Raw genomic sequence first — 70,736 nt, forward strand, 5'->3', positions numbered from 1 at the left:
GAGACTCTTAAATATGGAGAACAAAAAGAGGATTACTGGAAAGGTTGTGGGGGGATGGACTAAGTGGGTAAGGGGCATTAAGGAATCTACTCCTGAAATCATTGTTGTACCATATGCTAACTAACTAGGATGTAAATTAAAAAAAATAAATTAAAAAATGGTTAAAACAAAGGAAACATAAAAAAAGATAAAAAGCTTCTGAACAGCAAAGGAAACATTCAACAAAGCTAAAAGGCACCTGATAGAATGGGAGAAGATATTTGCAAATGACATATTGGTTGGTATCCAAAATCTGTAAAGAACTTACCAAACTGAACACCCAAAAACCAAATAATGTACTGAAGAAATGGGCAAAAGACATGAATACACACTTTTCCAAAGACATCCAGATGGTAATAGACCCATGAAAAGATTCTCAACATCACTCATCATCAGGGAAATACAAATCAAAACCACAATGAGATATCACCTCACACCTGTCAGAATGGCTAACATTAACAACTCAGGAAACAACAGATGTTTGTGAGGATACAGAGAAAGAGGAACCCTTTTTAACTGCTGTTGGGAATGCAAACTGGTGTAACCTCTCTGGAAAACAGTACGGAGGCTCCTCAAAAAACTTAAAAAAATTACCCTATGACCCAGCAATTGCACTACTAGGTAATTATCCATAGGATACAAAAATGCTGATTTGAAGGGGCACATGTACCCCAATGTTTATAGCAATGTCATCAACAAGAGCCAAATTATGGAAAGTCCGGGCGGCTGGCCGGGCCATCCGAGTGTCCATGGGGCTCCAAGTCCCCGGCCCCACCCGCCCTCAGTTGTGGTCAGACTCCTCCTCCTCCGCTTCACGAAGCCACTTGAAGAAGGCTGTGACAGATTTAAGGGCTACGCCCTTGCCCTGTTGCTCAGCGGGGTCCTTGCTACTCTCCCAGCTATAGAAGGCCTCCTCTTCCACCATGTCCTCATCATACAGCGCATCAAAGAACATCCGAAGCAGGCTGGCGGGCTGTTCTAAGGTCACTACAAGGGCCTGGAGGGTGTAGATCGCCTGCAACTCCTGTTCATCACATAAGTATTTCTGTAGCAGTTTCGCTCAAGCTTTTAGCACCGCCACATCCACTCGGAGGGGCGTCTCAAAGAGAATTGCAGAATAGCAGACAGCTGTCATGAGGGCAAGAACCAGTGTGTTGGATGCTACCTGCTGCTGACTCAGGTTGGCCTCTATCCAGTCAAACACCCGCTGGTTACTGCTGCCCTCCTTCAGCAGCTTCTCCAGCTGTCTGCTCAGCTCCCCAGAGGAGAGCATCCTCTGGCCAGGGGCTTCAGACTCCTCGCCCAAGGTGTACTCCACCTTCTGTTCAGCGACGAATGCCCTGACGTCCTGGCCTTCAGGTAGAAATTCTTTCCAGCTGAGTCCAGCTTCTCGCCCCAGCATCCCCACCTTTTTGGGACCCATGCTTTTACACAGAAGCCCCCGGATGTCCAGCAACAGAGAAACAGCTTTGCCCAGGGGTCTCAGAGGTTTTGTAATCTCCCTGAACAGCTCCCCCATAGGTCCTTCACCTTCCTGCAGAATGGGCATCACGAGTTCTGCTCGTAGAGCCACACATGGGGGGGGGGGGGGGTGGTGGTGTCAATTTCCATGTCTTCAGCCAATTCTAGGATTTCATACAAACCTTGGTAGTACTGAGTAGTGGAGAGGTGCCCGGCAAAGAGCAGCTGGTGCAGCAGCCACCCCATATGCCCACGAGCGATGGTGCTGCGCTCCAGTGTCGACTGGATGCCGTGCGGCACAAAGGTGAAGAGCAGGGAGGGTGAGGCCAGCTCCTGTACGCACTGCCTCCTTCATGTCATTGAGATGGAAATATTCTTCAATAATGGCCTTGGATTTCTTTTTCCAGCTCTTCCTCAGAGAGCGCAGCCTTTGGGGGGGCTCGCCGGGGGCAGGGTGGCTTCTCGCTTCACAGCATCCCGCCGCCCACAGTCCCCATCCTCCGTGAGGCTAGCTGCCTTGCGCGGTCCCTCAGGCTGGGAGGGCCGCTCTCTGCTCGGCTCTTCCTCTTCCTGGCTGAAGCTCCGCTTGGTGGCAGGTGTCCGAGAGCGATCGAGCCGGTCTCCACGCTCACTTCCCCGTTCACTCCGCTCTAGGCGGTCTCCCCGGTCCCCAGCTTTCTCCCCTCTTTCCCGGCTCAAGCTACTCCTCTGTACCACACGTCTGCTATCTATGTTTTCTGTAGGTACTGCTTGTTGAAGGGCTGAGAAGCCATTCAAGGTACTAGTAGCTGGACGAGCAGCTGCTGATGCTGCATCAGAGGGCTTGGCTCCTGAGCCTCCACTGCTGCCCTTGCCGCAGCTCGATCGCCCGCCAGGTGCAAAGAGCTGGTTGTGAGAATCAATGGAGCCGGGCTTCGTGATCTTGGTGAGCCGTGAGGTGTCAGTAGGTGTCAGCAAGGCTGCCCTTGCCGATGGGGACTGTGTTCCAGCCACCATCATCCACAAGTGGGAGGCCTCGGCTAATGGGTGGGCCTGGAGGGCCACCCCGTCGCTTGTCGCTGCCCTTGGCCATTAGCTGCTGCACTTTTACGTGTTCCCAGTGCTCCTCCATCTCAGCCTCCTTGTGGATCTGGTCAGTGGTCTTGGGACCCTGGTCCCCACGACGTGGCACCCGATTGCTCCGTCGCAGATCCAGCACGTCTCGCAGCATAGAGCGGATTCGGGATGAAGTCTTCTTTTCCTTAATGATTTTTTCCGTCTGGTTGAAATACTGATCCATTCGGGGCTTGGCTTTTTCAAAGTCCAGATCTTTGCCAATGGTAGTGAGCAGACGACAAAGGCATTCAAGAGACTCTTCATCATGGTTAAGTAGTTTAACCACACAGCCATGCGTTATTGCCTCCGTTAACATCTTCAGCTTAAACGACTCCCCAATAAACTTGATATTCCCTAACGAGCGCCGCCAGGCTGTGTCTCGAGCCTCTTCCAACTCTTCCTTCAGGCGTCCTCGTTCTTCTGCCGTAGCAGCTTCATCCATTTCTTTTTGCTTCTTCTCAAAAACCTCATCATCATCTTTGTCTTTCTCAAACTCCTTCTGACATGGATTCAACAATAGTTTTCGGAAGTTCACAGTCACCGTTGGCTTTTCTGTAGTGGGCACTTTCAGCACCATGAGGCAGCGGCACATGTTGGCAAAGGCCACAGAGAAGCTGGGCTCTGAAATGGCCTTGTCGAAGATGAGGTCCATGAACGCTTTGAGGCGTTCCTCAGTGTCGATGGCCCGCTGTGTCACCTGCTTCATCAGCTGCTGGAACATCTGGGGTGTCAGCTTATTCAGTATGGAGCGCACCCTGCGGAACAGGTCCTGGGTTTTGCTGGTCTACCTACTTCCATTCTAGGCCTTTCTTACCCTTCTCCAGACCACAGCCAGAGGGCTCCTTTCACATTTCAAATCTCCTATTACTCCTGTGGTTAAAACACTTTGCTGTATGTATTATACTTAAAAAAAATAGTAAGTTTGATGTATATTATACAAATAACACAATGCACATCAGCATCCTCTTCCCCTCGATCCTTATCAGCAGCCGTCTGCTTGCTGCTGGGTGTTTTAAAGTTTTTATTTATTTATTTGAGAGAGAGAGAGAGAGAGAGAGATTGAGAGAGAGAGCGCAAGCGGGGGAGGGGTGAGAAAAGGGGGACAGAGGATCTGAAGCAGGCACTGCACAGAGAGCAGAAAGCCTGATGTGGGGCTCAAACTCATGAACCATGAGATCGTGACCCGAGCGGAAGATAGATGCTTAACTGACTGAGCCACCCAGGCGTCCCTTTTTAAAGATTTTTAAAATGTTTTTTATTTATTTTGAGAGAGAGAGCGAGTATAAGCGACCATGAGTGGGGAAGGGGCAGAGAGGGGAGAATATCTCAATCTGGCTCTGTGATGACAGCACAAACTGTGAGATCATGACCTGAGCTGAAATCAAGACTAGGATGCTTAACCGACTGAGCCACCCAAGCACCACACTCCTATTACAATCTAACTTGGATCAGTGAATGGGGAAAAAATCTCTGCTCCACAGAGTCATTCACAGAACCCAGGCTCCTGCCAAGCTGTGGCTTCACCATCCTCTGGGGCCTCAAATCCTCTACTGGATCCTGTGTATCTAATGGCAGGCCAAGGAGAAGAGTGAGTGTGGAGAAGAGAGGCTTATGTGCCAGGTTTTAGTCAGCCCCCAAAGAGGGGGCTTCTACCACATTCCATTGGCCACAGCTCAGTTCTCTCTCTGCCAGCCCATCCTACCAACTGCAAGAGAGCAGAGATCTGTGATCTAGTGGCATGTCCTGGAAGAGGAGAAACTTGAACATCGATAAGAACTAGCTTTCTCTGCACCACCCTCTGAGCCCCAAGTTTTCTTCTGCACAGAAAAATTAGTAATTGCTATTTGCCAGCACTTTATGACGATTGAATGAGGCGACAGGTGTGGACATACTTGGTGAAGTGCTAATCAAATGCTAGTTATGAATACTCCTGGGTAATTTTGTCCCTTTACCTCTGCATTTCATTTGTGAAATGTGTAGATTGATATGCTTTCTAAGAATCCTTCCCAACCCCGAGATGCTTAGATTCTGTAGTTCTTTTAAACTTTCATCAAGCAGATGCCTCTCTGACCTTGCATTGGTGCCTTAGGATTCTACACATGATTCTATAACCCAGTCCCCCCGCCCCCAAACCCTCCTTCACTGCTGTAATATTGCCCCTGTTCTTTCAGAGTCGTAACCTCATTCTCATCCCATGTTAATTCTGTTCGTTCTAACTGGATAAAAGATCATTTTTTGCCTTCCTGTTACATCAGCCAGTTCCAGCCTGCTAGATTTCTTAATTTCGGAAGAAACTTGTAGATGTGGGGAAGAGAACCTAAGAAAGCATTCACCAGATTTGAAATATTCAAAACACACATGATTACTTTAATCCTGTCTTGAAAGATCCTATGTAATAGTCATTTGGTTCAATCTAATTCCTTTGTCTGTGGTTGCCTTAGTTCTCTTAGCCCAGTGTCCCAGCTTTTTTGCTCCGGCTAAATTCCTTTTGCACAATTCCTGGGGGATGTCAGCGAGGGGAGGTCTGAATTCTCCTTTTTTAAAGGCTGATGAGGGGCTGATATGCCCCTCAGGAGTATTCTGGCTTCTAGGTCAGTCACATAAAGCAGAGGTAACTGGTCTACCTACTTCCATTCTAGGCCTTTCTTACCCTTCTCCAGACCACAGACAGAGGGCTCCTTTCACATTTCAAATCTCCTATTACTCCTGTGGTTAAAACACTTTGCTGTATGTATTATACTTTAAAAAAATAGTAAGTTTGATGTATATTATACAAATAACACAATGCACAGATGTTCAGTACAGTTTGAGGAGTTTTGATAACTGAATATGCCTGTGTGAAATCACCACCCCAAATAAGATATAAACATTTCTTTCTTTCTCTTTTTTCATTTCTTTTTGCCTCAGAAAGTTCCCTTGCCCCCTTTTTTCCAGTCATTGGCCCCCTGCCTAGCCTCCACTCCCAGAGGCAACCACTTTCTGATTTTCATCACCACAGATTAGTTTTGCCTGGTTTTGGATTTGATACAAATATAATCACACGGTATGGACTTTTGTGCCAATTTTTACTCAATGTAAGTTTTTTGAGAGTGTCCCATGTTGTTGTGTGTTCATTCCTTTAAATTAAGTATGAGTATATTCCACAGTTTATCCATTCTCTTGTTGATGAACATTTGGGTTGTTTTCAGTTTTAGGCTATTTTAAGGCTTCTATGAATATCTAAGTCCTCTGAGGATGTGAGTTTTCATTTCTCTTGGGTAAATACCTAAGAGTGGAATTGTCACCAAGTAACATGGGGTTCAGCAATCTAAAGATCCATTTAGGATGAAGACCCAAACCCTGTGTGGCCCTGATCACCTCTCTGCATGCACCCCCTTCTGCGTGCACCCCCTTCTCACTGAGCTTTGGTCCCTCTGTCCATGCTCTTCCCTCTGCCAGAAACACACTTCCTTCCCACAGCTGCCTATCTTCCAATCGAGTCTTTCTTGTCATAGGCATTCACAGCTCTTTGTCTGTGATGCCCCAGAACTTACCAAGCCTGAAGTTTTATGTTTCTGGGCACAATCATTTGTTTACTGTTTGCCTCTCACTCAGCAGCAAGCTCCATGAGGGCAAGTTATCTGCCCATTTTACTCACACAATGCCCCGCCTAGTTTCTAGCCTGTACTGAGCATCCAGTACTCATTGGTGGGTGAATGAATCATGGCCATTCTGTACCCACCACAGATTCTGTTCTCCACTTTGGTAAAAACCCTTTTGGTCAGCCAGAGAAGGAACTGTGCCCTCATGAGGGATTTTCCAACAGTCTGGACTCAATGAGAGGGGGAAACACCCAGGCAATCAGTCGTGTTCAGGCTGCCTGACTCCCAGGAAAGAGAAAAGCTTGAATTTCAATCTTACTAGATGTTGTCCTAAGCAGACCATTATCAAAACAAAATTCCTGCTTAAAGGGGCTTCTGATCCAAATAAGATAACAAGGCAACACAGTTAGCAAATACGCTGCCTCGAACTAGACCAAAGGGGACTTGCTCCTGGTTTTGTTTCCCCTAGATTTTCTTTTTGAGCACCATGTCCTGGGGGCATTCTCAAGATGGCACTGGTTTTCTTGGAAGGCAGAATTTTTTCTTGGTAGACAGGAAAATGAAGTTATTCCAGAAAATATTAGAGGACAAAGAACTAGGCGATGAAATTTACTTCTACATTGAAAAGCACCCCTGTGAGGTATTTTTAACGTTTGACTTGCCAGAGCAGAGATGCTGATAGCTAGGAAGGCTCATTTCCCCAATGTGGGCTGCAATTGTGAGCAAGGCCATTCAGGGGTGTGTTTAGGATACATTGTCACTCCCTCCTCCTCAGAGGCCCCAATACGAACGGTAATGATTACTACAACCTTACATTCCTTTGTATGATTCTGTATTTCTCGTGGGTGATTTCCTCCCCAGGTTGACTTCTCATCTGCCTAGAGTGATAATAACGAGCAGACGAGTAAATGGATACTCTTTCTTGTGTGAGTGTTTTGCCTTTGCAAAAAGAGTGCAGAAATGTGATCCTAGACAATGGGTATGGTACAGAAAGGACTAGAGGTATTCAAGAAAACAACCTGATTACTTTTACTGCCATTATTTTAGGAACCAGCAAAACTCTACAGAGGGAATTGAATACGCTCTCCTGTCTTTAAATGGGGGTGGGTGATTCTTCAGTTGAAGGGGATTTGAGGAAGTCAAAGGTGATAATATGCATTAGAAAGTCTGACAAATATTTGTCAAGAAACTCAAGTGTTCATACCCTCCAATCTAGTAATTCCACTCATAGACGTCTGTCCTGTAGAATTAATCATAGATATGGACAAGTGTCTATTACAAGGAGGATCACTGCTGCCTTACTTATAATAGGGAGAAATTGGAAATGGTCTAAATGTTTAACAAAACCAGAATGGCTAAATAAATTCTCAGGTCTGCTTATTATAAAATATTATGATACTAAATCATGTTTGCAAAGAGATTTAATAACATGGGAAGATTCTCTGGCCAACTAATCTTTGACAAAGTAGGAAAGAATATCCAATGGAATAAAGACAGTCTCTTCAGCAAGTGGTGCTGGGAAAACTGGACAGCGATATGCAGAAGAATGAACCTGGACCAGTTTCTTACACCATACACAAAAATAAACTCAAAATGGATGAAAGACCTAAATGTAAGACAGGAAGCCATCAAAATCCTCAAGGAAAAGCAGGCAAAAACCTCTTTGATCTTGGCCGCAGCAACTTCTTACTCAACACGTCTCTGGAGGCAAGGGAAACAAAAGCAACAATGAACGAACTCCTGGGACCTCATCAAAATAAAAAGCTTCTGCACAGCGAAGGAAACAATCAGCAAAACTAAAAGGCAACAGACCAAACGGGAAAAGATATATGCAAACGACGTATCAGATAAAGGGTTAGTATCCAAATCTATAAAGAACTTATCAAACTCAACACCCAAAAAACAAATAATCCAGTGAAGAAATGGGCAAAAGACATGAATAGACACTTCTCCAAAGAAGACATCCAGATGGCCAACCGACACATGAAAAATGCTCAACATCACTCATCATCAGGGAAATACAAATCAAAACCACAAGGAGATACCACCTTACACCTGTCAGAATGGCTAACATCAACAACTCAGGCAACAACAGATGTTGGCGAGGATGCAGAGAAAGAGGATCTCTTTTGCACAGCTGGTGGGAATGCAAGCTAGTGCAGCCACTCTGGAAAACAGTATGGAGGTTCCTCAAACAACTAAAAATAGAACTACCCTACGACCCAGCAATTGCACTACTTGGCATTTATCCACAGGATACAGGTGTGCTGTTTTGAAGGGACACATGCACCCCCATGTTTATAGCAGCACTATCAACAATAGCCAAAGTATGGGAAGAGCCCAAATGTCCATTGATGGATGAATAGATAAAGAAGACGTGGTATATATATATACACACACACACACACACACACACACACACACACAAACACACACACACACACACAATGGAGTATTACTCGGCAATCCAGTAAGAATGCAATCTTGCCATTTGCAACTATGTGGATGGAACTGGAGGGTATTATGCTAAGTGAAATTAGTCAGAGAAAGACAAAAATCGTATGACTTCACTCATATGAGGACCTTAAGAGACAAAACAGATGAACATAGGGGAAGGGAAACAAAAATAATATAAAAACAGGGAGGGGGACAAAACAGAAGAGACTCATAAATATGGAGAACAAACTGAGAGTTACTGGAGGGGTTGTGGGAGGGGGATGGGCTAAATGGGTAAGGGGCATCAAGGAATCTACTCCTGAAATCATTGTTGCACTATATGCTAACTAATTTGGATGCAAATTTTTAAAAATAAAAAATAAAATTTAAAAAAATAACATAGGAAAATTCTCCTAGTGAAAGAAATACCTAGAACAAGGCCTGAAATATTGTAGCCACTCAGTAAATATTTGTTTCATCAATACATGACTGGATTACTGCCAGAGAAATGAAGGTTAACATTTAAAAAAAAATTTTTAATGTTTATTTATTTTTGGGAAAGAGAGAGAGAGAGGAGGCGGCGGAGGGAGAGAGAGACAGACAGAGAGCAAGCAGGGGAGGGGCAGAGAAAGACAGAATCTGAAGCAGGCTCCAGGCTCTGAGCTGTCAGCACAGAACCTGATGTGGGGCTTGAACCCACAAACCGTGAGATCATGACCTGAGCTGAAGCCAGACACTTAACCGACTGAGCCACCCAGGTGCCCCTGAAGGTTAACACTTTTAAAAACTATAGGTAGGGTTAATACTCCTGGAAAGGCATTTTAGAGGGGGAAAAGAAGATAAAAAAATAGATCCCCCCGCCCCCACAAAGAAAGACCACCAACAAAAAACTTGATCTTGAATCTAAGTCAATGGAAAAACCTCTCTTCTGAGACATTGTAGTGTGTTTCACTAAAATGAAATTCTGTTAACCTACTAGTTCTTGAGCAACTATTCGTGTGTGTGTGTGTGTGTGTGTGCACTAAAAATTTTTCTGAGATGTTAGTTTGAGGGACTTTTCTAATTTAAAAGAATTTAATACTTTTCCCGTTTTGTTAGGTGAAGAGTTGGAAATATTTTTATCTCATTAAACAGCTTCAATTCCAAACACCCAGACAGAGCACCTGCCACGTAAGCCTGTTTCCTACTCTTGTCCTCTAAGGTTAAGACTGGCAGCTGTGGGCGTTCTTGAAAGTGTGTGCCTTGTAGATTTTAGCTCATATTGAAAAACTGGCTCATTGCCATTCTGCACTCCCACTTGTGATACTTAAATAGGAGATTGAACTGAGCCAGATATAAAAGGGAGAGAGGGAGAGAGAGAAAGAGTGAGTGTGTAAGGTGACAGTGGGGAGAGGCCCCAGAAAGAAAACTAACAAAGATATATGAGTTGGAAGCCATACTCTGAGCCAAGGGCTGCACTTGTTGAGTGGAAATTGGGGGTCCACCTACAACCTGAATGTTTCAAAACTAAGATCAGGACAGAAGCATCATCAATACCCAAGGACATCCTGAGGGATATGTAAGTTCTTTTTTTTTTTAAGTTGATTTATTTTGAGATAGAGAGAGAGAGAGAGAGAAAGAGAATCCCAAGCAGGCTCTGCATTGTCAGCACAGAGCCCCATGCAGGGCTTGAACTCACAAACTGTGAGATCAGGAGCTGGGCTGAAGTAGAATGCTTAACCGACTGAGCCACCCAGGTGCCCCTGAAGTGAAAAGCACTATGCTTCATGGCGTGGGAAGACTCGGCTTTGTGAAGTGAAAGAAAGCGTTATAATTTTAGAAACATTCTTTGAGAAAATAATACAATTTTAGGATAGAATACTGCAACAAGGAGACACAACAGTGCTTAAGAAACATTTAAATATATCCACTAAACCCTACAACATGTATCCCCAAGCCAACTTTCCTTCAGCTAGATCCCATAATGTCTAAGTCCACTTCAAAGCTCTCTGACAGGAGGGATATTGTGATGGAAGGAAAGTCAGAGAGCAAAGACAGAGGTCTTAACTGATCGTGGTTAAAATACCATAAATTTGCAAATGTAACAAAAACATGTGCCTTTGTGAACACGTTGTTAGAGCTCCTTCTCAGGCCTTGCCAAGTTAGGGGCCTTGAAACTCAAGCTTCGTTAACTTTGAGAGAAATCCTCCTCTGACCAGCCCCACCCCTCCTAGCATTTTTCTGTAGATTAAATCCGACTAAACTTAAAGGCAGCCAGTGGAATGAGTAGAAGGCAGAAATTATAGAAGGATCACAGTGGGGACTCATATTCCTCTTGCAAATATCGAGCCCTCAGGCTGGGAGATGATGAAGGACACGTTAGGTCTTTGGGAAGATACATAAAGGAGTCTTTGGGCTGACAGGCCTCCAGAGGTAAGCATTAGCACAGACTGGAAAGTAAGGCTGTTTCAACCCAGTGGAGAAGAGAAAGTGACCTAGGAGGGCAGGGGGGTTATTTGGAGGTAAGAGAGCAAGGAGACAGTGTCTTGCCCAGATGCCTTAGTTTGGGATCCACAAGGAATACTCTCACTGGGCACTCAGTGCTGGCTTTGCAATTCCCTCCAGGCTGGCCAATGGAAAACTTGCACCAAGTTTCTCTGGAGAGGGCTACACGTAGGAAAAAAACAAAACAAAACAAAAACCAAGGTTGACTTTTGGGTGAACCTTAAATACTGGGCCGAGCCAGGCGTTGGGGGTGAGTCGTGGATGGAGGGTTGATGAAGGACGCACCTGCAACTCCAGGAATCCCGTGGCAGCCACAGCAGAAACAGGGAGAGCGTTGAGTATCTGGTGTTGGGTGGGTGGGGAGGGAGGCAGGGAAGACCCTTGAATGAAAGATAAAATCAGACCCTTTAGGTAAATTAAAAGTACAATGCATGTGAGAACACTCAGAAATGGAAGGAGGCAAATTAGATACATCAGAGGGGCTGCCTATGGGAAAGGGTTAGGAGTAAGAATCAGGGTTAAAAGAGAACGCATTGCTCACTCAGTCACTCACTCAGTCCACAATAAACATGAGAGGACCATGAAAACAACCAACCAAACGAAACACTCCAACAGCAATGAGAGAATGTCAGGGTTGGTTTTTTTTGTTTTTGTTTTTTTTCAAAATGAGATTCCCAATAATAATGCTTGGTAGGGTGTGCGTGGAGTAGTTTCCGACTCTTGGTGGTTCCAAGATTGTGGGGCTTTAGGAAACAGGGGCTCCCTCTCATGCAGGAGAATCGAAGGGATATTTTTATTTTATTTTTATTTTTTATTTTCTTTTATTTATCTGAGAGAGAGAGAGAGAGAGAGAGAGTGCACGAGCAGGGGAGGGGCAGAGGGAGAGGGAGAGAGAGAATCTTAAGCAGGCTTCATGCCCAGTGTGGAGCCTGATACAAGGCTTGATCTGAGGACCATGAGATCATGACCTGAATGGAAATCAAGAGTTGGACGCTTAACCAACTGAGCCACCCAGGCGTCCCTAGAAGGGATATTTTTAAAAACTACTTTGTAGTTTTTGGGAAAACAATGGTAATGCTTTTGTTCCTTAAAAAGATGCAAATAATACAGATTATTAAATGAGCTGAATCCACAGAAAGTACTTAAAAAGAATACCTGACACATAATAAGCCCTCAATAACTACTACAAAAATAACCTGAAATTCCACCACCCAGAGAGAACCACGATTAAGATTTTGGTAAATGTCTTTTCTAGGAAATGTATCAATTAACTTACTTGTACATAAATGAGATCAAAGATCATTTCATGTCTAGGAATATAGACTATCCTTATGGTTTCTAAAGTCTAGTATGTATTCCATTGTACAGATGTTCTATAATTTACGTAACCTGTTCATAATCTGTGACATTGAAGATGCTTCCAATTTTTTATCACGATATGTAACATTGCTGGACCATGTACATATATACCCGCCTCTTTGTACTTGTTTGAATATTCTCTTAGAGTAAGCTCCTAGAAGTGGAATAGTGGAGTCAAAGAATATGCACATTTGACATTTTAATACTGCCAAACTGCAGTACAGAAAAATTTGTTGGTGTCTGTGCCCCGAGCAGTGGTGTGTGAGTATTCTGTTATCTCTCAACAAAGGGTGCAATTCTTTTCAATCTCTGGATACCTGCTGAGTGAAAAATACCTTATTGTCAATTATATTTGCTTTTTTGTTATGAATGTGATGGTTAATTTTATGTGTCAGTGTAGCTAGGCTTTGGTGCCCAGTTTTTTTGTCAAACCCTAGCCTAGATGCTGCTGTGAAAGCGTATTTTAGAGGAGATTAACATTGATCAATAGCTCTTGAGTAAAGCAGACTACCCTCTGTAATGTGGTGGGCCTCATCCAATCAGTTGAAGGCCTTCAGAGGAAAAACTTGGGTCAGTTTTTCCCTGGGTCTCCAGCCTGCTGTCCTGCCCTGCATGTTTTGGACTTGCCTGTCCCCACAATGGCATGAGCCACTTCCTTAAAATAAAGTTCAATTTCTAAATATACACATATCTTGTTGGTTTTGTTTTTCTGGAGAACCCTAACTAATACAATCAGTGAAGTTGCCCACGTCAACTGTTTATTAGCCATCTGTATTTCTTTTCTCTTTTCTTCTTTCCTTCTTTTCCTTCTTTCTTTTTCTCTTCTTTTCTCCTTCCTTCCTTCCCTTTCTTTCTTTCTTTCTTTCTTTCTTTCTTTTTCCTTCTTTCTTTCTCTTCCTTCTTTTCTTTCTTTCTCTTTCTTCCTCCTTCCTTCCCTCCCTCTCTCTTTTTCTTTCTTTCCTTCCTTCTTCCTTTCTTTCTTTCTTTCTTTCTTTCTTTCTTTCTTTCTTTCTTTCTCTTCCTTCCTCCTTCCTTCCTTCCCTCTCTTTCTTTCTTTTCCTTCTTTCTTTCTCTTCCTTTTTCTTTTCTTTCCTTCTTTCTTTCTCTTCCTTCTTTTCTTTCTTTCTCTTTCTTTTTTCTTTCTCTTTCTTCCTCCCTCCTTCCTTCCCTCCCTCTCTTTCTCTCTTACCCTTTCTTTCTTTCTTTCTTTCTTTCTTTCTTTCTTTCTTTCTTTCTTTCTTTCTTAAAATTATCTCCTCACCCTGTGTTGGGGTCTTTTTCAGCCCCTCTGCTCATGCCTGACATGGGGCAATATGACCTAGGACCCTACCAAAGTGATGGCTTCTGCAGTATTCTCCCTGATTTTTTTGACGAAGGACTTCTACTACAAATGATTTAATGTAAATAAATAGATTGAATAAATAAAGCCAAGTAATGGAGGATGCCGCTTCATTAAGGGAACTTACTTAAAAACCACTTCCTCCTTTGCCTATCAGTTAACAGCTGAACACAGAATTTCCTGTTGTTTTTCTTCTTTCCCCCTCATAGAGGTTGATGTCATCACAGCCACAAAGAAGAATGATTTCCTACAGCAATAGTGGATCTATGACGGCATCAGGATTACAAAAGCTGGTAAGGAAATTTGCTATCAGTACTTATTATCAGAAATTACAAAGAAAATTAATTTTAAACTTTCTGGGAAAGGAGCTGTTCAGTGAAACTGGAAACTTTTCTGGATTTATTATATAAAGAAAGCCTATCTCCCATCTACCAGAGAAAGAATTTCCTACAACCTCAAGGGACCAAATATATAGGACTGGCGTAAGAAACAGATGGTCCTACTTTGGTAGGTTACTAATCTGTGCCAAAATGGTAACTACCTTCATATTGGATAGGCTGGTGCCCGGACTATTTTTCAAGCACCAGACCTGCCCTGAGGAAGCTTTGAAATTTCCTGTTTTCGATGTCTTAGGTCAAATCTCCTAAGCAGTGTTCCCCCCTCCACAACCCCCATTAGAATGGAAGCAGGATCGGGGCTCCTGGGTGGCTCAGTCGGTTGAGCGTCCAACTCTTGACTCCAGCTCAGGTCATGATCTCACGGTTTGTGGGTTCGAGCCCCGCATCAGGCTTCACACTGATGGTGTGGAGCCTACTTGGGATTCTCCCTCTCCCTCTCTCTGCCCCTCCCCCACTGTCTGTCTCTCACAATAAGTAAACTTAAAAAGAATGGAAGCAGGATGTATTAGTTTCCTATGGCTGCTATAACAAATTATCACAAGCTTGGGTGGAGGGAAGAGGTTTAAAACAACAGAATTTATTTTCTCACAGTTCTGGAGGCCACAGGTCCCAAATCAAGGTGTCAGGAAATCACAACTGAACTATGCAAACTGGGCGGGGCAGCTGCTGCCAAGAAGAGCGATACTGTCATCAGAAGGAGGCGGACCCACGCGGGTGACCAGGCTCATGGTGCAGAGGAAGGTGGGGAGTTCCATCTGGATGTGCCGAGTTGTGACACAGCAGGTGAGACACCTGAGAGTGATGTCCCCTGTCCGTTAAATGTGGCAGTAGGTGTATCATTTTTAATTTTAGCAAGAATACTTTCAGTGGAGTGTGGAGCAAGGGGACTGCTGAAGGGAGTTGACGAATGGATGGGAACTGAGCAAAGTCGAAGCGGGGCTGGTCAGAAGCCAGAGAACTAGGGTCTCACCATGACGACAGTGTTGCTGAGGCAGCCTTTCAGGAGGCAATGCCCTAAAGCAGTAGTTCTCAAAGGCTGTTACCCAGATCAGCAGCATCAGGCAGCTGGGAATTTACTAGAAAAGCAAATTTTGAGGACCCATCCAAGACCTACTGAATCAAAACCTCTAGGGTGGAGCCCTAAAATCTGTGTTTAACAAGCCCGCAGGTGACCCTGATGTGGGCACTCCGGCCTCTGGAGCCTGAAGGAACCAACTTTGACAGAACTACTGGTGCCGTGTGTTCAAGGAGGCGCACGTGGGTGGTAGGAACATGTTTACTCCAGCTGGGCTTGCTTGGAAGCAGGGAGTCTGGTTTGGGGTGGGGGTACATGGGGGTGCGGGGTCTAAGGGCATGAATTTTTGGAAAGCAAGGCAGTGAGGAAAAGGACTGGTTCCTCCCCAGGGCAAGGTCCCTGCAGCTGCAGTGTGAAATACACCTGTTCTGATCTTTCAAGCAGATCAGCAGCTTGACATCCTCCCACTCCAGAGCCAGCAGCTTTCTTGAAGGATGGGGCTAGTGTTCGGCTGAAGCTGTCACAGAGTGGCATTTCTCACAATATTTGAAGAGCCCCTGGGAAATGTTAACCAGAAACTCGGTTGGCTCTTTGACTTCAGTCTTTATGGTTGAAAACCTTTCTAAAATGGATCTGTCTTTTTGCCACTTTAGAGACTAGAATAACATCTAAAGTAGCAGAGTTGTGAAAGATTTATTATCTTTTACAATGCAGAGTGGGTTTAAGATGAGCGCTCTGATATTATCACTCTCACCCTCTTGCATTTCTGATTTGTTTCTGAGAGATTGGGGTGGATGGAGTTCCTGGTGACTGCTGGGATTTGCATGTGCCCCGCACCCGACAGTGCCTATGACACACTCTGCTATATGTGTCTGCCTCTGATGTCCCCTGAACAGCTGTGCATGAAAGTCATCTGTCCAGTGGGCAGATAACAGGAAGTATGGCACAGTGTGAATGCCACGAGGGCAGGGCTGGTTAGTTCATGGTTTGACCTCTAAATCCTGGAATTATAACAGTACCCAATAAGCATGTTGAATGCATAAAAGAACATGGTTATTGTAATTGGGTTGGGGATCATTTTGGAATCTATAGGTCTTAGGGTTGCCATTCTGAGCATTAGTCCTCACTATCTGGGACCATAAATATAACATGTATAGACAGGACTGGCTACATAATTTGTGGGGACCCGTGCAAAATGAAAATTTAGAGCCCCTTATTCAAAAATTATTAAGAACCTCAAGACAGGGACAGCAGAACATTAAAGCAAATATGGGGTCCTTCTGAATGTGGGCCCCCATGCTCCTGCCTGAGTTCCATGAAGTCAGACCTAAAGGTAGGAGATGGAATGAAATTTTACTAATCCTGGCAACTTCTGGAAATAGCTTTCAGAAAATTTTTGCAGAAATCCTTGAAATGACCTTTTTATGTGGTTTTCTCTTTTTTTCATGAAAGAAGAGGGCAATATAAAGATGGAGGGTGTCTGGGGGTGCCTGGGTGGCTCAGTCGGTTAATTGTCTGACTTCAGCTCAGGTCATGATCTCGTGGTTTGTGGGTTCGAGCCCCACATTGGTCTCTGTGCTGACAGCTCAGAGCCTGGAGCCTGCTTCAGATTCTGTCTCCCTCTCTCTCTGCCCCTCCCCCCCCCTCAGTAAATGAACATTAAAAAAAAAATTTTTTTTAATGGAGGGTGTCTGTGATAGGACTGGATTATTCTAATTCTTCTCTTCCCCCTTGGAATGTGTCCAGTCTTTGCCATGACACTCTCTCTACCTTGCCCCTCCACCCCTCACCCCCCTACTGGAGAGACCAGAGTATATTTTCCCATCCACTGATGTTGGACTTGGCATATGGCTTGTTTTGGCCAATGGAATATATTAGCGGACATGATATGAGCAGAGACTTTAAACATGCTCCTGTAGTTTGGCTTGACCTCTTGTCCTTCTGTCCTCTACCATGAGAACTGTCCCTGGGGTGCCTGGGTAGCTCAGTCAGTTAAGCGTCTGACTTCGGCTTAGGACATGATCTCACGATTCATGAATTCAAGCCCTGCGTTGGGCTCTGTGCTGACAACTCAGAGCCTGGAGCCTACTTCCGATTCTGTGTCTCCCTCTCTCTCTGCCCCTCCCAGGCTTGTGCTCTGTCTCTCTCTCTGTCTCTCAAAAATAATAAATAAAAACGTTAAAAAAGAAGAAAGAAAGAAGAAAGGAAGAGAAAGAAAGAAAGAAAGAAAGGAAGGAAGAAAGAAAGAAAAGAAAGAAAGAAACTGCCCTTGGGTACCTTCTGGTCCAAGGACAGTGAGAGAAATGGGAGTGGACCCAATCTCCATCTGCGGCCCGAGGCAGAGCTGCCCCAGCAGCCCCACAGACCTGCGAGGAAGAAAAAGAAATGCTTCTGGTGTGCCACAGAGACTTGTGTCATTTCTTACACAGCATTCACAGTGCAGAAGCCCCACTAATAACGTGTGCTTCGGGTGGATCCTAGCAAAAAGATATTTTATTGCAGTTTTTTAAGCTTCGGGGATGCCAAGAATGGCAAAGGAGAGGCTGGAGAAGCAGTCAACATGCTGAACACTGGTGTGCATCCTGACACTCAAAGCAAGCTGGCGAGTACCAAACAAGGTACTGAACAGTGCTAAGCTGGGTCGCATTAAAGAGATCTTATTTGAGTTGTCTTTGTTTTTTAGAGATTGTTAAGTGCCACAGAGTAGCTCCCCGAAGGAGCAGCAGGAGGAAGGGGCCTCGTTTTTAGGGACCCTCGTCCCATGTTTCCATAAAGTTGGGCGCAGCAGCTACCGGCTCATCACCCCCAGCAGCAGGGAGGACTGTCACCGTATTTAACAGCCAGTGCAAAAGGCTCCGACCACTCAGGGAGAGGGCCCACTCTTGAGCTGTGATCAGCTCTTTGGGGGATGAGGAGGGCCTCCCTTTTCCAAGAATTCCAGTAAGGTCCCAGACCCATCCTGTGAGGCAGGGTTATTGAGGCAGGGTTAATGCAGAATATATGATCCGAGAGTGAAAGAGGGAGGTCTCATGGGGCAGGTCGAATGAGGCTCCCAGAGACACATATCTCCTAACGCTGAGGAGCCGTGAACAGGCACAGAGGAATTAAGGTGGCTGGTCAGCTCCTTCACCCAGGGAGATTGTCCGGGTAAACCCGATACAGTCAACAGGATCGTTAAGTCGACGAACCAGTGCGAGAAGAGGACTTGGCCTGACAGGTTGCTGGCTTTGAAGGTGGAGGAACACAGCCATGAGCCTAGGAATGTGAGCGTCTCTAGAAACTGGAAAAGACAAAGGAACAGATTGTCCCTGAGGGCCTCCTAGAGAAATTCAGCCCTGATGATACCTTGCCTTTTAGCTCAGCGAGACCTGTTTTGGACAACTGACCTCCAGAACTGTGAGATAATAAATTTGCGTGGTTTTCAGCCACTAAGTTAACGGTCACTTATTATGGCAATGACAGAAAACCAATATATTCCCCAATAGAAAACCAGAATGCTCTTAGCAAAATGAGAGGAAAATGCTAGCAGGCAAACAAAGAGGCCAGAGAAGATGTATAGTGGAGACTGGGTCTCCAGTATGTCTTGTTCTGTGGCTCTCTGGATCTTTCCCAGGGGAGACAGCAGGAACCATACTTTACAAAGTGGTATCTGTAGTGGCGTGCACCTGTTCCACAAAGCCGAAGCTCACAGCACCTGTGAGCAAGAGCACACCCTAAGAGCACAGCCTAAGAGTATTGCCTACAAAGGCACTCTACAAAGACTTGAAACCTAGTTCCTTCACTTACCAGCTGGGTAACCCGAGGCAAGCTGCTTAACCTCTCTGTGCCTCATAAAAAGAGGATGATAAATATCAATCTGATCGAGTTTTTATGAGGATTGATGTCAATACATATAACTAAGCATCATCGTTGGCATACAACTGAGACTCGAACGTTGTTGGCTGCTGTTACAACTAACGCTACAAGGCAGTATGTGTAATGATTTGTAAATCCTTGGGTCTGGAGCCAGAGTTTGTAGGGTCAAAGTTGGCTCTGTCACTTAGAATTTCTATGCTTGGGCAAGTCCTTTAACATCTATCAGGCCCAGTTTTCTCATGTGCAAAATGATGATATTAAAGTTACCTACCGGCTTGCTCAGTCGGTAGCACATGTGACCCTTGATCTGGGGTTGTGAGTTTGAGCCCCACGTTGGGTGTAGAGATTACTTAAAAATAAAATCTTTAGGGATGCCTGGGTGGCTCAGTCGGTTAGGCGTCCGACTTCAGCTCAGATCATGATCTGACAGTTGGTGAGTTCGAGCCCCGAGTCGGGCTCTGTGCTGATGGCTCAGAGCCTGGAGCCTGCTTTGGATTCTGTGTCTCCCTCTCTCTCTGCCCCTCCCCTGCTCATGCTCATGCTCATGCTCTGTCTCTCTCTCTCTCTCTCTCTCTCAAAAATAAATAAATATTAAAAACTAAAAAAAAAAAATCAAAATAAAATAAAAAATCTTTTTAAAAATATTATAAAGTGACTGGGGTAATATAAACACTTCTCACTGGATATTTGATGATATTAATAGTGAGATAATGGTAAGATGGTTATGTTTTTTAAAAAGCTCTTAGGTGTATAAAAATATATCAGATGGAATTAAAATTTTGTTTAATATTGATTTTTGAGAGAGAGAGAAAGATAGAGTGTGAGCAGGGGAGGGGCAGAGAGAGAGGGAGACAGAATCTGAAGCAGCTCCAGGCTCTGAGCTGTCGGCACAGAACCTAGCACAGGGCTCGAACTCACAAATCACGAGATCATGACCTGAGCTGCAGTCAGATGCTTAACTGAGCCTCCCAGGCATCCCTGGATTTTTTTTTTTTTTTAACCAAGAAAACAGGGGCACCTGGGTGACTCAGTCGGTTACGTGTCCGACTCTTGATTTCGGCTCAGGTCATGATCTCACAGTTGTGGGATGGAGCCCCGTGTCAGGCTTTGCTCTGACAGCAGCGAGTCTCCTTGGGATTCTCTGTCTCCCCATCTCTCTCTGCCACCTCTTTGTCTCTCTCTCTCTCTCTCTCTCTCTCTCTCTCTCTCTCTCTCTCTCAAAATAAATAAGCATTAAAAAATGAAAATAAAATTGCCTTGCTCATAGAGCTGTGTTGGGGCATTAATCAATGAATACATGTGAAGTCCTAGAGCAATGCCTGACAGATCCAATCAGTGTTATCTATCCTAATTACTGTTACCAGTAGTACAGGGTCACCACACTGTGGGAGTCATTGGAGCAACGACACCTCTCTTTTTAGGAGGTCAAAACGTCATGGCAGCGCCTGGGTGAGATGCACATATATTATATAAAAAGAAAGGAAAGTGGAAAAGTTAGTTTTCAGAAACACACCGCACAAAAAGACTTGTAAACAGGATACGAAGGGAGCCCACCTGCTTTCCTTTCTTCTCTCCTGTGCAATTATACAGGGTTGTACTTGTCTGTTGCTTTTGATTCGGTGTTTTTACACTTTGTCACATAGTAAGAACATTAGGTTAAGGAACCTTGTCATTTTCCTATTCAAAGCAGTTCACTCAATAATACCAAGCATTCCCACTTTGGTAGATAATGGCAAGAAGTAAGACAGCCCGTTAGTAAACAAGCAAATCATTTCATGGCAACAGCTGATTTGATCAAAACATTCTGGTTCTCCCTCGTCTGAACCCACGCAAGGAATGAACCAATCCAACTGGAAAAAAATATTTGTTTTATCTTTGCCACATGTATTTACTCTTAGGGACTATTTAACTTGATCGGGCAGAGAAGTTGGAAGGAACAAAAATACTCGAGGCACTGAACAGCCTTGGTGGGCTATCTCCCGCACCAGGCAGAAATGGCCTGGAGGTATCGCCATGGGGGTCTGTTCTTGAGCAGTTTCTTGAAATCCTTTGCCCTCATCTTCACAGGGGAGAACTGAACTGTTGTTCATATGCTAAGTTTTGGGGGTGGGGTGCAGAATGGGAATTAAAATGACTTCAAAATAAGAAAGGAAGTCATTCCACAAAATTCTCTGACAATTGGATATGTGTAAGGCATTGTGAAGATGTTACAGGAAGGCAAAGGTAAACTAGATATGGGTTAGATCTCAAGGGATGCCCAGTCAAAAAAGTCACATAAACGACACACATTTATCTGTGAGGAGTAGAAACCCACAGGTGCAGGGCTGTGTGTGTGCGTGCTTTATTGACAAAGGGCTCTAGGGTGAAACCTTTGAGGATGCGAGTGAAGCAGGACAAGGCAGGGGAGAAGCTAGGCAGAGGTAGGTACCGCCTCGGCTGGATCCCACAAGGTGCCCGTGACATAATAAAAAATATATATCTGACACAGAACTCCTAAAACCCTTAGAAGTGATTCTCTTTTGTTTGCTAATGAGGTGAGTTCTGGGGGGGCCTAGATAGCTTCAGGATGGGAGCTGCTCCACAGAAAAAAATAGCCACATGATTAGAAGGTTAGAGCTTTCAGCCCTGCGTCCCCACCTCCGGGGAGGGCATAGGGGCGGGAGATTGAGGACAATCACCAATGGCCAGTGATTGAATCAGTTGTGCCCACAGAATAAAACCTCCACAAAACCCCTACGCCGTGAGGTTCGGGGAGCTTTTGGGGGTGGTGAACACGTCTATGTGCTGGAAGGGTGGCACACCCTTAACCTAAGAAGCTCCCGCTCTTGGAAGCCTTTCAGATCTCCCCCTATGTACGTCTTCACCTGGCTGTTCAGTTTTATCCTTTATAATAAACTGTAATAGTAAGTAGGGCGCTTTCTGAATTTCTATGAATTGTTCTAGCAAATTATCGAAACTGGGTGGGGGGCATCGTGGGAACCCCTGAATCTGTAGTCCGTTAGACAGAAGTGCTGGCCACTTGGGGACCCCATTTGTGGTTGGCATCTGAAGTGGGGTCTGTCTTGTGGGACTGAGCCCTTTAACTTGGATCGCATGCTAACTAACTCCAGATAGATAGCGTTAGAACTGAACTAAATTGCTGGACACCCAATAGGTGTTGGAGAATTGTTTGGTGTCAGAAAACACCACACAGTACCACAAAGTTGTTGCAGCTTGGGGTAAGGCGGTCGAACTTCCATGCCCTGCGTCAGCTAGCCATTGGCTATGGGCTGCCCCGAGGGTAGAATACTCTCCCGAATGTTGCTGGGCAAGTTGGCTCCCATGGGTCAAGGGCGACTCTGCAAGGGAAGGGTGCAGCTGTAAGCCTGTGGCAGCCGTTATTTGCAGTAGCCATGGGCCAGTACACCTGCCGGTGAAGGGAATCTGGACAGCACACAACAGCACTGATTACAAAGTTGCATTTGGAGGAAGATAGGAAAGTGTTGGTGGAAGTTGCCAGGAGATGTGAGTTGATCCACTGAAATCAGTAGGAGGCTGTCGTTCAAATGGTAGCTCTTCCCCCACAAAAGTAAAAGAGATTGCTTGGAAAAATCATCAGGAAGCTCCTGCCTGAAGATTCCAATAAGATATAAGGTGATTATATTACCCAGGGTTCACCAGACAAATAATACCAATAGGAGATGCTAATATGCACACACACACACACACACACACACACACGCACACATATATATATTGATATAATTATGGAGGCTGAGAAGTTCCACTATCTCTTGCCTATAAGCTGGAGAACTAGGAAAGCCAGTGGTATATTTCAGTTCAAGGCCAACGGCCTGAGGAAGGGGGTTGGGGTATGTGATGGTCTAAGTCCCAGCCTGAGCTGAGAACCAGGAGCATGACGTCTGAGGGCAGGAGAAGATGGATGTCCCAGCTCAGGCAGAGAACAAATTCTTCCTTCCTCTGCTTTTCTGTTCTTATTCAGGCCCTTGACAGATTGGGCAATGCCCACCCACATGGGGGAGGGCGATCTTCTTCACTCACTCTACCCATACTAATCCTTTCCAGAAACACTCTCACAGACATACCAGGAAATGTTTTAGCAGGTATCTGGGCGTTTCTCTGCCCAGTCACGTCAACATGTGAGATCAGCCGTCATAGTGACGCAATGGAAAAGTGTTTAGGGCAGAATTGACATGCTGGGCGTTTAAATATAACACCTAGGAGTGTCTGAGGAAGAACACTTGGAGGGCTCCTAGAACTAAAAATAGAGCCAAAAATGAAGTTTAAAATGAAGTCCTGGTTTAGGGGGTGAGACTACCATCCTGCTGCTTTTTAGAAAGCTAAGACAAAAACAAACACATAACTATTTATTGAGCACATACTATTTGTCAGATTCTGTGACCATTTGGCTCCAGCTTTACAATTTATAAAGAAAGCACTTTCACATATACAGTCTTGTTTACCTCCCACAACAGTCTTATGAGGGAGAAGATCTCCATTTTAGAAATGAGGAAACTGAGATGCAGAGAAGTTAAATAACTTGCTTATGGTCCTTGGTCCTTGAGTGGGGCTTGGGCTCTGGGAGTTATTCAGAGAAGGACAGATACAGCCCTGGGAATGGAGTTCCGGTTCTCCATGCCACCATCTCCTGTTCCTTCAGGACTTAGTGGAGACCTGCCACTTTCCTTTTAACTAGATCAGGTTCTGACTTCCAGAAGCATAAGACTGCAGCATGGGGGCGCCCAGAAAAGACGCTTCCATGCGAAGTGAACAACCTCACCAGGGGCACCTCCATTATTCACAGTGGTGTGTCCTCGCCTCAGGAGCTGTCCGGGAAAGTCACATAAGATGCACACAAGAGAGGGCCACTAGAAGGAGGGGTGAGATGGGGTGTGGAGTCATTTTACGGGGAAGTGGAAGGTCACAGGTCACAGGTCGGCACACGGTGAGATACATCAGTAAGGGGAATTCTAGGGTTGTGTCTAGACATTGGCTCCTGGAAATAAAGTGAATCATAAATAAGAATCTTTCTGGAGCTGTTCTGAGAAGCAGGAACCCCTTCTTCATGGCCTTAAAGCAGCCTTGCTGGAGCGTGTTTTTACCGCTGTGTCCCTGCCCCTAAGCCCGGTGTAGGTACACAATGTTTATGAGAGTTTACCTGGTCCGCCCTCTCTTCTCTGCCAGATATGAGCTGCCAGCTCAAGCACAACCTCCTCACCTCAATCAATTCTGCAAACATTTATGGAACATCTTTTCTCTGGTGGGCACCTTGTTAGGACTTATGGGAAATGCCAAGGTGAAATGCCCAGATCAACACGGACAAGCGTCACAGGGGAACACTTGCTCGTCCCAAGCATGACCTCTGGCCCTGCTTTCCCGGTCCTTTTGGTGTAACATCCCCCACCAAGTCAGGAACTTTAGTGTGCCCCCCCCCCAAAGTCACTTTCTCTGGCACCCCTCACATTCAGCCAATGTCCAAGGCTCATTGGGGTGCTGCCCCTAATTCCGTTATCTCCAAGTATCCCAAGTGAGGGGTTTGATCATCTGTCAAGGGATAATTTCAACAACCACGTCCGTCCATCTCGCTTTGCCCTAATCAGATTCAGCTTTCCCACCATGACCATCAGAGTGACCCCCGCAACATGTAAATCCAGGTGCATGTCCCCCTGGGTGGAAACCATTCAGTCTCCGCAGCATCTTGCTCTATCTGCATTCCACTCGCAGAACTATCAGGAGCTAAGAACGAATGTAAGTGTAAACCACTTCAGCCTATCTGGGAGAATGTAAGAGTGCTATTTTTGTCTCTTGGGGAATTTATTTTCTGTAAATTTTTTGATGTATTTTTGATGTATTTTTATCTCTTAAAATCGAGATATAATTGGGGCACCTGGGTGGCTCAGTCGGCCGAGTGTCTGACTTCGGCCCAGGTCACGATCCCGTGCTTTGTGGGTTCGAGTCCCGTGTCGGGCTCTGTGCTGACAGCTCAGAGCCTAGAGCCTGATTCCGATTCTGTGTCTCCCTCTCTCTCTCTGCCTGCCCACCACTCTCTCTCTCTATCTCCCCAAAATAAATAAACGTCAAAAAATTATTTAAAATCGAGACATAATTAACATATAACATTGTGTAAGTTTAGGATATATAACATGTTGATTTGATACGTTTATAGATGACAACATGATTATCACCCCATCCCATAATATTATTTCTTTCTTATGATTATAACATTTAAGATCTAGTGAGAGTGCTAATTTTTAAAACTGTTTATTTATTTATTTTGAGAAAGAGAGAGCACAAGCAGGGGAGGGGCAGAGAGAGGGGGAGAGAGAATCCCAAGCAGGCTTTACACCATCAGTGCAGAGCCTGACCCGGGACTCCCATCTCGTGAACCAGGAGATCATGACCCGAGCCAAAATCAAAAGCTGTAAGCTTAAGTGACTGAGCCACCCTAGGTGCCCCAAGAGTGCTATTTTTAAACCTGTTTTTTGTACTGAAGGTAAGTCAGTATCTTTTCTTACCTGTAATTTCACTGACCCTGAACTATTTTCCTTCTTGAATAATCTGAATTAAGGTGGAGGGTGAGCATGTGCCTAGACCTTTACGTTGTGGGAATTAAAAAAAAAAAAATCACCCTTACCTCTCTTATGTGTCTTTCTAGGGTGAGGACTGTACAAATGCCAAAATGTGGGCTAGAGGGAAGGAAGGTTATTCAGTGATGGAATCTTCCATGTACACTGACTTCTTAGACTGCACGATACAAGATTTCAGCTTTTCCCCTTTCTTTGTTCTTCTCCAAGTTAGTTATTTTTTAGTTTTGCCTTTCTAAGAGTCAGATTTACTGGGGAATAATTTACGGAAAATAAAATTTACCCCTTTAAGAGCGTATCGTTCAGTGAGTTCTGTCCATTGTATACAGTCGTGTAATTGCTGCCTGAATCAAAACGTAAAACCTTTCTACCAACTCCAAAAGCCTCCTCGTGCTCCTCCACAGTCAGTCTCCTCACCCACCCCCATTTCCTGGCAACATCTAATCTGTTTTCCAGAAAGGCACGTCAATGGACTTCTATAATATGTAGCCTTTTGTGTCTAGCTTCTCATACTTCACATACTGCTTCCGGGGGAATTGTATGTGTCTGTAGTTTGCTTTTTTTTTTTTTTTTTTTTTAATTTGTTGACTATTATTGTTCTATGGTCTGGATATAGTATGATTTTTTAATCTATTTACCGGCTGGTGAACATTTGGGCTGTTTCCAGTCTTTACCTAGTATGAAGACGTTGTTACAAACATTCATGTACAGGCCTTTGTGCGGACATACGAAATCATTTCTCTTGCATAAATACCTGGGGGTGGTAGTACCAACCACAGGAAGTGCATGTTTGATTTTTAAGAAACCACTAAGCTATTTTATTTTTATTTTTAAAGTTTATTTATTTTGAGAGAGAGAGAGACAGAGACAGAGACACACAGAGAGAACAAGTGGGAGAAAGGCAGAGAGAGAGAGAGAGAGAGAGAGAGAGAGAGAGAGAGAATCCCAAGCAGGCTCCATGCTGCCAGCGCAGAGCCCCACTCGGGGCTCGATCTCATGAACCATGAGATCATGACCTGAGCTGAGATCATGACCTGAGCTGAAATCAAGAGGCAGATGCTTAACTGACAGAGCCACCCAGGCACCCCACCACTAAACTGTTTTCAAGTGGTTTTCCCATGTTCCGTTCTCACCAGCAATGTGAGAGTTGCAGTTGCTTCATATGCCTGCCCGAGTTTGATAATGCCAATCTTTAAAATTTTCGGCCTGCTAGTGGGTGTGCAGTGGTATTTTATCATGTTTTCACTTAGATTTCTCTAAATTCAAATTAGCATCTTTTAATGAATTGATTGGTCATTTATATACACTCTGTGATGAAAAGTGTCTGTTTAAATATTTTGGCGACTTTTTAGTTGGACTTTTATATTCTAACCAAGCTGTGAAGGTTTTTTATAAGTATTCTAGATACAAGTTCCTTATCAGATATAGAATTTTCTAATAATTTTCCAAGTCTGTGGCTTTTAAGATTTTTGTCAACATTATCTTTTTTTTTTGTAACAGCTTTATTGAGATATATTCACATAACATTATCTTTCGAAGAGCAGAAAGTTTTCATTTTGATGTCAAGTCCAATGTATCAATATTTTCTTATGGTTTGTGATGTGTGTGTCCTGTGTAAGAAACCTTCGCCTGACCCAGCAGCACTATCAACAATAACCAAAGGATGGAGAGAGCCCAAATGTCCATCAATGGATGAATGGATAAAGAAAATGTGGTATACACACACACACACACACACACACACACACACACACACACACACACTGGAGTATTATTTGGCAATCAAAATGAATGAAATCTTGCCATTTGCAACTAACTATGTGGATGGAACTAGAGGGTATTATGCTAAGCAAAATTAGTCAGAGAAAGACAAAAATCATATGACTTCACTCATATGAGAACTTTAAGACACAGAACAGATGAACATAAGGGAAGGGAAGCAAAAATAATATAAAAACAGGGAGGGGGACAAAACATAAGAGACTCTTAAATATGGAGAACAGAGGGTTGCTGGAGGGGTTGTGGGAAGGGGGATGGGTTAAATGGGTAAGGGACATTAAGGAATCTACTCCTGAAATCATTGTTGCACTATATGCCAACTAACTTGGATGTAAATTAAAAAATAAATAAATTATTCTAAAAAAAAAAAAAAAGGAAACCTTTGCCTGACCCAAGGTAACAAGATTTTCTCCTTTGTTTTCTCAGAAGTTTTATAGTTTTGTCTCTTATATTTGATTTAAAGTTAATGTTTGTGTGTGGTATGAAGTAAGGGTCAAGATTCGGTTTTTTGGTGTATGGACGTCCAATTGTTTCAGCACCATTTGTTGAAAAACTATCCTTTCTTCATTGAATTACCTGGGCAGTTTTGTCTAAAATCAGCTGACTACATTTTGGTGGATCTATTTCTGGACTCTCTAGTCTGTTCCCTTGATCTGTATTTTTGTCTTTAGACCAGTATTACTCTGTCTTGATTACTATAGCTTTAGAATAAAAATTCAAATCAGATAACGTGACTCCTCCAACTTTGTTATTCTTTTTCTAGAATAATCTAGAATAATTTCTAGGTCCTTTGCATTTCCAAATACATTTTATTTCTTTATTTTTTGTCAAAATTCATTTTTATTAATAAAAAATAAACACTTATTCCAGTGTCAGTTATTATACTTGAAGTGCTAATAAAAAAAAAAAGAATTTAAAATAATCACTCCATCATCCTGTTTTGACTAAGACAATGAAGCTGTGGCTTAGGAAAAAAGTATTCAGCACCATTTGCTCATAGGCCTTTCAGAATTTATTCTTAAAGTTTCTGGAACTTTCCTGTCTGTAAAGAACAGGAATTACTGAGCTACAAGAGGCAGCCTCTCTGGGACAACCAAAGAGAAGTTAAGCAATCATCATAAAAGGAATCCGTGTACATTTAGCACAGTAAACTTGGACAGTACAACGATCCCCTTCCCTCTAGAAGGAGGGATGTGCTTCTAAGCACTGAAGTATGAAGAGGCAGACTGTTATTTGCTGTCAGAATTAGTTAATAACAGTAAATCTCTGGCACGGATGCTACTGGTCCTTAACATCCTGTGATTTTAGGAAATTCTGTAAATAGTTTGGATTCGATTCAGTTTATTCAGAAAATAAACCTGTTGAATAAGGTTCACTACTCTGCCAAAGCATCGCTGGTTTAGTATCCTTATAAAATATATATAATATGTGCAGGTAAATCATAGTCTTAAAGCATATTTAGGAGTGCCTGGTGGCTCAGTTGGTTAAGTGGTTAAGCGTCTGATTTCAGCTCATGTCATGATCTCACAGCTTGTGAGTTCAAGCCCTGGGTCAGGCTCTGCTGACAGCTCAGAGCCTGGAGCCTGTTTCAGATTCTCTCTCTCTCTCTCTCTCTCTCTCTCTCTCTCTCTCTCTCTCTCTGCGTCTCCCCTGCTTGTGATTTCTCTCTCTCTCTCTCAAAAAAAATAAACATTAAAAGAATAAAGTATACATATTCAAACCAAAATCTATGTCAACAAAATGCCTATAATTAAAAGCACCTGGTGGAACGAAATACAAAGTTATGACAAGGGAGACTTACTCTCACTAAGCTGTGTTGCTTAGAGAAGTTACAAAAGGATGTGCCCTTAAAGCCATTCGAGGACGTGTAAGGAGACACCCTCTCCTCATTCTTTACCATAGGATTCCAACCGAGAATGGGCCAGAAATTAACATTTTTAAATATTTCAGAAAAGTCCACAGCAGTGTTAAGACTTTTAAGAATGTCTCCCTATCTTTCTGTCTCTGTGCGCAGTAGTGCTCATCAGAACTTCCTAACAGTGCAAAGGCAAAGGCAAGTGCATACATTTGCTCAGATGTTAGAAGAACGGGAGGTGGACTGTTAGGGCCATCCTTAGCTGGAGCTTCTGTGGGTTTTTTACTATATGCTGATCACCAGTGAGTCAGGTGGACTTTTGTGAGAGTGTTTGGTGGCCAAGACTTCTTTTGGGCATTTCTTTCTAAGTGGAATACACAGCAGGTAAGGGAGTAGGGGAGATAATACAGGGAATCTACTCTTTGCAGCTCAGAAGGAGTTGAGGAAGCCCATACAGGCAGTCAGGAAGCCCAGGGGATCCTCTAGCTGTGGATAGTGGCTAACGTGGTCATCCAGAATCGACACTGTGGTGTTTTCCTGTACAGCTCCAAAAACTCTGGATAGGGATCCAACGGTCCATAGATAAAATGAATGGGGACAGTTAGAGAAGCCAGAGCTCCCATCCAGCATCTTCTAAACGTCTTCCTCAGGTTGATGTACTGTAAAAGACTGTCGATAACTAAGCTTCCATCATTGTTGCAGATCCCTGCCCACATGTCCCATGGCTCACTCTTAGAGAGGCGGGTGTACAGCCTAAAGACTGGGATGAGACCTCAAGAGAATACAAAGAAGTTCATCAATCGTGTGAGGATGGGTGACAGCATGCCTCCATCTTTGAGAAACTTTTGGAGAAGGAGAGGACAGTAAGTCTCAGGGAATATACCTTCCATTTGACAGATAGAGACTCCTTATGGTAAGCCTACCAGATCGATTCTGCCTGAACCTACAAAGCAGCTCCTGAGCAACGATATCTCCATAATCATGAGACAAAAGGTTGATCCTGTGGTTCTGGAACCCCAGGTACCACAAAAGTGCCTCCACAATGCTGGCCTGCTCAAACATGGAATAGTAATGTGGTCTCAATTTGTTACTGAAGCCAAAGCCCACGAAATCAAGGGCAATCACTTGATGAAACCTTAGGGTTTCCCAAATCCTCTACTAATCATAGCTGGAATGTTAGAAGGCCATGTAAAAGCACAACTATCTCAGGACTTCCAACCACACCAGAAGAGTCTTGGTAGAAGATGTGCAATCCCTTGTAGGTGAAAAATTTGCCTGACAACTTCCAGGAGTAAAGAGCAGGAGAAAGCTGGGGGTGGGGGTTGGGGATGGGGGAGGGGTGGGATATGCAGACAGGCTGCGAGCAAGGGCACAGCCAATAGCCCAAACTGAACCCACCACTCCCTCATCCTCATCAGGTGAGACCGGGACTACAAGGCTCCATGTTTGGGGGAAACGGTTGCGCATGTGTTCCAAATACATTTTAGAATCAGTTTGTTGATTTTTACAACACAAGGAGAAAGGCTGTTGAGATTTTGTTTAACAATATTGACCTTCCCATCCATGAGCATGGTCTGTCTCTTCATTTAATTTTCCTTAACTTTTCTCAGCACTCAAAAATTTTCTCTTACATGTACAGCTCTTGCACATATTTGATTAACTTTATTAATATTTCATGTTTTTAAATCTATTGTAGGTGGTATTACTAACATTTTCAATTTCCAATAGTTTGTTACTGGTAATTAGTAAAACTTATTTTTTGTATTGATCTTGTATCCCGAAACCTAGCTAAACTCACATATTTGTTGTAGTGTAACTGTTTTTGTTTTTGATTCCTTACAATTTTCTATGTAGAGATTATGCTGTTTGTAACTAAAGACATTTTTATTTCTTCCTTTACGATCTATATACTTTTATTTATTTTTTTTGTCTTAAAGCACAGGCCAGTACCTCCAATACAATGGTGAAAAGAAGTTGTAAAAATGGACATTCTTGCTTTCTTCCCAATCTTAGGGGGGGAGCCTTCAATCTTTCACCATTACAATGATGTTGGCTGTGGTAGTTGTTGTTGTTGTTGTTGTTGTTGTTGTTTTGTAGGTAAGGTTTGTCAGATGGAGGAAGTTCCCTTCTATTCCTAGTTTGCTGAAATTTTTTTTATGATGGATGAATGTTGAATTTTATAAATGATTTTTTTACATGTATTAAGACATGATTTTCTGTTGAGATTGTGAGTTACCGACTGACTGTGAATGTTGAACCAACCTCACCTTCCTGGAATATATCCAAGTGGGTCATTCATATATCATCCTCTTTATGTATTTCTGGATTCAATTTGCCATTATTTTGTGATTGTGCTTTTGAGAAATATTGGTCTATAGTTTTCTTTTCTGTATTATCTGTTTTTTTGTTTTGTTTTGTTTTGTTTTGTTTTATATCTAGAACATTCTGGCCTCCTAGAATGAGTTGTGAAATATTCCCGCTTTTATTTTGGGGGGAAAATTTAATAAAGTATAGGTGTTATTTCTTAAGTGTTTGGTAAAATTAACCAGTGAAGCTTTCTGAATCTGGAATGTATTTCTTTATAACAATAGGGCTATACAGATTACCCATTTCTTTTGGGTAGGGTTTGGTGTTTGGTGTTTTATTCTTTGGTAGTGGTCATCTTTATGTGAGACGTTGTCATATTATAACTGTTTTCTGATTTCCCAGTTGCTATTAGTGATATTTGTTTATTCATACCATCATTATTTACTATGCTATCTTTATTATGCCATTTTTATTTTTGTCCATTTAATGGCTGCAATCAACAGATTACAATATAATTAATCTGGTAGACAATGAGCATGTGGTGGGGTTGGGGGGGAAACTAGGTGATAGCGGCAAACAGAAGGCATGATAGACTTTGGACTAAAAATTCTACGTGGTGAAAGATAAGGATTTGCCTGATGACTTTGCCAGGCAAATTTGTCTCTTTTAAGTATTGGTGTTAAAAATGGGAAGGGTGGGGCGCCTAGGTGGCTCAGTGGGTTAAGCGCCCAACTCTTGATTTCAGTTCAGGTCATGAATTCAAGCCCCGCATCGGGCTCTGCACTGAGAGCATGGAGTCTGCTTGGGACTCTCTCTCTCTCCTCTCTCTGCTCCTCCTGTGCATGCCCTCTCTTTCTCCCTTGAAATAAATAAATAAACATTTAAAAAAATAAAAGAGGGAAGGAATAAAAGAGGGAGGGGGGGAAAAAGGGGAGAACTTGAAATAAAATCTCTGCAACACTGGAAAAGCCAAAGGGAAAAATGGCAGGACTTACCAGCATGATGTCCACAGAGTTATTTCTAAATAGATTTTTTTCAATGTATTTTATAAGAAATATGACTTTCCTTTTATGTTTATTTTAGAAGTGTTGGCACATACTGAAATGTAACAATTTCTTGATTGGGAATATTTTAAAACAAAACAAAGGAACCTAAACTTTCCCTTCAACTTCTATCCTTTGCTTTTGTTCAAATGTTGTAAATAACATTTGAAAATATTACAGCCACATTTGTTGGGATAGGTACTTTTAGTGACTTGAATGACCTATTTAAAAAGCAACTTACCCGAGGCCCCTGGGTGACTCAGTTAGTTGAGCAGCCAACTCTTGATTTCAGCTCAGGTCATGATCCCAGGGTTGTGGGATTGAGCCCCGCTTCAGGTTCTGTGCTGGGTGTAGAGCCTGCTTGATATTCTCTCTTTCTCTTTCTCTCTCTGCCCTTCTCCCCTGATCGTGTTCTGTTTCTCTCTCTAAAATTAAAAAAGAAAAAAAAGAGCAACTTACCCTCCAAGCTACTTTTCCACTTAAAAAATGTTTTCGTTGTTCATATTAAACTCTATACTGTTTTCCCAAGGACAATTTGTTTACAAGTACAGAATAACCTACTTAATCGACTTGGGCTTAATTTATTTACACATAAACTAGGCATTTTTTCCTACTATTGTCAACGTGTTATATGAATAAGATCAGGTATATGTTATAATGCATTGGTGAAGAGAGATTTAAGCCATTATATACAGGCAAACTGGTGATATTATATTGCTTTCCATTAGGTCAGGGCACGACCATTATAATTTTAACATGCTACATTAGCAGAAAAGGCCTGTATATGTGACCAGCGTGCCTTCCAATGTGGAATGCGTATGGAGGTTGTCCCATGGCTCAAGGAGGTGGCAATTGTGTTATTCAGAGCTTGCCTTTTGTAGCCTTGCCACATGCCTTAGGTTAAAGTTAGTCTCACCCATGACTGCCAATCTCTAGCCTGGTTCACTGGGTACTGCTGCTTCTCAGAATTCCATGAGTAAGCCAGGAGTGCTGTTTGTTATTTACTAATAGGTATTTCTTCTGACTGCTCTGCTTACCACATCATCACAACAGGCCTTGACCTTTGTGAACTTCTCTGGAAAATCAAACATACCTAGAAGCTGCCCAGGCTTATGTATAAAAACATCATCAGTTGCTCTTTGGGAGGTTGTGGAGTGGGGCTTGGAAGGTGATTTGAATGAGAAGGAAACACAACTGCTCATCAAATCCAAAGTTTTTTTTGTTTTGAGAAAACACGAATCCCGAGAAGTTAAGGGGCTTGATCAAGGTCCCCTCTCCCGTGAAGCCTTTCTGGACTTCCCAAGGTGGTTGTAGGGGTGCTCCCCAGCTGTTTGCAAAACCAGTCTGCATTTCTCTATTACTTTTAACCCTTTGTTAGCATCATCAGTGATGTCCTCTCACTTAACTGAGACCCTCTTAAGAGTAGGCTGGATTATATTTGTCTACAAGGCCTAGAGCATTTAAATACTCATGAACATTTATTGGGTGGGTGAGTCTCTCACATGCTGTCTACTAGGTACCATAGTTGTGAGGTCAGGCTCCAGAGATTAAGAAGAAATTCTAAAACAGCCAATTTCTTCTTGGTAACAGACCAGAGTCGGAAGGCTAAGCCATAGATTAAGGTGAGCATCTGGGGAAGATGAAAAGTCAAGGGATCCAGGGCAAAAAAGTGGTAAAAGCATGTTTCCTTACTTGTGGATGCGTTCAATTCATTCGTTCATTCATTCATTCATTCATTCATTAACTTTATACTGGGTATCTACTATGGGCCAGGAGCTTCTTTAGGCATTGGGGATAGAGTAGTGATTATAACATACAAAATCTCTGCTTATGTTTCAATGAGAGAGAGACATCAAACAAATGACAAATAAAAGCCATTATAATGTCAGGTAGTAGTAGCTGCTGAGATGAAAAATAAAGCAGGAGAAAGAAATGGTCATTGATAAGAAACGGGAGGCCTCTCTGAGCAAAGACCCGAACAAAGTGAGGGAGTGATGCCATGAGAATATGGGGCAAAGAGCAAGTGCAAAGGCCTTGAGCCAGGCTTGTGTGTTTGAGAAATGAGGCAAGAGGATTAGAACATCGTGAGGGAGAAGAAAGAGAACAAGGAAAATTATTCTGCACCAGTGAAACGATGTCCTTTCTAGCACCAAAGTCTTATGATTGGTGATCCTCTGACTATACAACCAATTCAATACAGAAAGACCCATACAGAACTATCTTCTGTATGATGAGCATCTCTTACTTCTCCCCTGGTGCTGTGCAATACCAATTCCCTTTTACAAGGTCCTGCTTGCTCCACCCCATGATGGAGCCTACTCCTTGGTGTCCTGGCCGGCTTCAGTGCTCTGGGTCAGGGATTCCAGGAGGGAGAAGCTGGGGAGATGGCTTTTATCTCTAGTACTCTTATCTCTAGAGAAGCACTTCCTTGGAGGTTCTCCACCTCAGGACAGGGTTCTTGCCTCTGGTCAAGAGACCCCTCAGGATTCATAGTTGGGCTTCAGGTTGTCAACTGATCCCCCAAATCTGTGCTTCCAGAAGATATTTCTGCAGAGACTATCTTAGATGGAGGCTGTCCACACATGCCTGGGCCATGTAGGAACATAGAAGAATGAAACAGGTCAGGTATGAGAATCTAGCCACACTTTGTTTGCTTATTATTCACAGAGGAATATGTTTCACTTTTATAGAGAAAGAAGTTCTCTCCCAGTGGTCTGGAAATATCTGGTCTTTTCGATCTTTTATTTCCCTGCTTCTGGTAGAGACTGGGGTCCAGAGAAATATCTCACCACCGTAAGAAAAACACTGCAGGTGTGATGACAAATGGCAAGTCATGTTCAGAGTTGGGGAGGCCGGGGGATGGTGAGGACTGGTGGTGAATGTGCCTTCCACAGAGGCAGCCACCACTCTGCTTCAGCTGATCTCTGCCTTGAGGGAATGAGATCCAGTGTTGACAGAGTTTCAGGTTGGTTAAGAGAAAGCAGAATTCTGGATCGCTTTGGGGTGAAATTTCTAGAATTTTAATTTGATTCACATGGTTTTAGAGAGAATCTTGGCACACCAACCGTGACACTCCGAGGGATCAAATATGGCCCACAGGCAGGTGGTTTGTGAACTCCAGTCTATAGATTTTACCAGAATTTCTGAGAGCTCTGTGATTTTAAATTAACAACTACTATCCTAGAATATGACTCCCCTCAGCTTCTGTGACTAGAAAGACCAAGGGCATGTCCATCTCACATGCTCCTGGGGCCCAGAAGTCTAGGGGAAAGCCATCTGCCCAGCTTCTCCCCCCTGGAATCCCTGACCCAGAGCGCTGAAGCCGGCCAGGACACCAAGGAGTAGGCTCCATCATGGGGTGGAGTAAGCAGGACCTTGTAAAAGGGAATTGGTATTGAGTAGCACCAGGGGAGAAGTAAGAGATGCTCATCATACAGAAGATAGTTCTGTCCTGTATCTTTTCAATTCTCTATTCCACTCCCTCCCATGGAGTCTTTCCTACCCAACTCCCTACACCCCATGAGAGTGTCTTTGATGACAAGTTACAGGACCCAAGTCAAACTAAGGAGGAAAAATTAACGTGTTGGCTCCTGTATCTGAGCCCAAGGGTGGTGTGGCCTCAGGCGAACTGGATTCAAGCGCTCAGAGACCTCTTCCTCCCGCTCTAGCCTGAGCTCTGCATTCTCTGTTGCTTCCCTTCTTTGAAGGGCTCCTTCTAGGTGGTAGAAAATTTGGCTCACATGGTCATCACTGCTCATCATCTCAGAGGCGGGGGCCGGAGGGGGGATCGCTCCTCTTGCAGCACATACATCAAATCCTAAAAAAACAATCTGCTTGGACTGTGACACTGGAGAAACCTCTGTGTCTGGGGAACTGAGACATTTCTGTTAACTAACCTGGGTCACGTGCTGTCCAGAGAGGTGGGTTCCAGAATCACAGGGGTTTGTGAAGGTGGAGTGTATGTGATGGTGGTGGTGGCGGTAATGGTGACAGTGGTGGCAGTGAGATGGCAAAGTCTGAAAGGAAGGGATGGTGGCCAATTAAAAGTACCTTCTGCTCCTAGGCACGCCAGACACAAAAGCCAATGATGGATCATCCTATCGCTCCCCTACCCCTAAAACAAAAATTAAGACACTCTGTCTGCAAATAGGCAAAACAAAAACAACAACAACAACAACAGCAACAACAACTTGGTGTGGAACACTTGTCAACTCCAGTATTAGAACATCTGCATCGCAAATCAAGAGCATCCAGTTTGACTTTGGCACAGAGAGATTTTCAGGCCTTGGCAATTCCTCAATGCAGGCCACAGAAGAAACTTCTCCCTTCCCCCGTCAAGTAGAATGACAGTTCAGCGTCGCAGCCGTGCACCTGCCCCGCTGAACAGAACAGATATGAGATACAGCGTTAGAGAGATACGGGGATATAGATATGAGATATGATGATCTCATTTAGTTCTCCCCTCCGCTCTCTAAGGTAAGTTCCAGTATTATCTCCGTAAGAGGATAAATAATTTGCCAGAGATCACTCATGTAGCAAGTGGTGGCAGAGTGAGGATTCATGCCTGGGAAGTTTAACCTTAAAGCCACACTGCTAACGGACCACCCATCCATCCACTGACTCATTCAACACGTACGGGGAATGCCGGCTACATGCGGGGGACTATCGGAGGTGCTGAGATGTAGCTGTGAAGAATGCAAATACGAGTACATGGCCTCATGGAACTTACATTCTAGTGAAGGAGAAATACGGGAAACCAGACCAATAAATAAAATATAACTAGGTTAGATAGTGATCAGTGTTAAGGAGAAAACCAGAGCAGGAAAGAGAGAGAACTGCGTGTGGAGGTGGGTTGAATCTGAATACGGTGGTCAGGCAAGGTCTCACTGAGCCGGTGGCACTGAATAAAGGCCCGTGGAAGTAAGGGAACAAACCACGCAGATATCTGAAGGAGGAGCCTGGTGGGTCGAGGAGAAGGTGCTGAGGAAGGAGTAAGGGCAGTAGGTGTTGGAAACAGCAAGGAGTCCAATGTGCCTTGAGCGGAATGATCAAGGGACAGAGCAGGAGGGGATGAGATCAGGGAGATAAATAGAACCGAGAAGCTACTGGGATTTTGTCTTTCACTCTTGTGTGATGCAGCCATTTGGACTGGAGCAGATCCTTAAACAGGGTCACTGTCGTTGCTCTGGCAGGAAGAGTCTGTCGGAGGGACAAAGGTACCAGGTAGAGGCTGCAGCAGTAGGCCAGGCAGAGACTGGGAAGCCTGGCTTGGACTGGTGTGTGGTGAAAATGTGGCAAGGGCTTTACTTCTGGGTTTGTTGTGAAATCAGAGTCAAAGGATTGGCCAACAGTGGGATGTGGGGCGTTTGACAGAGAGCAGTCAAGGATGATTTTAAGGCTTTTAGCCAGAGCAATGGAAGATTAGAAATGACATTTCTCAGAGATGGGGAGAAATGAAGGAGGAAATGCTTTTGTTTTTGTCTCAAACAGGGTTGTTTTAAGAAATTATGGGGGGGCGCCTGGGTGGCTTAGTCGGTTGAGCGTCTGACTTCAGCTCAGGTCACGATCTCGCGGTCCGTGAGTTCGAGCCCCGCATCGGGCTCTGGGCTGATGGCTCAGAGCCTGGAGCCTGCTTCCGATTCTGTGTCTCCCTCTCTCTCTGCCCCTCCCCCGTTCATGCTGTGTCTCTCTCTGTCTCAAAAATAAACATTAAAAAAAAATTAAAAAAAAAAGAAATTATTGGGTCTCGGTTTGGGACGTGCTAAACTGGGGGTACCCATTAGACATCTGAAAGGCAGTGCTGAGTGACCCGCCTGGGAGTTCAGGAGAGAGGTCCGTCAGGACTAGAGTCATAAGTTCTACCAATTACACTCCACCCTCTTAGAGTCACTGAAGACACTCACATGCAACTTTGGAAAACAATGACTGTATCCAAAATACTGGAACAGTATTAAAGAAAGTCAAGTTTAAAATTTTACCCATATCCTGCCACCCGAAAAAAAGCTGCTTTCATTTCTCTACATTTCCTTCTGTTTTTGCCCACAGGCATATACATAATGTTATAATGTTGTAACCATAGCATAGATACAATTTCACATTCTACTTTTTTCTCACTTAACACGATCCCATAAATATTTTCCTAAGAGGCCCTCCCATATGTGTTTCTTGGGGATTAAAAAAGCCAACAAAATGCTGGGATCTCTGGGAAACAGTTCAGAAACAAAAGCCGAAAATCTTTCTTTGCTACAAAATTTGGTGCCCCTGCAGTTGGCATTGTGCTTACTGTAATTTTCGTGAACAATGACTGTCTGTGGAGGTGACTTTGAGCTGGGAGCTGAATGATGAGAGCTGGCCACACACCCATTCTGGCGAAGGGCATCCCAGGAAGAGGGAACAGCATGTGCTAGGAGGCAACAGGAAAGTACATGCAGGAAGGTTGCTGGCAGATTCATTTCAACTGGCAATTAAATAGAAATTTATCTTTGTAAAAACCTTAAAATCTTTTAGTTTAAACTGCAGAACAGTGGGTACATCCTTGGTCTGGGATTCTCCGCAGAGGAATAAGAAGCCAAATGGAATAACCTAGAACATAGTGAACCCTAGTAGATATAGTGGTTCTTAAAGGTTCTCTGGGCCTCAGACTACACACAAACTCTACATGAATCTGATTTGTTCACTCATCCCAGTCCCTGAGCCAGGACTGGAGTCCAGTTCCTTCATTTTATAGAAAAGGCCGAGGGCCCAAAGATGGTAAATGATTTGGCCAAATTATTCAGCCACTTTATACAGTTTTAACTAGGGTTGAATTAGCTCTGCCCTCTACTTGTTAGACTCTAAAAAACAAAACACGATTCCATCCACACCACTCTATTGTTGACAAAGTCATTTGTTAGCTTGGAAATACCTCCCTTCCCCCGCCCCCCCCCTCGCCCCCCGCCCCTACTTCCTGGCTCACCTGCCTATCATTTGCATAGTTACTTACTCAAAAGCAGGAAAATTATTGAGAGAATCATTCCTGCCTGACTCCTGCCTGTCCGGGAAGGCAGGAAGCTGGTTTACGTTTCCTCCTAGGGCCAGCAGGGGGGACACCAGGCAAGGTTTGTGAGCCGGCCTCCCCCACGCCTCCTCCCCCTTCCTCGCCCAACTTCCCCTTAGCCCCTGCTTCAACTGAAAGTGGCCATTGACCTTTCAAGCTTTTGAGCAGTGATGCAATAGAATAGTATTTCAAAGAAAAATGGTTATCGAAATTTGGGATCCGGTTTTCCCGTGAGTGCTAATGGTTTTTTAAAAGTAGGTCACACTTTGGAGGCGGGCATGCAGGCGAGGAGCTGAGTTCCAACGGAGTCCAGGTGGCCTTCAATCGGGTGGGAGGAGGTGAGGGTCTCCGGGCAGGGGAGTGACAAGATCTTTCCGAATTTCCAGTCCCTGGGCGCTAGCCCTGCGGGAGAAATCGCCAAGACGAGAGCTCTCGGGACTGCAAGGCACCTAGGCCGGCGGTCCAGCACGACCCGGGAGCGTAGGTAAGGGCGCCCCTTCAGCAGTCAGAGCAGGTGAGCGGGGTCTGCCAGCGGAAGGAGACAGTGGGGCCGTGTAGACTATGAACAGAGGGAGGAGGGGAAGGGGGAGGAGGGGAGGAGGAGCCGGACTGGTCTGCTGCCTGAGACTTGAGAGCAGGAGCGCCTGGGGGAGGAGACTGAGAGCCGCTAGCGCCGCTTAAGGAGGCACCGCTCTCAGCTCGCTGGCTGCCTTCTAGGACCTGGGCGAGGGCACAGCCTTCAGTCCGCTCCCTCCGGCTCTCGGTGGGGAGCGCGGGGGCCTGGATCGGGGCCTCTCCCACCCCCACTAATGTGCCGTAGAGCGAGAGGGGCCGTTTTCGGGGACCCCCAGCCTCTCCCGCATCCCTTTCACAAAATGTGCAGTTGGGAGGGTCACGTCGAGAAGGCGCGGAGCGGGTGGGAAAGACAGAGACCCGCGGCTGGGCGAGGATATCGCTTGGTCCTCAGACCCCCGCGCACAGCTGACACGGTGGGGGTCAGGCTCCGGCCGCCGAAGCGGGGACGGCGGTGGTGGTGGGGCTTGTGCGCGCCTCGGAGCACTCGGAGCTGTGCGGTCAGAGGCGGGCGGACTCCTGGCCAGCCGCGCCGCCCAGCACCGCAACGAGCGCTATAAGCCCGCCTTCCCTGAAGCCTGCGCATTAACGCCGGAGCCTCTTTAAAGCAGGAGCGGGGGCCGCGGTCACGTGAGACGGATTCCTGGAAAGTTCCTGGAAAGCGGCCTCCGCAGCAGCCGGGAGGGGCGCCCTGAGAGCGCGGACAGGGGAGGGAGGCGGGGAGCTAGGGAGGCGCGCGGGGCTGGGAAGTCGCGCGCACACCCGGCTCCGGGGACAGACGTTTAACTCTTGCTATGTCTGGCCTCCGCCACCGCGGCTCACGGGCCTTGGGCTTCCCTTGAAGCATGAACCTCCTCGCCCGCCGCAACCGGCGCTGCGCGGGCCGCGGACAGTGCGCCCCCGGGCCCGGTGCGCACAGCCTCAGGATCCCCTGCGCCCGCAACCCGGGCGCCGGAGGAGCTCGGTCGGGGGTTGGCGGCAGGTACTGGTCCCGGGAGCCCGAAGGCTCCTCCCCATGGAGGGTCGCCGGGGAGGGCATGGGGCGCGGCTGCGAGCGCCGGGCGGCCTTGGCTTCCGCAGTTCAGAGCGGCCAGGGAGAGAGTCCGAGCTTCGGCTCTGCCCCGCGGCCGGGCGCTACTGCCTGCTTTCTTCGGCTCCTTCTAGGCGTCGGGAAGTCTCCGGAGTTTACTCCCCCGCCCCAAACAGCCATCCAAATTAATAATCCTAATAACCTGATCTGCCGCTCCTCCCCACCCGCCTGCCTCCCGCCCTAGTTCCTTCCTCCTCCCTCTCTTCTTCCCACCTCCTTGGTCGCAGCCGGAGGGAAAGCCAGCAGCTGCCCAGGGTGGGGGATTTCAGAGCTCGGGGGTTCCAAGCGAAGATCCCCCGGGCTTTTGTTTGCCCTCTGCGCAGAGAACTCTGGCTAGTGCGGAGCGCATCCCCAGGCATCTCGTTCCCAAATTAAAAGTCAACTGGGGAAACTCGGGCAGAAACTCCTCCTCTCCCTGGCCCCTCCCGACTCCCCCGCCCCATGTCCGCTGGGGAGGCTGCCTGGTGTGGACGCTGCGGCCGAGGCCGAGGTAAGGGCTCGGCGTTCGTTGTCTTGCACGTCCAGCGGCGCTCGCAGCCGCCCGTTCTGCCCCGGCCCGGGTCTCGGCTCCGGGCTCCGAGCCCCCGCGAGGGCTGCGCGCTTGGGCCGATTCCTCGACAGCGCCCGTGGCGGCTGCAGCAGCCGCCGCCGCCCGGCCACTAGAGGGGCAGCCACGGAGCCCGGGGAGCCCCCCAACTCTACCCCAAGCGGGCGCTGGGGAGCGGGCAGAGAGGAGCCAGGCAGCCTCCGGGCGGGGGTGCGGCAGCTCGCGCACCTTGGCGCCCCGGGCTGGCGGCTCAGGGTGCTTCGTCCCGGGGCCCCCGGGCTGTGCGGAGTGTGAGATAGAGGGGTGCCAATTTGGGGATATCTCCTGTTCTTTCCTTTGCGATTTTTCTGTCTGTCCTTGACTAGGGCCTATTTACCACCATACCCGCAGGTGACTCGTCTTTGCTAGTCTGCGATTTCAGCTAGTAGCCCTGGGCGGGAAGACACCCTGTTCCCCACCCTTATCCTGTCCCTCCCCCCTCCCCCTCTGCAACTCCGGCGTCTTGGATCGCTGCTCTCTCTTTTATCCTCCTTTCTCTACAGCTGGGCCGGGGCAGTCACTGCATGCTTGGGGTTAAATGGTGCGGGAGGATAGACGCGGAGGAGTCCCCGGGATTTTCCACGTCTGTCTTCCCACCCACAGTCCCAGACGCAGGGGTCCAATTTGGACCGACCCAACCCCATACTTTCTTTTTTGCAGGCAAACTGTGGGTGACCGCGCCTGCGGGGGACTTTGCCGTCCGTCCACTGGGACCTGGGGAGGAAACGCCAGAAGCCTCCCATCCCCTCCCCCTCCACCAATTCGGATACCCCGCAGAGACTTGCTTTGGGGTTCTCACTGATTTCCAAGAAGGACGCGTGCCCCTCCCTGATCCCAGCGCGGGCGGCCACCTGTCTTTGCCGCGGTGACCCCTCTCCCATGACCCTGCGGTGTCTCGAGTCCTCCGGGAATGGCGCGGAAGGGACGCAGAGCCAGTGGGGGACCGCGGGGTCCGCGGAAGAGCCGTCCCCGGAGGCTGCGGGTCTGGCGAAGGCCCTACGCGAGCTCAGTCAAACAGGTAGGGAGCCGACCAGCCGCGACGCGCGCGAGAAGGGTCGCTTCCCCAAAGACGCGGTTGGGGACTTTGCTGACGCGGAGCGCGGCTAGGAAGCGGGGCCGCGGTGCAGAGCGCAGAATGGGATTGAACTGCAGCCCCTCGCCTCCCGTCCCCGCCTCAGGGCGGGGGCCCGCGGAGAGGATGTCCGCACGGCCCTGGATCCTTGGGAATGCGAAAGAAAAGTGGTTCTCGGGGGACCCAGAGGCCTAGGGGTGGGCAGAACGCGAGAAGGGCTGCTTGGAAATAGCCTCTCAGGGAGCTGGAGCCTTCAGCTGTTTGCCGCAGCTGCTCAGGGGTCGGTACACGGGCTTGAACCCTAGCGGGAGAAAGAGCCAGGCGCTTCCCTTTCCGCGGGGAACGAGGGCGGCCAGTGGGCGCTGCGCTGCCCGCAGTTTCAGCCGCATCCGGCTTCCGAGCCGAGCCGCCGCTGCAGCCCGGGACCTTGGCGGCCAAGTTCCAAGGACTGATTGCCGCGCGGGCGGTTGCAGCAGGGCCGGGAGGAAGGCGGCCAGCGAAGCCCCTTGCAGAGCGCGGCCTTGAGGGGCTGCGCGCCCAGGGTTATTGCTTGGTTCAAGCGCAGTCCTGCGCTTTGCGTGGCCCGCCGTCGTCTCTCGGCGTCTGAAAGAAGAGAAGATTGAAAAAAAAAAAAAATCTGGCAAACCACGCAAGCTTTCAAAATCTGAATCCCAAAAGCTTACGTTTGGGGCAAAATTGAAGTTTTGGTAGCACTAGAGAGAGGGAAAAGTCACTTGCGGTTCGGTCTTTGAGTGTGGACCACCGACTTTCCCTCAGCGGGGCGGACCGGCAGATTGCAGGTACCCGAGCAATTTGGGGGGTGGGGGATGGGGGGTGGGGTGGAAGAGCGCATTATTCAGACTTCTTATGCAGAATGGCTCGAAGTGGTTTTTGAAAACGAGATGGGCCCCGGGATGGTGCAGGCAGATGAAATGGAGAACGCTGGGGAGACGGAAGGTTGTGATGGGATTTGAATTAGGGCAAAGTCCAAAGGAGGTGCGGATTGTAAACTTGAATTACTTCTTATCAGTTGGGGTTTCCCTCATTTCTCAGTGGCTGATATGGTAGTTGTAACCAAAGCAACAAACAGAAGCTGTTGTAGTAGAACCGCGCTTCAAAAACAAGGAAATAGCAGTACTTTCCAAGGTCTCTGAACAGAGTTTCTGCCATGAACGGATTTGGGGAGGGAGGGAGAGGGTGGTCGCGAGTCTTCCAAGAAGTTTTGGGATTACAAAACTGCTGGGATTCCAGGAGTTGGGGTTTCCACCTTTGTAAGGGCACGCCTTTTATTTCTAACTTCCGAGTTATTTCTAATTTACTTTGATTTCACTTGAACGGTGCTAGAAGCATCATGCTTTCTCAGCCAGTGTGTCCTATGGCAAAATTCTGTGTCCTTCGGAGAAAATCTCAAGAGAGTTTAAAGGGCTACCGAATGTTACTTTTTAAAGAAGAAAACTGGCTCGCAGTTTGTGTTCATAAAACGGACCCACATTTTCATTAGATGTCTACCTAAAATATTTATGGTAGTCTCTGGTAAACTGTCACGCACTTCTCTTTAGAGCTAGAAAAATTGTTGCCAAGTATTTGCCCTATTTAAGAAATTCTGTATAATAACTATTTTACCCTCTCTTCTTTTTCTTCTTGAACGGAAACCCCAGGTTGGTACTGGGGAAGTATGACTGTTAATGAAGCCAAAGAGAAATTAAAAGAGGCACCAGAAGGAACTTTCTTGATTAGAGATAGCTCGCACTCAGACTACCTACTAACAATATCTGTTAAAACATCAGCTGGACCAACTAATCTGCGAATCGAATACCAAGATGGGAAATTCAGGTTGGACTCTATCATATGTGTCAAATCCAAGCTTAAACAGTTTGACAGTGTGGTTCATCTGATCGACTACTACGTTCAGATGTGCAAGGATAAGCGGACAGGCCCAGAAGCGCCCCGGAACGGCACCGTTCACCTTTATCTGACCAAACCGCTCTACACATCAGCCCCGCCTCTGCAGCATCTCTGTAGACTCACCATTAACAAATGCACCGGCACCATCTGGGGACTGCCTTTACCAACAAGACTAAAAGATTACTTGGAAGAATATAAATTCCAGGTATAAGTGTTTCTCTTTTTCTAAACATGCCTCCTATAGAGTATCTCCGAATGCAGCTATGTATTAAAAAAAAAAAAAAAAAAAAAGAACCAAAACTTGAGTCACTACTCTGGATAACTACTTGGAATTCTAAAAACAGCTGAAGTCCATCTAACTTAAACGTGTGAGGAGGTAGCTAGGTATTTAAAGTTTCCCCAAATGTCTTCACCTGAGTAATGCTTCCTTTCCCTAAGGCTGACCAAGACCAGCTGATCCTTTTAAGGTAAAAATAAAATGTCCTGAGTAGAGGCTGAAGGAACATTTTATCAGAATGCCTTGCCTTCCCAGGGTTCCTGTTTGCTAGGTAGAAGGCCCAGACCCTGGCAGTAGAGCGAGAACTCTGCGCAGGAGCACTGAAGAAGTCGAAGGAAAAAACTGACGCAGGCTTAGCTTTAATTTTACGTGCCTGGTGATCAGAGTCTACTTTAGGACGTTTTCTGTTTTTGCGTTCTTGATGTACCTAGGAGTTTTGTTAAACAGATCCTGCTTGTGAGTATTTATCCTCCTTTTTATGCAATTAACCAAATCAACCAAAAAAGTGACCATGAAATCCTGTATTTGACTTTTTACTACATGTATGAACTCTCTCATGTGAATGAGTACTGTAGTAATCCATTTTAAGGGAGCCTTATTTCAGAAATATTTCCAACTGGTGCAAACGGAAAAGACTTTGTCTTTTCCTTTAAGGCTAAAGACAAGAATGTGCTATACAGGTGCAACTCAATCCCTGTTAATAAAACCATGTAGATACAGACATTTTATCCTTTGAAGTAGCCGTATCCCAACCTGTTGCCATTGACTTTTGGGAAACGGCTTTAGAAATTTCCAAGCTGTCCTTGAGTTGTCTGACCACGGACATCAGCACTTGGTCTCTCCCTTCTACCATGTAGAATACTTCGACTTAATTTTCTTCCAGAGATAGGGGGATACTTGCCTGTTTTTCAAAGTGTTTATTTACTGCTGTTACTATTTGATTAGAATGTATTAAATAAAAATACTTGACTTTTACAAGTTGCACTTGTTACTTTGAATTGTAGGGAACATACTCGTTCCTGGTACTAGCCAGGTGTCTAAAAACGTCTGTCATGTGACATCAACCAACCACTCAGCAAGAGGTAGCACGTGACTTACCCTTCCCTAAAGTTATGGGGCGCATTTGCCCTTTGCATTTGGCAGGCGTGGCTTAGAAAGTACAAGTGCCTTCAAGCGGCCTGGTTTTTTACCGATTGAATAAGCTAACACTAACGCCCTGTGTGTTTCCCCAAAAAATGGCTTAGAAACTACAAAAACTGTGACGTATCCTGGCCTTTTATGGGTTGATAGGCATAACACACAATAAAAAATCAAAGTTTTATGGCTATTTACTTTTTGCCACCACCTCATGACCGTTGCAGATGTAGAGCCCAAACAGTATTCATTTGGCCGTCTCTAAAAAGAAAAAAAAAAAAATGTCCTGCTTGGTTACATTCTTCGGCGTGTCACTGGCAAAGTGAGTGTCGCATGTCTTGTGTGCCCCAAGTGAATTGTAAAACTCAGTTATAAATCATAGTAAAACCCGCATATCCCTCGTCATGAAAATATTCGTATTTTCATGAAGCTCTTGAAAAACGGTTTTGGGCCTAGAAGGACAATATAACCATGCACAGCCAAACAGCAAAGATGGCTAGGTGTGCCTTACGAAGAGTTTATTTGTAGCCTAAAATTTAGAGAAGAGCTCTACTTTTAGGGGCTGGTCTAGATGTGGACTTTTTCATTAGGATGTTTAGATTCTGCACTTTATTTCCGGCCCCCCCCCCCCCCCCCCCCCCCACTAAACGGTTAGTGTGGGGTATTTGGCTTTTCTGGCAAAACTTCCACATGATCAATGTCCGGGGCTTTGGACTTTCTATAAGGTCTTTTGCATTCCTGTTCCCATTGGTTCAAACTCTCTGATGCCTCTTGATGTTGAGAGTTGGACAGGACTGCTGGGGTATGAACGAGCACACGGAATTGTGGAAAGTTCTTGGCGTTACTACTAGCAGGTGACTGACTATGAGAACACCAGAGGCTAGCCAAGATCTCTAGAGTGTGCCATGGAACGATTACCTTACATTTCAGTCTTCCCTATTCCAAGTAAGTTGATAAGCATCAGGAGATAGTCCTTTTTTTAGTGGGGGCAGGTGTGTGTGTGTGTGTGGTGGTTCGCTGTGGGTTTTTTTTTTAACATCATTTATTTAGTTCTTGCTCAGCTCTTTACATGCATTATCTCATTTAATCTTGACACCGACCGTATGAGCAAAGTTCAGTGATTGCAGGAGGTCCGACTTACGATTTGTGAGTGAGGAGGCATTCCAGGAATATCCTAGCGCTTTGTATTCCTGGAGAGGAATTATGAAGAGCAAAGTGCTGCTATTTCTACATTGATCCAGACAAACAAGTTATGACAGGCTATAAAAGGAACCCTCAGCCTTTTCACTGCTGCCCCAACTGGAAAAGTACAGGTACCTTAATTAATGTCCTCTGTGGGATTCGAATCACCTTGGCCCAGTAGTTTTTTCCTGGTGTAGGGGTAAGTGAGGAAGGGGTTAACTTAAAAAAAATTTTTAATGTTTGTTTATTTTTGAGAGACACAGAGAGACAGAGCATGAGCAGGTGAGGGGCAGAGAAAGAGTAAGACACAAGACCCGAAGCAGGCTCGACGCTCTGAGCTGTCAGCACAGAGCCCCACTCAGGGCTTGAACCCACAGACCGTGAGGTCGTGACCTGAGCTGAAGTCGGACACTTAACCGACTGAGCCACCCAGGTGCCTCTTAGATTTTTTTAAAGTTTTACTTATTTTGCGAGAGAGCGAGAGCATGAATGGGAGAGGGAGAGAATCCCAAGCAGACTCCGTGCTGTCAGCATGAAGCCCGATTTGGGGCTAGAACTCACGAACCAAACCTTGAGATCATGACCTGAGTGGAAATCAAGAGTTGGATGCTTAATTGACTGAGCTACCCAGGTGACCCGAGGGTTAACTATTTTGCTTGGTTGTGGGCAAATGATGCCAGTTACCAATTACTGGTAGCCCCATTTTATAGATGGGCAAACGGAAAAGGTGAAGGTACACTTGACTAAGTTATCCTCAATGGAGCCAGGAAAAAAGCTGGTATTCTCTCCCTATGGAGGCACTTTGGGCCTTTAGTGAGGGTCTGTACTATTGTTTTTACTGTTGAAGAACAGAGTACACGAACTTCTAGATCTCCATGGATTTAAGATATTTTGATGTGAGTTTCCACTCTGAGCAGATTTGAGGCAGAGGGGTTTTTATTCCATTGTAGTGGGCGCTAGGGACTGCTTTTTAGGGACTTGGGTTTTAGTTTTTAGAGCTTTGAACGGTGGAGAAAAAGTTCAACTTAGGAGCTGAGAGTTCTTTTTTGGCATGTCAGTAAGAAAGTCTTGACTTCATAGTAATTATGTAATCCAAATAGGTAACAGAATGGGACAGTTGTTTGGAGTGTTTATTTTCTTGGGAAGGATTTTTTTTTTTCTGCTTTTAGAAAATTGTACCCTGGTAGGCGGGTAGGAGACAGAGACGTCATGAAGTAATCCAAGGGATGGAATGTCCTGAGACCAGGCCGTGCCCTTCTCGGTTGTCGGTTTTAGGCACAGGGTAGTGGGGGTTGAGTGGCTGTGGTTCCATGTAACAGCTGGGCTGAGGCCTGTCTTGCCTCTGTGGTCATTGTCTCAGTTCTGTGTTTTGGAGCAAAAAAGGGTTATCGTTCATCCTAGACCTTTCATTTACTAAGAGGCCTGTAACTTCTCCCGATGGTTTATTTCCTAGAATTTTGAAACGTGAAATCACCGTTCAGATCGCAGAGTTTAGTTCCGGCATTTCACTGAAGAGAATTTTCAGACCCAGGGAGGTCAACAGATCTGAGCGTACCTGTGCGTGCGTGGGCACACACGCAGTTCAGCAAATCGACGGTGGACTTGGTATTCGTGCCCGGATAGGCTGGCCTTGGGCTCAGTGTTCATAAAAGCTGTACCTTTCCACCCCGCGTGTGTAAGCCCTACAGTGCTTTTAACATCACGTGCTTCTTCCTCTGAAAATTTGGAGAGCAGGCCTTTGGAATGCATGCGGTGTAATAACCAGTTCTCGGCTCTTTCCACCCCACCCTGGAGAATCCACCCTTGCTGGTTTTCGTGACGTCTCAATCCACGTTAGAGTTGTGTGTTAACTTTAACTCCTCAACGCTTCTAATCTATTTGCTGTTTGAAGATCGAAAACCTGCCATCCATGTTGTTTTATGATCTCATTTCTGCCTCTGCCAGATGTGACTCACACACAGTCGTGGGTGCCCGGGTCACTGCCCACCCTCCTGTCCTCACCAGTGGAGCCCATTCTTTCTTTTGTCCGCTCATGGGCATAATGGCACAGTTAATTCCTGCCTTACTTTCTGCCCTGTGTGCCATAAATTTGCCCTTTTCGCTCATTTGACACAGCCCTGCCCAGCCTTATTTACTCCAGTGAAAGAGGGTAATTATATTCTCCTTGAGTTGGGTAATTTCGAATACCTGGAGATTAAATCTGTCTCCAGTCTCTCTCTGATTCCTTTCAGGTTGTGAAACAGGTAGCCAGCCCTAAATGCACACTTGTTACGTGCATGTGTTTGTTATTATTTTCTTAATGTCAAATCCTGGAGGCTCCTTTACTGTTACATTGCACTTCATTTGAACGGAGTGGGAGTGCCTTCCATCCCTCCCTTCTCGTCTCCTTGAGAATGAGTCTGTGATAGTTGTGTTTCTTTCCTCCTGCGGAGGCATATTTTTTCTTGTATTCTCACTCACCTTCACATAGTTTTGATTTTTCTAATGTTTCCTCTGTGTGGCTTGAGTTCAGGGTGCTTAACTTTAGTACCGAAATAAAGCAACAGCTGTTGCCACCGTAGCCTCTAAAAGCCCCGGAATCCCGAATGCCTAGACAGTAAGTAAGCTGAAATCACGGAGCAGGGCTAGGGTATTCCTTCAGGAGCTCGGGATCAGACGAAGTGTGGTTACAGAGAATGGGGTTCACATCAAAAGACATTTGCTGAGCCATAAAAAGAAAACCGCTTTTATAGACAAGCCTTCCTCGGAACTGCACCCTCTACTTCCGCCGGAGGTCAGGAGCACATTTTGTGACGTGTTATTCAGGGGGGTGCCGCCTCCCTTACAAACACTGGGAGGGGGAAGGCAATGTGGCCAGTGCCTTCCTCTTCTGTTAAAGCATAAATACCACCCAGGCAACACCTTTCCTACAGCTGAGAGAGTGGGACTTCATCACAGAACTTCATAAAACTTTTCCATGTTGCCCCGGTTTCTAACCATGTTAAGATAAAGATGTATGTTTTGCTGAACAGTTCTCCCTTATTAGTTTGGTATGTTTTTTCCTGTTGAGATTTGGGTCCAGAAAGCTGCTGTGATCTGTAACTTTCAGGAAAATATTTTCCCTGCTATTTCTACCCAGAGAAGTCCCATTTTCATATCCCCTCTGCCATCTCGATGAACGCGACCTTTCTTAGGTTTCCAACACAGCTGCTTTCTCCCCATTTCTGTTTCCAGGTTGCGGCCGTCAAGTCGATATTTGGTCAGAAAGTGTGTTTGTGTTTTGTGCATTTGATTAGGGTACCTGTCTTCACTCATCTGCAGGAATCCGGGGCAGAGAGAAGGGGGATAGTAGAAACCTATGAACATATCGTAGCTAATAGTTTTGACCTTCCTCCCCATTCAATCTCCTTTGCTAGAACCACTGACAGAAAAATTAGTTGCCTCTCTGATCTATTTTCCTTGTCCGTCAGGCAGTGAGGATACTAATAAACAACAGAGTTAACTAAAACGATGGCAGGAATGAGAAAACTAAGAGGGATGGAGAATCCGTGGCCGGCTGAGGGCTCCTGAGAGCCAGTTGTTAAACACAGCCGTGACTTCTTACCCACCGTCTAGTTGCTGGCTTCCGGCTGGGTCAGTTACCGCTGGCCAATCGAGGTTCCTAAGGCAGATGATTCTCGTTCTGATGTAGGGTCAGAAGATAGATAGTAGCCAGACGAGATGTCACAATCCCTCCGTCACTCACTTTGCTTCATCCCCTCATGTAGGCATTTTATCATCTCCCATCATCACAAGAAGGGTGAGTACAGTAAGATATTTTGAGAGAGACTCCATTCACATAAACTTATTACAGTATATGGTTGTAATTGTTCTATGTTACTGCTTATCTCGTACTGTGCCTAATGTATAAATTAAACTTGATCATAGGAATGTATGGATAAGAAAAACCTGGTATATATATGGGGTTTGGTATTACCCGTGTTTCAGGCATCCACTGGCCATCTTGGAAAACATCCCCTGTGGATAAAGGCGGGTGGGGGCGAACCACTATACATAGGGTTTTTTTTTTTTTGTGAGCTAAATAATTATGAGTAAATCATTGGTAGATGGAACTCAGCCACGGTGGGAATAGTTACACCACAGCAATTGGCAGACACAACAAATTAGGCTTTGCCTGCCCCCCCCCCCCCCCCATGATTGGTTTAACAACAGCACTGATCCAGGTATTACGTCCTCTATAACTGAGACCTCTTGACAGTAAGATCAGCTTATTTGTATCCTCCTTTGTGACAAGTCCAGTGTTTTAGACCAGAGTAGGAATGAACAAATTGAGGACTACATTAAAATCTGTACGCCTATCCTATATTGAACTACACTGCTTTCTGGTGGATGGGCCGGTCTCTTGATGATCTTTTCCTAGTGTCTGCAGATATCTTGTCAGAGTTTCCTAGTAGGGAGCAATAGGACATTCTCAAAGTCCTATGACTAATATTTAAAAATACCTCTTTTAGCTCTAACAGATCAGGGTGTCTTTTTTTGCTCCTAGCTTCGTTCGTTCATTTCATTACTTAATTTCCTTCCTCCTTTCTTCCCTCCCTCCCTTCTCACTTGCTTTTCTCCCTCTCCCCTTTATTCTGCCAACATTTAATGCATGTCTACTGTATTATTCATGAGGAATACAAAAGAGTAAAAAAAAAAAAAAAACCAAAAAAAAACAGAAAACAAAAAACCTGTTCTTGCAGTACTGAACTCTTATAGCCCAGGGAAAGAGATAACTTAGTCAACACTCTTGTACCTTCTAGGCCTTGCCTTGTCATTCCATTTAATCCCTGCAACAAACTGGTAAGGTGTGGATTTCACCATTTATTGAAAATGAAACTGAGGCTTGGAGAAAGAAAACAGCTTTCCAGTAACATGGTTTAAACCCAGGGTTTTGGGGGGGCTCTGAAGCTCAGTTCTGTGTCTTAGGATCCCATATAGGAGCTTGAATTCTGTGAACAATGTATAGTAAAATGCTGTGATAAAGGCAATAAGAGTTACCTGTGGACAAGGTGCCATCAACTTGCCTTGAGGGGTTGGAGAAGGACCTCAGAGGAAGGTGCCTTGTGTCTGCTTATTAAAGGGCAGGAAGGAGTCTTTATTTTATTTTATTTTTTTTTAATTTTTTTTTTTAACGTTTATTTATTTTTGAGACAGAGAGAGACAGAGCATGAACGGGGAGGGTCAGAGAGAGGGAGACACAGAATCTGAAGCAGGCTCCAGGCTCTGAGCTGTCAGCACAGAGCCCAACGCGGGGCTCGAACTCACGGACCGCGAGATCATGACCTGAGCCGAAGTCGGCCGCTTAACCGACTGAGCCACCCAGGCGCCCCAGGAAGGAGTCTTTAGACTCCTCGGTGACAGAGGCGTTTCTTTGAGGGATTGGAGAGGAGGGTAGGGGTGAGTTGGGGGTAGATCTTGTAGATCTTAATAGCTTGGGATTTATCTGGAGGGCAAGTAGATAAAAGCTTTTTAAATGGGGGTGTAGCTAAACTAGTTCGTGTTTTATATCATCCCTCTGGAGCCCCTTTGGAAAATGTCCTGGACAAAGCAAGAGTGGAGAGTTAAGGAGACTAGGCAGGTGTGAGCTGCTAGGCGTGGGGAGAGGAGGAGGCAAGATTGGCAGAAGATGGAGAAGGGGGCAGCCGTTGACCCCCTTCCTCCTCTGCAGGCTCACAGTTGCCCTGGAGTCTGGGGCTTTAGGTCCTGCAGGCACATGCTTCCCTTGGAAGGTGGGCTTCCACACCGGCCAGGCGGGGTACGTACTTGGCAGATTCCATCCTCAGGAAAGGAGGAGGTGGTGATGCAGCAGCAGAAACTTGAACTATGACCGTATCCAGCGTGCACGGGTGCAAGAACACCAGCTCGGAGTGGGGGTGGGGGTCCCCGTCCCACACACACCAGGTTTGGCCACTCGCTGCTGACAAAACCCAAAGGCAGAATGAGGAACTTATTTCGGTGAGGTCAAGACAGCAGACTAGTGTCTCAAAGACTGACTCCAAAGTGCTGAAAATATTTCCAGGTTTGTGTAAGGAAACTAGGGGGAGAAGGTCGGTGAGTACAAGCTGGTGGGCAATAAAGGTCAGGCTGAGCCTCATCTTGGGGTCAGTCACGCGGGGTCTTGTTGGCATCAGGGCAGTCCTTGCTGCCTGAGGGGATAGTGGCCGTTCCCATCATGGGCTGCTTTGCCTGAGTCGAGAGATAGTCGGAAAGAATTTAATCAATTGCAAAGTATGGAAAGAAGTCAAAATGCAGGTCATTGAAGTCCTCTTTCAGGACTGGGTAAACTTGGGGTCCACTTCTGGTTGTCTGACCTGGGGCCAAACGCTGAATCTCTCAGGGCCTCGGTTATCTCATCTGTACAATGAGAAGCTTGGCGTCTTCATTCTTTTCGATCCCGTCTGATAAAGTACCCCACGTGCACAGATGTGAGCGCCATCTCTCTCCCACTGGGGTGGGAGCGGCCCTAGGAGAGGCAGGCTCTGCATTTTTGTGGCGTCTCAGCTTCCACTTAAATTATAGTGTAGATTGTTACCTCTATGCCATAATATATTTTCATTTATTTTGAAAAAATAGTAACTTCCTTTTAACTGTGGACTTTTTCACAGCTGGAGCCAATTGATTCCATTTTTATCCCGGTTAGGAGAATTTTGTGTTTTCACCTGGCTGTGGATCTTTGAGGGCGTCCCTGTAATCAAGGAGTTTGAATGTGGGGTTGTAGATCTTGGTTGTGCTGGAGAAACAGGAATCTGACATGTGTCCTCTATTATCACAATAACTCTGCATGAATTTTCATTACGAAGGACCTGGAGGGCTGGCTTTGCTCCCTGACCAGTGTCATAGATGTGCCCCTAGAAAGTTGCGGGCAACAGATGTGTTTCCACAAGTCCTTTTTCCCACCTACATAGATTATTCTCATTTCTGATTGCTCCTTCATGGACAAGGGAACCACTGAGCTTTGTTTTTCCTTTTCTTTGTCAAGCAATTCATTTAAAAAAAAAAAAAAAAGAAGAAGAAGAAATGAAAAAAACCTGCAAAATACTATTGGAATTCTTGGATTCTTTGGTAAAATGAAAAGAATCTTGGAGCATGATGGATACTGCCCCAATCTATCCATCTTGCATCTTTGGATTTTCCTGCGTCTGTTTTAAAGTGGGGCGCACCTTTGATCTTGACAGCCTAGGAGGATGGGGGTGTGCAGCTGTCATAGGCAGAGGCACGTCACTGAGCTTAGTAATGGTTGAGAGCTCCCACGAGATCCAGCTCGAAACAACACTTCGTAGGCCGTGGGATTTGTTATGTTCAGGACCTGACAATGAGGTGCCCTTTCTATAACAAACCAACTCTTGGGCTTCCAGAAGACTCGAAAAAGCTAGAGTATTTAGTAATGCCAAGCACTGCTTTTGCCACTTAACAAATATGACCTCATTCAGTGCTCCCGGCAAACCTTTGAAGTCGATTCTGTTTTTATCTCCTTTAGAGAAAAGGAGATTTAGTGACTTAAGAGGGAGAGCTAAGATTTGAACTCAGGCCAGTATGACTCCCGAATCCCTGCTTTTATTCACTCTTGCGTCATTTTTCTCAAGCTTACAAATGCTGTTAAGCTCTGAGGCCTCCACCAAGCATGTACCTCAGTGATGAATGCAAGGCCGTGTGCCTTCTAGTAGCACGTAGTTCATTGCAAGAAGGCTAGGACCCTGTCTCCCCAGTTTGTAATTATGGTATTATCGGGTCTTTAATTTCCAAGTAAAACAAGATCTCCCCAAACCCTGAGCACCAGCTGGGGAAGATCGCTTCCATCTGACTGACACCTCTTCTCCCTTCTTCTGTTCTCCTTTAGATGTCTAACCAGGGCAGCCATAACCGCTTGTCTCTTCCCTGCTAGCCTTTCTCATTTCCCTGGAGGTTAAGTATAAGAACAATGTGTCAGTCATAATAAGCTAGGTTATGCTGCGAAACAAGTATCTCCATACTCTCAGTGACTGAAAACAACAACGGTTTATATCTTAACAGATTTCCCTGTCTATATGTGTCTGTCATGTGTCACAAGGGGGGCTCTTCTTTAAGTCATTTCAGAACCCAGGCATCCAAAGGAGTCACCTCTTAAAACGTGGCTGAGGTGCTAAGCCAGTGGGAAAGGAGAAACCCAAGGATCTCTCCTTGGCATTTAATTGCCTTGTCACTTCTACTCTCCACTCATTGGCCAGCACTCTGCAAAGGGGTGCCACTCAGACACAAGGAGGCCGGGTGGTCCAGCCCTCCCCTGTGTCCAGGATGGGGAGAAAACCAGAAATACTTAGCAGCAGTAACAACCCCCCACTTATACCATGCCTTATAAAGCTTGCTTCTTTTTTTCTATTTTGGATAATTCGACCTCAGGTAACCTTTATAGGACACACAGAACCTCTCGAATTCCATTCCTCCTTCCCCTTTGTCTTCCAAAACGTTTTCAAGTACTGCAAAATAGCTTTTCTCTTTCCTTCCCTTGAGCCAAAAGGAAACGTCTTCAGTCTTGAAGTGAAATTATACATATTAAACAGCCAAGGCTTCTTCCCTCAAAAGCTTCTGAAATAACCAGAAGTTCCTTCTGATCTTCGTAAATATCTCTCCTGGCTTCCTCAGCCTGCTAAAATTAAACCTGTCTTTTCTCCAATGTCAATATTCAGGATAAATAATGTTCCCATTCGCTTCTTGCTGCTTTGTCCAATTGGCTATATTACAACAGTATTGAACAGTATTATTTCTACTGGTTTTCAGTTAAACACGGAGACATTCAGGCACACTACAGATCAAATGGACTTGTGAGATACATTGGGCACCTTCTTACTAATTTCAATTTGCTTCTGAGGGAAACTGTGTTCTAAACTCCAGACGACCGGTTTGCAAACCTTGTTTCAGAATGCAACCTGTTTCTAGTTTGGATCTTTTTCTGTAGCACATGTATGTATAATAAGAATACTAGAATAAATGGTGTGTTTGAGTGGATAATTATGCTCTGCTGTATTCATGAGTTAATATCTTTGAAAAAATTAGAATCTGTACATGTACTTAATTTAAAACTTTATGAGCACAATTTTTCCTTCATTCTCTCTCTCTCTCTCTAGCTCTCTCTCTCTCTTTTTTTTTTTTTTTTCCTACATTAATCCAGATCAGAAACTGTGGCATTATGTGGGCACCTGGGTGGCTCAGTCAGTTAAGCAAGACTCTTGATTTCTGCTCAAGTCATGACCTCACAGTTTGTGCGTTTGAGCATCCTCCCTGCAGACCCTCCCCGCCACCACCCCCCCCCCCCCCCGCCCCCATCGAGCCCAGCCTCAAGCCCCCTCATCAGGTTCCATCTCTGCCCCTTCCCCATTCTTGCTCGCTCTCTCTCTCTCTCTCTCTCTCTCTCTCTCAAACATAAATAAACAACCTGTAGCTTTTTTTTTTTTTTTTAACGTTTATTTATTTTTGAGACAGAGAGAGACAGAGCATGAACGGGGGAGGGGCAGAGAGAGGGAGACACAGAATCGGAAGCAGGCTCCAGGCTCGGAGCCATCAGCCCAGAGCCCAACGCGGGGCTCGAACTCACGGACCGTGAGATCGTGACCTGAGCTGAAGTCGGACGCTTAACCGACTGAGCCACCCAGGCGCCCCAACAACCTGTAGCTTTATCTTTGATTTCTCCCTCTTTATATTTATCTCTTTCATTTATTCAGTCCTTCATTCACTCAATCCTTCATCAGAGATTTACTGAGCATCTCTTTGTGCTAGGCATGAGGCAAGGTCCAGCACAAAGTTAAAAAACAGTTTCCACCTCAAGGGGATTGCCGGTGGTGGAAAGACAACACACATGGCGGCAACCATAGCACAGTAAAATAATCCCTGTGATGAGGTTTGTGCAATGAGCAGTGGAGACGGAAAAGACACGCCTGGGTCTGCTTGAAGACATCAGGGAAGGCATCCGGGAGGAGGCAGCTTTTGACCTGGCACTGAAAGAATGGGTTGGCCTGAGCTACAGGCAGGGTGCCGGGGTTGCAAGAGTTGGGGGATAAGCCCCAGATGGTGAGCAGAGAACAGAGCACCGAGGGTTTTGCTTGCCTTCCAAAAAAAGTTTGCATTTGCCCCAGGAAGTGAGGGAGCTGTGGAAGACTTTTGCGCTGAAGAATGATAACATCAGATTTACTGGCAATGTGGCTGCTGGTCAGGAGGAGCAGATCTCTAGATCAGGACTTCTTAATCCAAGATTAAGATGCAAGAAATCCCTGGACAGAACGCTTGGGATCTGCGAACTCAGATGTGAAAAATTGTTTTTGTCATTAACCTCTATGTGAAATCAAGCATTTCCTTCAAATATAAATGTAGGCGACAAATCACAATAGAATTAGCAGAAGAGGGGCGCCTGGGTGGCTCAGTCGTTTAAGCATCCAACTCTTGACTTCAGCTCAGGTCATGATCTCAGGATTCCTGAGTTTGAGCCCCACCTTGGGCTCCGTGCTGACAGCGCGGAGCCTGCTTGGGATTCTCTGCCCCTCCCCCACCCTTTCTCTCAAAATAAATAAATAAACTTAAAAAAAATGGAAAAAGAAAGAGAAGACGTGAGTTTGTCACCAATAGAAATCAGGAATTTTTGTTACATAGTATATAGATATCACAGTACGGTTGTTGCTGCTGTCTCAAAATACCCTTTACATTTTTCACTAAACTGAAAATCCTGTAGCCAGTAGACCCACAGCTACATCTTGTCATTGAACGAATTGATAAAATCTATCCTGTCACATCACCAATAAAACATTTTGGTGTGTGCATTTTAATAGAATTCATCTTTTGTGATCTGTGTATTCCAATTTTTTTTTTAATTTCAAAACAGTATTCCAAGCAGGGAGTCCATGGTCTTTGCTGGGCTGTCAAAAGAGGTCAGAACTCAGATACCAGAGGAAGGGGATTGTGAGCAGGGCGGGCAGCCTGAAGCAGTGGCGGGGAAGAGGGTGAGGAGGAAGAACCTGGGGGAGATTCTAGAGACAGCGGGAACTTGCTGATAGATCTGGGACATAGGCAGAAGGAGAGATCTGTGTGTACCCTGCTCCCCCATCAAGTTTCTGGCTAGAGCAGAATTCTTCCTGTTCCTTGCCACATCTGTCCTTTCCTTTCCATCACTGATGTTCGACTCTTAAACCTTTATTAATGTCAGACATGTAGCAAGGTTTTGAAAAAATAAAGCAGTATGGAGAGACATAATCAAAGATCACTGTCCCTTGGTTCCCACCCCCCGCCCCCACCTGTCAATCCTACATTGTTCTGAACTCTTGTAGTGTTATCTTGTCTAGCTAGATGGCAAATTCTGTTCAGGAAAGTGCCTTGTAATCCCCACTATGTTTTTCATTTTAGGTGTTGAATAAATGACTGATAGATCCCAAAGGCATTTCCTCTCTTGAGGTCACCGTGTACATCAATTATGCCATACTCCAGTTACAGACGTTTTACCAACCGTGACATTCTAGGAAATTGGTCTTTTACTTAAATTCCCATGTTTTCTGTCATTTGTCTTCATATAAAATAACACAGAATGTGCAAATAAAAATTCCATTACTTGGACTTTATGCTTGTTTTTTTGTGAAAGTGAGTTTAGTGTGATGCCGAGTTGAATAATCCTGTGTAATCTCACACCAGAAATTGAGAAGGTGGATTTGAAATTTCCACCCATCCCTCTGCGGGAGGGGGGAGGGGGGCGTGTTACCTGGCTTGGTAGCAGAGGTTAATTTCAGTGTTGTTGCCCATGTCGTAGACTGCAGAGTTGCAGCTGAACACTCGGTTGGCTGGAGGAAATTTTTTGCCGTGCGTCTTGTGAGGTCCAGGAACGTATAGTTTTGTGGTCTGATGTATTTTGATGGTTGCCAGATAAAATTGATGTCTGGCACTTTTTCTAGGAAAAACACATTTAGACGTTTCCAAGTTGATTTGTAGGAACTTAGTGTTATTAGAATTTTGTGGCAGAACTTTTTCTCAAGTGGCAGAAGAAATAAAGGAACTTTAGTTTTGAGGGCTGTTAACAGCACCTTCCATTAGCGCCAAGGCTGAGAAGGTTGACAAAGTAGTGGATTGTTAATATGGATTTATGGCACAAATAAGCAAGTATCTGGACTTGTGAAAGTTACTGATGCAGTAAAATACAGTTTTAGCTACTCACACTAGATTAGCCCCCAAATTTTTAGAAAAAAGCACATTCCCCCCTTATTTTCTATGTAACATTTCTCAACTCAGTAACTAAAGAGATTACTTTGGGGTTAACCTTGAGATTTGTTTGCTGTTTACTGCTGCTGTTTTTTTGGAGGGAGGGAGAGAGAGCAGGGAGAAACAGGCTGCAGAAAAGTTAGCTTCCCAATTTATACATGAAAATCACAGTCCTTTTTTTCCCCCCACATTTGCATTATAAATATCTGAAGAGCAAGTTAAAGATTGTTAGTGAAGACGTGAGAGGTATTGCCCGAGAATACGATGAGTTAACGTTTCTTTAAACTTACTGGCTTCTCCCTTAACACCGAAGATAACAAGTTTTTACTTGTTGGCATTGCTGTTAAGCCTCCAAATACTCTGGGAGCAAAGGGACTTTTTTTTTTTTAATGCATTATTGAAATATAATTATAGTGGAGGAAAGTTTTATATTTGGAAGACATTTAAGCTACAGACCTTCAAACCCAATTTTTTGAAGACATTTAATAAGCAGGTTAAGGCAGCACCAGAAGAGAGAAACGGTATGGTGAATAAAGGGGGTTAAAACCAAGGCTTCCTACGACAGTCTGGAAACGAATTGATTTTGATTTATGCATACTAGACCAGAAACGAAATAGCCCGGTAGATATTTCTAGGAACCAGTAGAGAGGAGCGTGAAAAAGACGGGGAGCGAGGAGAAGAAAGTGTGTGTGTGTGTGTGTCTGCGGGAAGAGGAGGAATCTCACTTGGGATAGTTTCCCTTCTTTCTACTCGAGAGCTTTCGAGTTTTCGAACGGAGCTGCCGCAGGGACTGGCTCTAATGTCTGCGACACGTGCACACAGGCTGTGGCCGGGGAAGGGATACTGGCGCCGCTGGGTGATACAGAAACAGTCCTTTGTGCGAGGCCGCGGCCCGCCAGCTCCCCCCCCGGACGCGGCTGCGGCTGCCCGGGGCTCCTGCCCGTCCTGCACTGCAGCGTCGGGAGACAGGAGACCTTTAGAAACCGACCGATGTCAACGCGTTTCATGTTGGAAACACGCCAGCGGAGCGGGGAACCCAGAGTCAACGGCTGTGTTTCGCATTTTGCTCTATGTCCAACGGGTTAACATCTGCTCGCGCAGCCCTAGTGATCCTGACATACAGCAGAATGTAGCTTCCTTGGATAGTCTCCTCGAGGAGCATCCGCGCGGATTTTGCTCATGTGGGTTTAATGTCAGCGTGTATTATTAGCTCGTTTTTAATTATTCTAAAAGTAATAACAGGGCTGTTATTACCACGATTAGAAGTCTAATCAGTTCAGAAGCCTATGAAGGGGAAAATAAAATTGCCAGCCTCCTCTCCAGAGGTCACTATTGTTAAAAGCTTCTCTTTTGTTCTTTCAGAATTTTAAAATGCACGAAAAGTGTATGTTTCAATCATTTTTTTTTTTAAAAAAGCCCAAATAGGATGTTATGCATTCGGCTATTTAATTTTTTATTTCAGTCTCTGGGATCTCTTCATATCTATACAGCTTTGTATATCCTTATGATAACAAAAAGGTCCACCACATTCTTTTCAACATCTGCACAGTGTCCCGTCCTATGAACGCACCATCACTGATTGCATGGATCTCCTTCTCATGGGCGAAATTTGGGTCGTTTCCAGTTTTCTGCTATTACAGTGATGCAGGAAAAAACCTCCGTGCCAACATCACTATGTGCTTAGGGGGATATATATGAGCGCACTTCTAGCAGTGGAATATTAGGGTGAAAGCATATGTGCATTAACATTTTAATAGATATTTCCAAATCATATTCCAAAAAGGTTGCACCAATTAGATTAATATTTCAGGCTTAAATGAATTACTGCCCTCTAAGTTGTAAGCATAGTTGAGGGTTCTCCTTTAAATGCTGTTAATTTTTAAACAGCATATGTTGTATTTGAGACCAAATGAGCTTGTTCATTTGCTAATTAAATGACCTGGAAGTTAAGTTTCCATTCTAGAAATGATGTCTCTGGAATGTTAAGTGCTCTGCCCTGGGGCCTTTCGAACCAGCCAGAGGCCTGGCCCAGTACCCAGTCTGAGAACCTCAGACCCAGCCTGACCAGAGACACCCAGGACTAGGGAGCAGGCACATGGCTCATGCTCTGACTGTGGCTCCAGTTAAAACGGCAGACTGTCTTTAGAAATCTTAAGTCAGAGTCAGAAAAACATTTCTTTTCTCGGTGTTATCATAATATCAACTTCAATGAGTTCCGTTCAAAAGACACCAATTGAGCACAGCTACGGCACCAAGTTCCTCCTGAAACCAGCCCGTTGTCCCTACTTTCTATCCCCTTATCTCCGGTTTCTCTCTTGTTGCTTTCTCTTTCTGTATTTCTTTCCATACCAACCACTTATCCTCCCGCACCCTCTCGTGTAATACCAGAGGGGTGGCCAGTTCTGTGGACGACACACTGATTTCCTGCAGCCGATAGGTGGTTCTGGAGAGAGAGATGATTTTGTGTGTGCTTCTTACCACAGTGATTTGACTCTGTGTCTCGAATCTGTGCCCCATGGGATCTGCTTATGACTTCAAACGCTTCAAGAGGACCACCTCTACAGAAACACTTCATTTCTTATTTTTATTTAAGGTTTTTATAGTTCAAGCCTGTTACAGATGAAACCAAGATGTAACCAGATACCAAGATACAAGTCACGTTTCAGAAAACTTGTGGTTCCAGTTGCTATGAAGTTGCTGTTTAAACCACCACAGTCGCACCCCCTAGATACCTTTGAGATGATAGCCAGCTCTTGGGGAATTACAGAACTTCGACAGTTTTTTTAATGTCACGAACTACCTGCTCATTTAGAAGACGCAGCCCTTTAAAACGCAGCTCCCTCATACCCTGAAAAGCCATCTTAAACAAAGACACAGTCACATCAGAATAGGATCTAGGTGTCAGCAAAAAGGGAAAACAAACATGCTGGACTAAATTAAAATAACTTTCCCATTTCAGGTCTGACCCTCTGTGGCTTTGTAAGGAGCTGCACTCAACCATATAGAGACTTCTACCTTAAAAATAAAGGAAATAAACCAACAGGCAGAGAAAGCCTGCCTAATTAAAACTCCTAATTTCAAACTCTTAATTTCCAACACACTGGAAGCCAGCAGGAAGAGAGAGGAGGTGAAATGTGTTGTTCCAATGTCGTCCCTAAATAGAATGTTCTTTACAACTGGCAGGAAGCACCTGGGAGATTATTTGCTTTGGAAATTTGGAAATAAATTGTTTTTGAAATAAGAAGGGAAAAATAAATTGGTTTCTAAGGTCAGATGCTTTTCACATTTTCACATACATACATTTTTATGATATGAATTCTGAAGGTAATGAATTCAAGTTAATAATGTATTTAAATTTAAGAAGAGATGTAGACACTGTCAAGATAGGAAAATTGAGATAGGGAGTTTTAGCTAAACCCTGAATCTCCCTCTCATTTTGACTAAAATTGACCTTCAGTTTTACAGTACTTTCATTTTTACAGCACTTTACATATTCTGTAAAAAAGCCTAAAAGTGAAACAAAGATATTTCTTAACTACTACGATTTCTACCGTCCAGCTCTTGTAGCTTTTTAAGTCCATTAAGACTTTAGAAGATATTCTTTACCAAATCTATCCTTTAATTAGCAGTGAACTAATGGGAGTTGATATGATTTTCCCATTTTTTATTTTCCAGAAGAGGAAATATTCTGGTTCCTTTCATTATTCTTATCTTCTTTTTTAGGTGTAATTCCATTTTTATTTTGTAGTTAACATGAAATTAATTCATTGTAGAGAATTCTGTTGCTCTGATGGCTGATACTATGACTACATATTTGCTCACATTGCTAGAAAGAATGTTACATAAGGGAGTTAGTGGAGGAATATGAGCTGTCGAACACTGGGAGTTAAGGGAAAAGTTAGTACTTGTAGGTCATTCATCTTTGTGTTTTAAATAAAAATGAGAAAAGAATCTCACCGTTATACAACCAGCACTTTAAGCAAATTTTGCTACATTCTGCTAATACGTCAAATTGGATGAGCCAGCCAGAAACACAGGGTACCGATTCTTCTTGTCAGCAATACTTTAAATGGAGAGATTTACTGAGATTTCATTTATTACCTGGACTTCATTACTTTTGCAAAATATTTGATGGGCATTAAACTTAGATTTACTAGTGTACTTAAAATCTTGTCAAAAGGAAACAAGCACTTTCTGTCGTAGGAATTACTGATTTAAAAGCATTTGCGAGGGGATGGCTATGCTTTGGGGACCTTCCCCCTTACTGAAAATAAAATATGCTCAACCTTTTCTTTCTACAATAGACTCATGTTTTCCTGATGCCCAGTAACTTTAGGAAAACCTCACATATTTTTATTAATTTTTGTGATTTAGTCCTAAAAATGAGTTGCACTCCAGATCGTTTCCTTTTTTTAGCCACCTGATTTATGTATTTCTGCCGACATGGCACAGACCCTGTCACCCTGTCAGCATATTTTCGGCTGAAAGGCCAATTCTTTCTCCCAATTCTTTGTTGTTCTGATTTCAGAATTTCAAGTGGGTTTGTTGTCAGCTTTAATGTACCTTTTGAGAACAAATCGAGTGTCCAGTTTCTTGCATGTGTGTGTGTGTGCTTCTGGGGCTGGAATGCTCTTCCTCGGCCAACTGAAAGCAAAGCCCGGATCCTTCTCCTCTCAGAGACTCAGTCTCGTTTCAGTGGTTTTAAAGTTAGGGAGTTCGTGACCAAAAGGAAAGAAGTGTCCTCATTTTTCTTTTTTAATTTTAAACGACCACCGCCTACAGTCTTGCTGTAGTCTTTGGGAACTTGAAGCGTATCGCGTTCGGTTGGCTTTATGTCTGGTCAATCTAACAGAGTCAGAGTCGATAGTCTCTCGGCATTGAATGTGTGATTACATTGTATTGTCGTCTGTGGGGTTACACAAACAAAATAAGCCGTTTGATTTTATACTCTTTTCTTTTCTTTTTCTGGTTGGGTCTCCCCGCTACTTTCTAATAACAGATAGAGGGCGTAGGCAATTAAGGTCATTTGCCTCTCTCCTGACTTCACCCTCCGCCTCTACTTGTCCACAGTTTGCCACGTCCCCACCTTTCCACTTTCACTTCACCCAACACAAAAACCGTTTGTGTGGTTGGACAGTACCTTGCGTAGGAGGGTCCTTGGGACAAATGGTAAACGTATTTGGATTTCTTTCACAGGTAATAGGCTGTGTTTCTTGACTCTTGCTTGTGCCCTGACTCTGCTGTGTGCCAAGTTTTATGCCAAGCCCTTTGCGTGCATTCTTTGATTTTAACAGCATATGTGGTGCATCATCACACAGTCCCTGTTTGGCAGATGAGGAAACCGAGGTTCCGAGTGCTTGAAGTAAAGGGCCATCCCTCTGCTAAGTGGTAGAGTTGGAATTTGGAGCAAGTTTCTCCAATTCGAAGGCGTGGGATCTGCAGCTCTGCTGTGCAGACCGAGTTACTCACTGGGAAGTCAGGGTCACGGCAGAGTCCTGAGGAAGGGCCCCTGGGGGATCTAGACCCATGCGTTTGTTGACTTGGTTGTTCAAAGAAAACCGCAGGTTCTGGGGGCCCCCCTGCCCTGCCCACATACCGCCTGCCAAACATCACTTTTCTTCTTCAGGGCCTCACTCGTCTCATCTGTCAAACAGAAATAATATTATGTTAGGTGGACTGCATAGCTCTCTTTTTATAAAAAGAAAAAAAAAATCACTCTGGACTCACAGGAAACTGTGAAGACGGTACCGAGAGGGACAGAGAGGACCAGTGTCCCCTTCACCCGGTTTCCCCCAGTGATTACATCTTATGTAACTGTAGCACGTGCAGACCAGAAAATTGATGTCTGTATAAATCTGTGCCATTTATTACCTGTGGGTTAGTGTGACTGTCCCCAAAAGCAGGATATAGAACTTTTCAGTCACTGCCAAGAGCTCCCACTTAGAGTCACCGCCCCCCACACCCCCTTCCTAAGCCCTGACCACTGCTAATTTATTCTCTATGTCTGTAATTTTGTCATTTCAAATCTCTTTGAAACCCACAATTGTGTTCTCATTATGAAATATCTCGATCAGAAAAGCTCAATACTTACATGACCGCTGCTCAGATTTGACAATATGCAGATTTAATAAATGTCATTGTATTTCTTTCACCACTTACAAAAATATCAGATTGATTTTAAAGCTTTGTCCCACTCTCCAATCCTATTGGCCTCTTACCCAGAAATAAGCTCTACCCCTGTTACTGTCCACGGTTTTCTCTTTTTGTACGTAACTAGGTGCCTATAACATCATATAGCATAGTTTTGTGTGTTTTAAAAATTTACCTAGACAAATCAACACATATTTTTTGAGTGCCTACTGTGTGCTTGGCATTGCTCTAGACCCTGGGAATATGATGGTGAATAAGGCAAAAACCCTTGTCCTAAATATATAAACATATGAACAAAAGGGATGCTTGTAGGTATCTGTAAATTTGAAAATGATAACATAGGATATTGTGGTTCAGAATGGCAGAGGGTAGGGGAATGAGGGGACTGGTAGGGCACCAAGGAAAGGCCTTGCTGAAGATACTGCATTTAAAATCAAAACCTAAACAGGGGCGCCTGGGTGGCTCAGTTGGTTAAGTGTCCCACTCTTGACTTCAGCTTAGGTCATGATCTCATGGTTCGTGGGTTTGAGCCCCACATCAGGCTCTGCACTGATGGTGCGGAGCCTGCTTAGGATTCTCTCTGTGTTTCTCTCTCTCTCTCTCTCTCTCTCTGTCTCCCTCTCCCTCTCTCTCTGCCCCTCCCCTGCTCGGGCACTCTGTCTCTCCCTCTCTCAAGACAAAAACAAGAACAGAATACTTAAAATCAAAACCTAAACGATAAGAAACAACAAGTCAAACAGAAGGAACAGCAAGCAAGTGCCGATTCCCTCACATAGGAATGAGTTTGGTGTGTACATCGAAGAGCGAGACTTTGCACAGAGGCTGGATGTGAACACCGGGCAGCATGAAGGAAAGAGGCGGGGAGGACTGGAGGGTAAGAAGTGGGAAGGAGGCGGAGAGGATTAGGAAAGGCCGAGGAGACCTCGGTAAGGAATTTGGATTTTATGAAGGCTGCTGTGGGAAGCTGTTGAAAGGTGGAAGCAGGATGATTGCCATGGGTGCCATGGTTGTCGTGTGGAAGATGGCAGAAGGAAGGACACGAATGGGAAGCACTTAGGCTGTTGCAATTTTTCAGGGAAGCGATAAGTCAGAGGGATGGTGACACCTTCTAATAAAATGAGAAGGCTTGATATCACTTTCTCCTGCCATTTGCCTTTCAGATTCAACATTGTGTTTCAAAATTTACTTATGCTGATACTTTTAGGTGAAGTGAATTCATTTTAACCGCTATGTATATTCCGTTGTATGAGTGTACCAAATTTTCTGTTTATTCTCTTATTAAGAGACTTTAAAGATATTTCTGTTTCTCCTATACGCAGTTCTGCCCAAAGCATCCTCATATAGGGGTTCTTATGGATAGGATACCAGACTTCCTCTGGGATATACACCTGGCAATAGAATTGCTGGGCTCTGTAGGTATGCCCATTGTCAACTTTGTACAAAATTGTTCTCCAAAGAGGTTGGACCAATTTGTGATAACTAGCTGTGTTTGAGAATTTCCATCTCCCCATATCCTCAACATTTGGTATTGTGCTTTTAACCATTGCCACTCTGCTGGATATGAAATGGAGGGTCATTGTTGTCATAATTTGCATTTCCTGCTTACTAGCTACTATGTTTCTTGGTCCTTTGGGTTTCTTTTCTGGGAATTCCTCGTTCCTATCCTATGCCCACTTTCCCATTGGGCTGTTTGTCTGTTTCTTATTGATGTGTAGGAGCTCTTTATATATTCCAGATAATAGTCCCTTGTTGGGTTTTATTTTATTATTTTATTTTAATTTTTCAAATGTTTATTCAGGTTTTTTAAAGTTTTTTTTTCAATGTTTATTTATTTTTGAGAGAGAGACAGAGACAGAGAGCGAATGGGGGAGGGACAGAGAAAGAGGGCGACACACAATCGGAAGCAGGCTCCAGGCTCCGAGCTGCCAGCACAGAGCCTGACCCAGGGCTCGAACCCATGAACCGTGAGATCATGACCTGACCAGAAGTCGGGCACTTAACCGACTGAGCCACCCAGGTGCCCAAAATGTTTATTCAGTTTTGAGAGAGAGAGAAACAGAGCGTGAGCAGGAGAGGAGCAGAGAAAGAGGGAGACACAGAATCCAAAGCAGGCTCCAGGCTCTGAGCTGACAGCACAGAGCCCAATGCAGGGCTCAAACTCACAAACTCTGAGATCATGCCCTGAGCCGAAGTTGGATGCTTAACTAACGGAGCCACCCAGGTGGCCCCTACCTTGTTGGATTTTATATATTGAAATATGCATTGAAAACACCTTTCTGGGGTTTATGCATTAAAAATTCTTTTCCGATTTTAGCTTATCTTTTTTACTTTTGTAAATAATGGTTTACATTTGAAATTTTACCACAGTCAGATTTACCAATCTTGTTCTTTATGTTTTACTTTTTCCAACCCTGAGGTCATAAAAATATTAAAGTTTAGCTTTCTACTTTAATTACTGAATTGACATGGAAATTAAGTTTGTGAATGACGGGAAGTGTGGATTTCTAAAACAATCTTTTTTCCAAATGTCAAATGACCTGATCCAACACCATTTATTGAATGGTCTTCTTTCCCTGCTGATTTGTAATGTTACCTCTGTCATGTATCAAGTTTCCCCATTAGCATGGGTCTCTTTGTGGGCTGTCTATTCCGTTTGCTTGTTCTATTTGTCTGTCCGTACACCAATGCCATTCTTTTGACATCACTGTGGCTAAACCATAAGGCTTGTTAACTAGTGTGGTGAGCTGCTTTTCTTTGCACTTCTAAGTTATCTTGGGCGTTTTTGGTTCTTTGCTCTGATACTAACTTGTAGATCAACTTGTCAAATGCCACAGGGGGAAAACCTATGGTTTTAATGTAATTGTCATGAATTTGCAGACTGATCTGGAGAGAACTGCCGTCTTTATCTTCCCTTCCCATACAGGAACATGGCTTCAGTTATTCAGGTCTTTCGTGTGCTTCAATCAAGCTTTACTCCGTAATGACCTTGTATTTCCTTTGTTAGATTGGTTTCTAAGTTCCCCAAGTTTTTGTTACTGTTGTCAATGGAATCTTGTTTTTATTTTTTATTTATACCTTTTGTTAGTTTTCTGTTGGGATATGGTGTTACTATTGATTTTTTCACTATTGATTTTTTAATATTCATTTGTATCCAGCAGCATTTGTAATCCTAGTAGTTTGTCGGAAGAGTCTTTTAGATTTTTTTGTAGACAGTCATGTTGTCCGTAAATAGCTGTTTTAGTGTTTCAGTTAGCCAGCGTTTTACATAATTTCCTTAAGCCCCTTCCAAACCGTAGGATTTATGATTCCATTCAGTGCTTTTGTATCTATGTGGGGGGGGGGGGGAAATAAGACATGGGTACTCATTCCTGATGCATTATGTAATATCTTGATATGTCGTACAACAAGTTTCCTTTAGGGGCCCCCGGGTGGCTCAGTTGGTTGAGCATCAGACTCTTGATTTCGGCTCAGGTCATGATCTCACAGTTTTGTGAGTTTGAGCTCCGTGTCTGGCTCTGTGCAGGCAGCACGGAGCCTGCTTGAGATTCTCACCCTTTTCCTCTCCCTCTGCTCCTCCCCTGCTTGTGCTGTCCCTGTCTCTCTCGAAATAAATAAATAAACTTAAAAAATTTAAAAAAAAAATGAAAAAACAAAAAAAAATTTTTTTCCTTTATTTTTACCTCCTATTCTCTTTTCTACTTAATTTATTAGGAAATGTTCACTGAAACTTTGATAATAAAAATAAAATATAATTTAAAAAACCTTTAAGAGATTAGACACCATTCATCACTTGCTGGTAACCGTGATACCACCATAGACTCAGACAAATGCTACATCTATTACGGATTGCAAGACGTGGGTCAGGGAGAAATGAGAAAGGGGCACCTGGGTGGTTCAGTTGGCTAAGTGTTGACTCTTGGTTTCAGCTCAGGTCATGATCTCACAATTTGTGGATTTGAGCCCTGTGTCGAGCTCCATGCCGACAGTGCAGAGCCTGCTTGGGATTCTCTCTCTCTCCCTGTCTCTGTTCCTCTCCAGCTAACATGCACACACACACACTGTCTCTCTCTCCCTCAAAATAAATAAATACGCAAAAAAATATTAAGAAAACATGAGAAAAAGAAAACTTTATCAATTTTTGGTATTTGTAGAACACACATACACATGCATACCGTGTGTGTGTGTGTGTGTGTGTGTGTGTGTGTCTAAAGTCATGTGAGCTGCACAACATATTGGAATAAGAACGTCTTTTCTACTGTTGGAAACATCCAATCCAGGAAATGGGTCCAGTTTCCAATTAAGATTCAAAGGTTGTATGATAGGCTTTTAAGAGATTTTGGGAGGTGTTATTTCCCTAATCTCTGATGCGTCCCTTGGACCAGGAGCGGTTCAAGTTTGGATGGTCTTCAACTCTTAGGATTCTAGTCAGGATAGTCCACGGGGCGCGGGTTGTAGCAAAACTCCCCTTCTCTGCTCAGCTCCTCGGAAAAGATGGCGGCTCTTTTCTGCCTCGGAGCTCTGGATTCTGTAAGTCACTAAGTCACTGCCCTAGCATTATGTGGTGTGGTGGTGGTAGGATAAGGAACACAGAAATTCAGGTTGTCACCTGGGTCTTCTGCCGTGTTTGCAGTTTCCTGCGTGAAACAAGAAGGGCACCGGGTCCGCTCTCTTGGAAAGCCCTCCTGAAGGGGCTGGCCTATAGAAATTTGCTGGGCCTGCTTTTCTGGGTTGTCCAGAGCTCCCTGGAGGGAAGTCCAGTCAGGATGTGGTCTGAACGGAGAGGCAGTTACCAGTCTGCTTACGCTACCACCGAATCTACTTGGTCGGAGACCAAGTCATAGCTGTTCCCCGAAGCTATGAGAGTAAACACTGC

General features: G+C 44.8%; 1 protein-coding gene, 2 long non-coding RNA genes and 2 pseudogenes across 12 annotated transcripts; 2 read left to right on the forward strand and 3 right to left on the reverse strand.

The window, feature by feature from the left end:
- Nucleotides 1-496: 496 nt before the first annotated feature.
- LOC132695287 (eukaryotic translation initiation factor 4 gamma 1 pseudogene) lies at nucleotides 497-6,202 on the reverse strand (annotated as a pseudogene). The gene is made up of 3 exons (XR_013557022.2): nucleotides 6,186-6,202; nucleotides 3,550-3,718; nucleotides 497-3,379 (listed from the first exon to the last, which is right to left on the reverse strand). The product of XR_013557022.2 is annotated as a eukaryotic translation initiation factor 4 gamma 1 pseudogene (transcript).
- A 4,060-nt stretch (nucleotides 6,203-10,262) lies between these two features.
- On the forward strand, nucleotides 10,263-17,451 carry LOC132693954 (uncharacterized). Its single transcript, XR_013556682.2, has 4 exons — nucleotides 10,263-11,024; nucleotides 14,004-14,087; nucleotides 14,784-14,975; nucleotides 17,336-17,451. It is a non-coding gene; the product is annotated as an uncharacterized LOC132693954 (long non-coding RNA).
- A 12,238-nt stretch (nucleotides 17,452-29,689) lies between these two features.
- LOC132693951 (mesoderm-specific transcript homolog protein pseudogene) lies at nucleotides 29,690-30,971 on the reverse strand (annotated as a pseudogene).
- Nucleotides 30,972-36,448: 5,477 nt separating this feature from the next.
- On the reverse strand, nucleotides 36,449-39,878 carry LOC132693955 (uncharacterized). The gene is made up of 3 exons (XR_009617068.3): nucleotides 39,613-39,878; nucleotides 38,914-39,033; nucleotides 36,449-37,009 (listed from the first exon to the last, which is right to left on the reverse strand). It is a non-coding gene; the product is annotated as an uncharacterized LOC132693955 (long non-coding RNA).
- A 151-nt stretch (nucleotides 39,879-40,029) lies between these two features.
- On the forward strand, nucleotides 40,030-59,002 carry SOCS2 (suppressor of cytokine signaling 2). 9 transcript variants are annotated; one of them, XM_078449617.2, is made up of 4 exons: nucleotides 40,030-40,150; nucleotides 42,576-42,933; nucleotides 44,646-45,097; nucleotides 58,871-59,002. In XM_078449617.2, the coding sequence occupies exons 2-4, from the start codon at nucleotides 42,795-42,797 to the stop codon at nucleotides 58,883-58,885; spliced, it is 606 nt and encodes a 201-aa protein (XP_078305743.1). In that variant the 5' UTR covers nucleotides 40,030-40,150; nucleotides 42,576-42,794; the 3' UTR covers nucleotides 58,886-59,002. The 9 variants fall into 9 exon arrangements, with proteins under 9 accessions (XP_078305743.1, XP_078305744.1, XP_078305740.1 ...); XM_078449618.2 differs by lacking the exon at nucleotides 40,030-40,150 and adding an exon at nucleotides 40,164-40,180; XM_078449614.2 differs by lacking the exon at nucleotides 40,030-40,150 and adding an exon at nucleotides 40,450-41,221.
- The last annotated feature ends 11,734 nt before the right edge of the window (nucleotides 59,003-70,736 follow it).

Source organism: Panthera onca, chromosome B4 (genome assembly GCF_046562875.1).
Source record: "Panthera onca isolate mPanOnc1 chromosome B4, mPanOnc1 haplotype 2, whole genome shotgun sequence".
NCBI classification, from domain to species: Eukaryota; Metazoa; Chordata; class Mammalia; order Carnivora; family Felidae; genus Panthera; species Panthera onca.

Bases quoted from the DNA above. Each gene is read 5' to 3' on its own strand.
- SOCS2 (XM_078449617.2), top strand. From the start codon at position 42,795: ATGACCCTGCGGTGTCTCGAGTCCTCCGGGAATGGCGCGGAAGGGACG. The intron at 42,934-44,645 runs GTAGGGAGCCGA...CGGAAACCCCAG, and splicing joins ACGCGAGCTCAGTCAAACAG to GTTGGTACTGGGGAAGTATG.